Consider the following 71,707-nt stretch of genomic DNA (forward strand, 5'->3'; position numbering starts at 1 on the left):
TATCACTCCTTGGGAAGGCAGCAGACAAGCTGAAGCAGCAGTGCCTCTGCCGAAGCACAGCGCTGCACGTGCTGCCTTGTTAAAGTTATTAGCTTGCAACTTCACAGCTGCAGTAAAAGGCACTGAGAACCCTTCTTTCCTAAAGGAACTGGCCAAAAGACAAGGTCTGACTGAAACCTTAACTGGGGAGAGGTTAGGTGAGCATGGGGCTGCAAAGGCAAAAGTGCTCAGGAGAAACTGCAGGAAGGAGCAATTGTCTACAGAGCAGGTGTGAGGACATCCCTCCTGGGACTCACAACCCAGCAGTAGCAGTGCCAGCTGGGCTACCTGCTGCACATGGGGGAAGATATCTGCTGGGAGCTTGATCCTGCCTTGTGCAAGATTTGGAAGCTGAGAGTTACTGCCCCACATGCAGACAAGGCACAAGCTGTTCCCACATGATGTCAGGAGGCTGGGGCAGCATTTTTTTTCTGTTGTATCCAGTGATAGGACAAGGGGTGATGGGAAGAAGCTGGAACACAAAAAGTTCCATTTAAACAAAAGGAAAAACTCTTTCAGTGTGAGGTGAGGGAGCCCTGGCCCAGGCTGCCCAGGGAGGGTGTGGGGGCTCCTTCTTGGGGGGTCTTCAAAACCCACCTGGACACGTTTGTGTGTGACCTGATGTAGGTGGAGTTGCTTTGGCAGAGGAGTTGGACTAGAGGATCTCTAAAGGTCCTTTCCAACCACTACCATTCTGTGACTCTATGAACCACTGGCAGAGTGAGCTGGTGCCTCCACTCCACATCCTTAGCCAGCTCACTTGGCCACAGCCCTGCCTTTATTTCCCACTGGGAGTACTGACTCAGCTCCTGTTATTGGCCTGCTCAATGGAAACAACTTCATGCAAATTATTACTTGCTGCAATAGGAAGAAGAATAAAATTGAGAACTAAAAATGCAGATTTTGGTGTCATCACAACTCTCTTAAAATCTAAATCTGATATTGGTAAAGGCCAGAAAGGTGTTTGTTGTTGTGCAAACCTTCCCATGTATCCATCTTAATGTTGTTACAGTACTTCTAGGGTTAAATGAGGGCATTTTGATTAATTTGTGACTTGGTGCTGATTGCCCTGGAAGCTGTGCACACTGCTCTGAGTCCCAAGTTTATTTTATAGTGAACATTAAAGAAAAATAATTAACAAAACAATATGTTTGATTTTGGTTTTAAATTATTGGGAGTTTTCCACTTACATTAACACAGCTGATGAAAACAGTAGCCCAGACCAGAACAAAATCTCTTTGCTGGAAGGCACAGATCAGCTGTAACTGGACATGAGGTCCCAGGAGCTCCTCTGCTGGCTTCTCATCGCCTTTCCTGGATTCAGTTTAAGTGAGGGAACAGTGACCTCAGGTGTCTGTTAGATTAATCACAGGAGTTTCTTTCCCACAAATTTATCATTCTATGTTTCATCTACTTACTGAAGTTTGTACTGCAAACTAAGCTGTTCTGGTGGGCACACCTCCAAAAACAGTACCCTGGCTTTTCTTGCCTTGGCATTTGAGTGTTCATGCAAAGTACACTCAGCTATTTACTCAGAGGGCCCAACCATCCCCATATAAGAATGAGAGTAAACCTGTATTAAAACTGTTTTAAATGATGTGCTTGCTTTCCTTACACATCACACAGATGTGTGACTTGGATATTGTTTGGTAGCTCGGAGACTGAGAAGTACTTCTAAAGATCTATTGCAAATTTTAGGATAAACTCATCTTGACTTGCTCAGGAGTTCAGTTTCATTCATGTAATTCAAATGTCAGTGTGCACACGGGTTAAATGTATGGATAGCCTAATGAATACAAATGAAACATAACACAGCATAAGATGAAGTCAGTGTGCTCTGGCAATGGACTCTTGAAAAACAGAGGCGTGGAAGATAAGAAATCAGTGCAAACTGATGCTTTTCACTAGGGCTGAGATTGAGGCAGATGTCTAAGTTCATCAAATAGCTCACTGCTAGCAAAATCTATGGGTTCTTTTCTGCCTCAACTTCTGTCCTACTGATGTGAATCCAGTGGCAAGGACCATTCCTGGCGCAAAGGACAGGGTCAGGTAAGGACTATTCCTGGTGCAAAACTGTTCTAATTATTAGACAGTTCCAGGAATGAGATGTGTGCACTGTACAACCTGCCAATTAGTAAAATCCATATTTCTATATGGAATATAGAGGAACTGGATGGAGCTCACCCTGTTTCAAAACAGGCCTGTGCAAAGACAAGATGCAGAGCACAGAGAGGCTCATAGCCTTACCCTTTGGCATGGCTGATGCCATGGTGTCTTCCCCATGTTAAAGAGTGAGCTCTGCACAGATACAGACCCAGAGGATTCTCAAGTGCACGCTCTCCATACCGAGTACTTGTTTCCCCGGGCATCCTCATTCCAGCCCGTAAAACCAAAACATTTCTGTCCCTCAGTATTCCCAAATTCTGTGAGTTTAAAAATGCAAAGTAACAAGTGATGCACACTGCCTGCCACACTCCTGCCCCCTGGGAATCCTAAGAGTTAATTAACAACCAGTCATATACTGAAATGCCAATACAGTTTTAGACCGTCAGACAAGGGGAAACAACGTCTTTCACTCTCACCTTTTCCACTCTCCATCACTAGTACTACAGTAGCTGGTGGTGGAAACCTGACAGCTTTATCACCCAGGCTGCCAGAATGTACAAAGCCACCTTTAACCTCACAGTAGCGCCTGTACACAGTCCTGCAGCTCCTGGGTGAAAAGGGAAATTAAATGGAGCTGTGCAAACTGAAATGTCCTGATGAGTTACCATCTTGCACTTCAGATAACAGCTCCACAGACATTTGAAGGGAAAAAACTCAGAAGCTTGTCCCACATTAGAAGTATGATCCCTGTATGTTTTTTTTCCAGAAAGGTAAGCAGTTACTGCCAGTTCCCTCACTTCTGTGTTATATATGCCATGAAGCAGTGCACAGCTGTTTCAGATAGAATGAATGAGAATGAAACTGAGGGCATGCAAGCAGCAGCACGTTCAGACTGGCTGGAGATGTAGCCCCCTCATCTTTCTCTGGCCTGTTTGAAACAGCAACTGAGCACACTCATAGTTATTTTCCTGCCTGGTGCTCCCCTGGCCATTTATGCCAGACCACAGTTGAACACTGCCAACTTTTCTGTTTCCACACTCCAGTTTTAGAGTGACTGCTACAATCCTGCCTGCACAATGTACATGCAGTGAAGAACCACACTAATGAACTTAGATCTCCTGTATCTCTCATATAGGCCCTTTGCAGCTGATTGGCCCACGAGGAGAGAGCATGTCTGGTTTTGAAGGGCACTGTCAGGTATCCTGCATGGCTCCTCTGAGCCTGGCTGCAATATCAGTAGGACAGTAACTAGCAAACCATGGCAAAAGCACATGGCAATCTTCCCAAATGTAGTGTATTCATTTAAAAGACTGAAGTGGGCCGCAACAAATCAAGCTGATGCAGCTCAACAGGCCTGAAAAATAAACTCCTCTCCATCGTTTTTTTCTACAGGCATTGCCATACAGATGTGGTAATCACACCCTCAGAAGAAATCAATAGCCTACGGGATTAACAGCTCACACCTCTGCAAATCTGACCCTCTCTTGAATGACTTACAGTAGAAATTATTATATTAGCACCAAAATAAGGTGGAGAAAACTGCAGTGGAAAATGTTATTAGGATCAAATTCTCCTCCTGGTGACTTCACAGAAGATCTGGTTCCCATAAATGACAGGCTTTGTCTTACCCTTCTTACAACATGAGACTCACCAAGTGACAGCCTGGAATTCACTGGAAGTGTATTAATTCATAAATCAAAGAAATCAAAGACGGAGTGATTCATCAGGACTTGAAAGTAAAACCCATACAATACCCACTGTGCATGGAGGGTTCTGAAGAGTATAGAAGTGAAACTTCAGTGCAAGGAAACACTTTTTAAAAGTCTTTTTTAGCTTTTTCCTCTTATTTTTTAATAACATGCTCCATAGTAAGTCTCCAGAGAGGTCTGCAAAGAAACTTAATTTCAAAGGAGCAGAACTGAGTAACAGTCTGTGAACACAAGCAGCCTATTAAAGAAAATGTGCCAAAGGAAAAAAAACAAGTCAACACAGCTCGACAGCCTGTGATTTTCAGTTCCCAAAGCAAGTCTAAAGCAACCAGCTCTTCCTCTCCATCAGGACATTACCACATTAAATAAGCCACACAGAATATGTTGATGCAATGCAGCTCTACTTTTCACCATCATCACTGTAACTCTGCAGAAAACAAATGTTGGCCTGCAAAGTCACCTTAACATCAGGACAGGTTCTCTTCTCTAGAGGGAATGCTTTGTTATTGTACACCACAAATGGAATCTAACCCAACAGATTGTAACAACTCCTCCTTCTCAACTGCAGAATTACAACAGCATGGCTGACAACAGTCTTGCTGTAAAGTCTTTTTCAGCTTTGTAGGTAAACTCTATTTGCAATGGACTCAGGAAGAAAAGTATTCATTGTCCTGCTGTTCTCCCCTGGGAAAACTCAATGCCTGTTTCTGAAGGGGAAAGAACAATCCTTCAGAGGTGGTGGGTGAAGCAGAGAGGAGACACTTGGTCCTGTTGGTGCCACGCTTGGACATTTGGTATTTAAGCTTTAAGTTATAGTGTTAAAAGACAGATATTGTTTTGAATCACACAGGCTGAAGGGACCTCAAGGTCTCTAGTCCAACTTCCTGCTCAAACCATGGTCAGATATAAAGACAGCGGTAGTTCCTCAGCATTTTAACCAATGTAGGCTTATCAGAGACTGCACAACTCCATAGACAACTTGCTTCAGTTCCTGGCTGTCCTCACAGTGAAAAAGAGTTTTCTTAAAGCACTCTGAATCTTTCTTGTTTCAGCTTATGCCCATTGCCTCTCATCCACCCACCATGCACCACTGGGAAGCGCCTGGCTCCTTCTCCTCCGTGACCTCCTGCTCTTGGGTTCTCTCAAAGCCGTTTCTTCTCCAGGCTGAGCCAGAGCCAGTCTGTCTACTTCCCCATGGCGAAAGGGCTCCAGCCTTGATCATCTTGGTAGCTGCTGCTGAGCTCACTCCTGTTTATCAGGTCTTTTTTTGTACTGGGAAACAAGCACCAGTCTGGAAGGTGAACTCTTAAAAATTGCTGTAGGGTTTTGGGGTGTTTTGTTCTATAAAGTACAACTTTAAGTACATTTTCTCAAAATCCAACAAGGCTTTGCTAAGAACTGGCCACCATTGAAAAGAAGCCATTGGATTACTGGCATCAGTTAGAATAACTCCTGTTTTTCTACTATTATAACTGCATCCTGCCTCCAGAAACTCGCAAGTGACGTCAGATTCTGGAGGTAGTTTCACATCCCAACAGTAAATTAAAGGCATCTAATAATTACCATCATTTAATCCTTTATAAATTAATGACAAGATGAAGACTCTAATTCATGTATGATAATGACTTCAAACACAAACTGAATCCCCAGCTGCCACCGTTGTTTCTTCATTTACAAGCACCTGCACCAGCACATCATCTATTGTATATCATCAATAACCTATGCTTTCAGAAAAAATAGTTATTGCTCAGATACTGGAAGAAAAAGGGAACAAGTTCAGGCACTTTGGTTTTACGTGTTTCTACAAAGTGATAAGTTGCTGGCGGACATAAAAGGTAGCTAGTTAATTCTGAAACTAGATTAAGGTGCTTTCCAAAATCGACACTGACAGCAGTATGTTAAACCAAACATTCCTATTCTTACACATTCCGCCCAAGCTGAAAGTTCTTTTTAAAATACAGTTTTTCAGAGATATTAAGCCACAGTTGACTAATAGATGAAGAGAGTTAATGAATTTGCACTGAAGCAGTGTTTCTCACAGCAACCTTTTAAGAACTAATTACTGTTGAAGGGAACACCTCGTGTATTGCTGACAGCACCAGCTCACACCAATGTCAGCAGGATCTGCTGTCAGGTCACTCCTCCTGTTAATAAAAGTATACAGCACACTTCCATGAAATAAAAGATCAATTAAAAATGAGGACATAAATCCCCGCTCACAGGGAGGGACACAAGAAGCCACCGAGGTGGTACCCTCCTGCTGCCATTTGTTGCAACATCGTGCCGTGGCACGGGGGGAGCAAGATGGGTGGGTCAAATCACATGCTTTTCAAATCAAAATGAATTAACTTTGCAGAGAAGCACGAATTACAACGTTATGGGCAGGCAGCACGCACAGGCCCGCAGACGCTGCCACGGCCATGATGAGGGCGGGCTGCCGCTCCGTCCCGCCCGGCCGGGCGGCTCTCGCGGGGCCGCCACCCGCCTCCCCTTCCGCTGCCGCACGGAAGCCGCGGCCACGCCGGAGAGCTCCGGGCGGCCATGGAGTACATGACGGGGCCGGCGGCGCACACGCAGGGCAACATGTGAGCGGCGGCCGGGGCCCGCAGGCGCGGGGGCGCTACGGACGGGGGTCCGGCCTCAGGGCTCCATATTGCCGCGAGGGGAGGGTCCATGCAGCCATAAACCCGGGGCGAAGGGGGTCGGCTCTCCTGGGGCTCCGCTTCTCTGTACGATAAATATATAAACAGATGTAAAAGCCTGCTCGTACCTCCGGTTGGTGCCGCGGGTTGCCGTAGCCGTGACCGCCGAGGTGCTCGCGGCTGACTTTCCCTCTCTTGCGTTGCAGCCTGTGCTGCCAGTGCGGAGTGCCCATCCCGCCCAACCCGGCCAACATGTGCGTGGGCTGCCTGCGGGCGCAGGTGGACATCACCGAGGGCATCCCCAAGCAAGGCACTGTCCACTTCTGCAAGCAGTGCGAAAGGTAGGCACCGGGCTCCCTCCGTCCCTGTCCCGTCGGTGTGGTCGCGGCGGCTGGAGAGCGGGGCGGCCGCCCCACGCGCGGCCCTGCGGCTTGTTCTGACGTCTCCTGAGATTCTTCTTGCGTTTCTTTCCTTGTGGGAGTAGAAAGGTGTTGCTCTGTAGGATCTAGAAGGCTTAAATGAGGGAGTCGATGGTCTCATAAGATACTCCAGTCCCCTGATCATCTATGCTGTAAAATGCTGTCTGTGTTATAGGTATCTCCAGCCTCCAGGAACCTGGATTCAGTGTACCTTAGAATCAAGAGAACTTCTTGCTTTGTGTCTTAAAAAAATCAAAGCTTCACTGAGCAAGGTGAGTGGCAAATCCTGTTGGTATTTCATTGCACATCTGTTGGTATTGCATAAAGTGATGTCCAGCTGACTTCTACAGGGTTCAGCTCCCTTAAGCAGCCATTTGTACTTGTGTGGAGCTTATCAAGTGATGTATATTAAACACAGGAGAATGGCCAATCTGATCTCAAATAACTCTGTACTAGAATTTTGGAGGATTTGGTAAGGACAGACTCTAAGGAAAAAACCTTCCAACCATGCATCTTAATTTTACAGTCTTCTTTTTACACATTTAAACATTTGTGCAGTAGCTGTTCTTGCTGGTTTATGAAAGTGTGAAAGAGGATTGCAGAGCTCTGTACATAGCTTAAATCAAAAGACATATGTTTAAGTTGAATAAAGTATCTCCTAGGTTCAGAATCTTGCCAGTGGAAAAAATCTGGGATAATGTTTCAGGCGAGAACAAAATTGTTGCTGCGCACATCAAGGTTTGAATTAGGCTGCCTTATTGAGCTCCTTGCTATTGGGTTAGTCCTTACATGTGTAAAACATCTTTTGCTACAGTACATTTTCACATTCTTAGTTTTAGATACTAAATTGGGGCTTAAGTCCTGAGGAAATCATTATACCATCTAAATTCATCACTACATGTTATCCAGAGGTGCTGTTGAATAGAATCATAGAATGATAGGTGTTGGAAGGGACCTTTAGAGGTCGTTTAGATACTTGTAAATATTAATGAGATCCCCCACAGTCTCCTCCAGACTGAACAGCCCCAGGTCCCGCAGCCTTTCCTCATAAGGAAGATGCTCCAGTCCCCTCAGCGTCTCGGTGGCCCTGTGCTGGCCTCTCTCCAGCAGTTCCCTGTCCCTCTTGAGCTGGGGAACCCAGAACTGTACACAGGGCTCCAGATGAGGCCTCACCAGGGCAGAGCAGAGAGGGAGCAGAATCTCGCTTGAGCTGCTGCCCACACACTTCTTGATGCCCTCAAGATGCCATTGGGCTTCTTGGCCACAAGAGTACATTGCTGCTCATGTTTAGTTTATTATCAACCAGCGCTCCCAGGTCTCTCTCCTGGAGCTGCTCTCCAGCAGATTAATCCGTTTCCTGGTGCATGGGGTTGTTCCTCTCCAGGAGTAGCACATTCGTTTACCGTGGTGTGACAGCCTGCAGTTGCATTGCCATTGGTTTGGGTAGATCAGACTCTGTGTTCTAACCAAGTGTCATTAAGTGGGTTTTTCATTAAGGTTATTCACTTCCTTGCTTGGTTGAGGAGCTATGAACTGTACCATGAGCTTGTGTTTGTCAGGTGTGTCCCAGCAGAGCTGCTGGCAGGAGCTGAGCTCTTGTTCTGTCCCGCTGGCAGGTCCGGCTGATCGATGCGGGCTTTATTTGGACTGAACCTCATTCCAAGAGGCTGAAGCTGAAACTGACCGTTCAGAAGGAGGTAACTGGAGTATAGCACATGGCTTCTAAAAGGCTCTAAGGCAAACACTAGTTTATTTCAATTCTATTATTACTGCAATGTAGATAAGTGATTTTCTTTAGTAAAATGCAGCCCGTGTTCAGTGGCTTGAAAGAATATGGATTTCATTCTGCCTAAGTTTTGTCATTAAAGTGCCATTCATCACAGTTTGAAGAAGGTTATTGGCTGTTCCAGTGAAGCCGGGAAAATACTGCTAATACTTGTGTCTGTCTGTCACATAGTTGTAGTGTGGAAGTTGTTTCCGAATGCTGTGGTAACCCAGCTTTCTGCCTTGACAGGACTAATGAGGAAACCTTGTCAACTTCTGTTTTGCAGGTGATAAATGGAGCAGTTCTTCAACAAGTATTTGTGGTGGAATACATAGTTCAGTCTCAAATGTGTGAAGACTGTCACAGGATTGAAGCTAAGGATTTCTGGAAATCTGTAGTGCAAGTCAGACAAAAGGTAGAATTTTCACTTCTTCGTGGCAGAACAATCAGGCAGAAAAAATATTTGAGTGATTTACTCAGGACAAGGTGTACTCATGCCTCCACACTGCCACAGGGACACATTTTCTGGTCAAAGTTGGGGCTTTTTTCCTTACTGGTCTTAGTTTAGAAAAAAACTTTCTTTTGTCCAGTGTTCTGAACATATTCCTTCTAAGTAGTGGCTGGCAGGAGGATCTTGTGTGAATTACTGACTATCCTTCTGTACATTAAGGTAGTGTGAGAAACAGAATGTTCATAAGAATTTAAATCTTCTTTAAGGAAAATAGATTCTCTAGCTACCAGTCACATAAAAATGAGAAACAGAGGCTTTAAATAATTTGGCATAAATAGAGCACATCTCTGAAATCTTGTAGGTTACTTGGCATAGACTTTGAACCATTCCTTTTCTGGATGATCCCTTCTTACAGTATTTGTTCCTCAGAGATACTGTGTTTGCACTAGATGGTTAACCTTGACAGTTTTGTCTCTGGTTTTAGACTGTACACAAGAAGACTTTCTACTACTTGGAGCAACTGATTTTGAAACACAGGCTTCATCAAAATACCCTTCGTATCAAAGAAATCCATGGTGAGTGAGGTGGCTCGTTTGTCCTGCGGGTACAACCTGTCCTGTATGGGAAGAGTGCTTGTGCTAGCAGCTGTGAAATGGATGTGTTCATCAAGCTGTTCTTTTCTTTAAGATGGTCTGGATTTTTATTATTCTTCAAAGCAACAGGCCCAGAAGATGGTAGACTTTCTTCAGTGTACAGTTCCTTGTAGGTATGTCATTTGTGTTTATTGCCTTGAATAAGGTGGGGACGTGGGTTAGTGGTGGCCTTGGCAGTGTGAGGTCATGGCTTGGACTTGATGTGCTTAAAAGTCTTTTCGAACTGAAATGATTCTATGACTAATCAAAAGCTATTTGGAAATGTCTCTTACCCTTCATTTTTAAAGAAGTTTGTAAGTGAAAGTGTAGGGAACCTGTGTTCCTGTTAAAACAGCCAAAATCCCTTCCACAGAAGTTGCTTGTTTTCCACTTTGCTCATGTCAAACCAACCCTGCTGTGTTTTTCCTTTCCTTTCATTTCTCTATTTGTAATACATACCTATATCCTTTCCCTGGTGTGCTTTGTGCGGATTGTCTCATGTTTCAAATAACGTCCTTCTTGCTGCCCCAAGGCTCTGTTTTTGTTTTGTAGATCAAAATCATCGCAGCGTTTGATCTCTCACGATATCCATAGTAACGTCTACAATTACAAAAGCACTTTCTCGGTGGAAATTGTTCCAATATGCAAGGTAACTTCTCGCTGTTTCATCTGCAGGGTATTGTATGAAGTGGGTAGGTTGGTTTTGGTGATGGAGACCTGGTTTGTTGTTTGTCTGGGGGAACGGGGAGGGCTTTACTTCCCGTGAAGCATGGAGAGTGCGTGTAGCAGCTGTCTGGAGGAAGTTACTGGGTGGAGAAGGGAAAATATAAAGTTGGAGAATATCCCAGATTCCTCTGAAGAGCTGGTTAAAAAAATTAAGGAAATTCTTTTCTGTTTGTGTGCAGGACAGTGTTGTGTGTCTGTCACCAAAGCTGGCACAGAGCCTTGGTAACATGAGCCAGATCTGTGTGTGCATTAGAGTAACCAGTACCATCCACCTCATCGATCCTACCACTCTGCAGAGTAAGTTAGGGCTTCGTTTCTGCATTGCAGCAGCAGCTGGTTGTTTTCTATTGGTTTTTATTTGTTTTGTTTTCATGAAATCTTGTCTTTTTAGACCTTAATGTTGGAAATTTATCTGTACAATCACTGACTTAGAAACCTAATATGAAGCTGAGACCCAGTTCTCTCTAGTTCTCACTTGATTTCCAAGGCAGACCATGTAGAATCAGTTCTAAGTTCATGGATGTTCTAGACTGAGCTCTTAAGATTTGTCAGGTCTGTTCCTCTAAGATCAGATGGCATCCAGTTCTCCTCTGGATTATGGTTGTAGCCACTTTGTACCACAAGTGCTGTGCTTGGATTGGTGTTTCCTGATAAGCTCTGCCAGCACAATGTCTCTAACAAGGATACATCCAGGAGGATGAGTCTTGTGAATAAAACATCTGTGCTTTAGACACAGGATCTGTGGTTTGGCTGTCACAGGTCAACTGCCCTTGCAGCACGAGTTTGCAACGTGGCTCATATCCTGAAAATGTGTGTTACAAGAACAAACTTGAACAGAGTGCATTTGGCATTGGCCTTAATTGTGATTAATGCTTCCTTTGTCATTCCAGTTGCTGAAATTGATGGCAATACCTACTGGCGCCACCCTTTCAATAGCTTGTTCCAGCCCAAACAGCTCGAGGAATTTATCATTATGGATATCAACAGGGTTCACGAGAAGAAGAAAGGGGCAGGGGCAGGAGCAAGATCCAACAAGGTGAGAGTTCCTCGGACCTGCTTTGGCAGGTCCCTTCTGTAAAAGTCCCTTCCAACCTCTCCCATTCTATGATTCCTCTCCCCTCCCTCCCCTACTCCACTGCACTTGTATTTTGATTCTTTTTACCTTGCCAAGTCAGATGTGTGCTTTTCAGTGCCTTGCCACTTGCAAGGAGATGTGGGCAGTGTTTTGGTTTGGATGTTGCACAGGTGTTACATGAATTCCACTTTTAGAAGTTCTTTTCTGTTGAAGAGTTTAAACTTTACTCGTTACTCTCATTATTGGAATTCTTCTATATCAGCTTTGCATCTCTTCTTGTATTAAATTGGGCTTGAATTGAAGCATTTCTTTTTAATCGGAATTAATGAAGCAGTGCCAAACATTTTTGTCTCAGTCAAAAGCTCTATGTGGCTGGAAGTTAAGTGAAAAAAAAAACCCACCAAAACATGTGTCTAGTTACAGAAACAACCTTTGTGGAATGAGGAGTGGTGAGCAGTATGTGTGATGCTTGGTGTAGAAGTGTAAGTTTAATTACAGATGTCATGCAAAACAGTAATATAGCAGTGCAGATGTTCTGATATCACGGCAAGTTAAGCTACATTTGATTACAGGAGGGTTTCTTTTCTTTCTCATTCCCCAAGCACACACTGGCTGAAGCCTGGGTACGGAAAACATCTGAGCTGAATACAGATCATCAGTATTTCTGCTGCACTCACTTGGGGCACATCCTGAATCCTGGTGACCTTGTCTTGGGGTTTGTTCTGTTTCTTGCTTTTTAGTAAATTATGATTTAATGATTGAATTCTCTGGATTCTCTACAGACTTTTGCATTGTCAAGGAAGTTTTGAACTGTTCTGATTTCTAGATGAAAGCAAAAGGAATAAAATCTTTCCTCTGGGCCATGCCCAGATGGTTTTAATACGGGAGGTCTTTTTCTAGCAGAGATCATCTTGTGAAAAGGACTGCTAGCAGTTAAAGAGTTGAAGCATTGACTTCAGAGCATAGGCTGGAGTAACAGTTTATACACAAGTAGGTGGGAGGGGGTTTTAAAATAGCAGGCAAGATGTTTTTGTTTGATAGTGAACATGGTTTGCAGCAATGACAAAAGGAAAGTTTTTGTAAGGTAAGGCAAATGAGGCAATTCTCAAACAGGCTTCAACATGAACGTGGCTGGAGCTGTTGGGAGCCCAGCAGAACCTCAGTGGACAATGCTGTTGGGGTTCAGGGCAATTTGAACAGAACTGGGGAACAGTAGCTTCTAGGAATTAGCCATAGTTAACGACAGCTGGGTATCAGTGTGGATTATTTTCTCTCTGCTTCATTTGGAAACATGTGTCTTAGGAGCTATAACTTTGCTGTTTAATACCAACATATGGTACATTGAGTTTAATTTTGTAGACTGGGATAAAAAGGTAGGATTAAATACCTGTTTTCATTTTAGATTCGACTTGGCAAACTGCAACCTAAATGATGAGTTTGCCAATAAGATGAACCCACAGCACATTCCTGATGTGGTAAGACCATTTTTTTTTCCTCTGTACAGAGTTCTCTGCATCACCCAGGGCTATTAGGGAATATGATTCTATAATGAACACTCAAAAGTTCTCTAGTGCCTGAAGGAAGAGAGAGGATATTAATATTGAAATGTGAAGAGCATCTAATTTTGAGAATAATTTTCTCACTACTTAAATTTTTTGAGTGGTGGTTAAATAATACATTCTCTTTAACTTCCTTTGCTCTCTGTTGGTTTTGTTCACGTCACCCTGCACTGTGTGGTGAAGGCTGTAGCACAGTGTGTGCATTGCCTCTTCGGGGCATAATCCAATGTTTGGGAAGCTTTGAGTTGACAATATAGATTCTGTATAAAACTTCTGAGTGACTGACTGACTCTACCATTTGTTCAGATGACTTTACAGTTGCCCAAGCGTAGGCTTAGCTGTTGGTTTGGATTTTCAGAGTCTTATATGCAGCAGTGCAGGGATGTGTGTGTAAATCCTTGCTGTTTTCACTGCAGGTGTTAATAAAGAAGAGCTACGACCGCACCAGGCGCCAGCGGCGCAGGAACTGGAAGCTGAAAGAGCTGGAAAGGGATAGAGAAGGAACAGATACAGATGATGAAAGGTTCAGTATCTACCATGAAGCTTTTCAGTCCCTTCTACTAAAAACACTGTGCCAAGTCTAGAGATGAGATTCCTGGGATGATGCTGGCTCGTAGGGCAGGTTGATGGCAGTGTTCTCTGAAGGATCTCTCTGTTCTGTCCCCCGTGCCCTACTGCAGGAAGTGCTTGAAGGATATGCACCTTCCTTACACTGACCCTATCCTGACTGCAAGGTTTTCAAAGTGTCCATCTGGACAAGGGGACAGAGGGGTGTGAAAACAAAGTAAATCCTCAAAACATAAAGATAACACTGCAAGCTTTCAGGTTTACTGTTGCAAAATAGAAAACTATCTTTGTGGGTTCTTCCAAGAAAAGCTTAAGTCACGAGATAAGGGGGTGCCATTAGAAGCACTGTGGATATAGCTTCCAACTGGTGTCTGTCTAGCTGCAGAGACACTTGTGTGAAAACCTGCCTGTCACTGGTTTGCTCAGTGATAAAACTGATGCAGCCACAGCAGATTCTAAATAACATTCAAGTGAGTATTAAAAAAAATGAGGCAATGAGAGTTCAATGGGGACAGGCAAGTTACATTATTGGAAAGGTAATAGGCAAGTAAAATAAAGGAGAAAGAATTAGTTGGAAGTGTAGGAATGAGATCAGGAGGCAGAGCTGAAGGGCTGCTCACTGCCGTCCTTCCTTGGAGCTCTGTGACTTGGACGTTAGTTTGGCTTAGACATTTGCATAAATCCACAGGAAAAGTGAGTAAATTTCTGAAGTATCTTTTACAGACAATACCAAGACTTCCTTGAAGATCTGGAAGAAGATGAAGCCATTAGGAAGAATGTCAACATTTACAGAAGTAAGGCCCGTTTGACCGTTCGATTGCGTGTAACTAAATTGTGACTGTTGAGTGGTAATATTTTTACTGAAGTTCTGTATTTGGATTCTTTGAACAACTTAGGCCTGGAGAAGTGCTCTGATGTAACAGCTTCAGGCACTCAGTGTATTTCACAGGCACTGAATGGATGTTCATGGGTTTTGCTAATGTGAAAGTGGGAGGTACCCAAAATCCCAGCTGAGTTTGATACGTAACTCAGCGTCTCCCGTGAAGGCAAGTGCCATGGGATTGTTGGTTTTTAGGAGGGATTTATTTGCTTTTGGGGGGGCTTTTTTCCCCTTCCTTGAGGTTGTTCAGAAAGGTTGGGTTTGTTTTCTTTGCTTAGCTGGTTTTTGAGTTTGTTCTGTTGCTTTTTTAGATGCAGATGTTCCAGTGGAGAGTGACACAGATGATGATGGTCCTCCCCGAATCAGCCTGGCTGAAATGCTGGAGGATCTGCACATTTCCCAGGATGCCACTGGTGGGGAGGGAGCAAGTATGATGACAGAATAAGAGTAGTGCACTAGTCAATGCAATAAATGTTCCTTTAACATGTTCCAAAGTAAACATAACAAACTGATCACATTAAAAATAATGTATGATGGACCTAAATGAATATTTTATATAGAGATTTCTAGAGAATCATCAGTTTTCTGGTGCAAGCATTGCAGTGGAAGTTCCACAAGTTCCTCCCATCCCCAGGTGCTCTCTCCTTGCAGCTTCTCCACTGTAAAGACCAGATGACTAACTTCAAAGTTATATACTAGGAGTAATTGTTGCCTTGTGCAGAAGGCAGCTGATAAGGAAGGATGTGCAGAGGGAGAGATTTTGTTCTGGATTGTCTTGTTTATAATTTTCCTTTCTTTGTTTCCCATCTTAAGCTTTTTGGCATAATAGTTTGAAGCCTTTTATGATATTGGCTAGATTATTCCACATAAACATATTTTGGGTTAACTCATGAATATGTCTTCTCTTCCTTTGGTAAGGGAACTCCAAATATTCATGTTTACACCAAAAAAAAAAGCTGCTCTGTAAATTGATTTAAGATGCAGCCCTTGATCAGAAAGATTGCAAACTTCTGTTAAGTATAATGAATGTTGTATTGTGCTGTACTCCATGCCTGTGTCAGTGGATTAAAAGCAGTCTGTGTAATGTCTAATTAGTACACCAGCTATGAACGATTAAAAAGCTCCTCAGATATTTTTGGTCCATCATTTCTTTTTTTAATTAACCTTACACTGAAATGCTACTGCAAACACAAAGAGGACATAGGTGGTGTGGGACATTACAGACTTAGATCTGGTTTTAATTCACTTCATTGTAGGAGAAATACACAGGGCTGAAAACCCCCTCTTTCTCTGCAGCGTCTACTATGGAGGTGGTGGGAGCACCTTCCTCTCTCTCACTGTACTTCACAGCTTTCCCAGGCCTCCAAGAAAAGCTAAGAAACAACCAGGGAGTTAGTGGTGTTCAGCCCCTGGCCAGGGGAGAAAAATTTTTGCCCTATTTAGTTTAAATATAATCTTTTGCCTAAGGATTTCCAACTGAGTGTGAATCTACTGGGTTTCAGGCCTATGCTCCAAGTCCAGGCTACGCCACAGAAGGCAGAGCTACATTTAGTTATCAGTTACTCATACTTATTTCTGTCTCACAGTCATGTCATCACCCATCTGTAAAGTGGGGAAAAACGGACATTTGGAAAGGCAGTTTGATGTGGCGAGGCTCTGAGCTGTCTGTTGGTGTTGTCAGCAGCTCAGCCATCCCTCAGTGTCATCTTTTACTGTGTATTTGTATCACACTAAGCTTTTCTGCTTCCACTCTTAGGAGCTTTTTACTATTTAGAAGAGCAGTCAAGAAAACTCTGTGAAGCTGCTGAGATCTAAAGGTACAATTTATCTCATGACAGTAATTTAGTCGAGTATAGAGAAGGCATAAAACTGCTTGAAAATGTCCCTGAGAAGGCAGCTCCGTAGCTAACCTGAATTACCACAGCAATACAAATGTTTTATGCATGTTCTACAGCAGCTACAGATGCAAGTAGTGCTGGTGAGATGGAGATAAACTTGGTTCCAGTGACCCTTGGGGCCAAATCAGTGGATATTGAAGAACATTGTAACCTGCAGCCACTGACTATTCTGTGTCTGGAGGAGATGTGTTTTGGATTGTAGTTTTTCTGACAGATAAAAATGATCAAGCCTTTATCTCACATGGTTTGGTAACAGCTTCCTGTTGTTGGCAGGTGAAGAGGGGGGGGTAATAAAAGCTTGTTTTAAACTCTGCTGTTTTGAACAGCCCTTTTATTTCCTCTTTGATGTTTTGCTTCATCGTGTCTCTCAGTAATTTGAGATATATTGCTGTTACATCTGTCTTGTTACTGAAGGTGTCCCTCTTCCTTTCTGCCCCTTTCTTCTGTGGTTTTTGCCAGTCTGTATGAGGTTTCCAAACATCCTTCAGCAGGAATCTTGTCTGGAAAAATCTTATGCTATGGATGCTTGGCAAAAAAAGTCATAAATCTAAGTATATTGCTTGGATTTTTGTGGGTTTGTTTGCTACCTGGTAATACATAGTAACAGCTCCCCAGGGAGTGGGTAAGCTGCCTGTACTTAAAACCAAAGTCAGTTCTAATTTTAAGTTCTTGAGTTTACAGTGTCCCCTTACTATTTAAATAGTTGGGAGCCAAAAGAGGCTTAGGTGGTCTGCTACCAAGGGAAGTGTCTGCCAGGGCCTTCTGCCTGATACCAGAGAAGTAATTTGACAAAAGGCACTTTGAATGATAAAATCCCAGAATGGTGGGAGTTGGAAGGGACCTTTAGAGATCATCCAGTCCAACCCCCTGCCAAAGCAGCTCCACCTAGATCAGGTCACACGGAAACGTGTCCAGGGGGGTTTTGAAGCCCTCCCAAGAAGGAGCCTCCACACCCTCCCTGAGCAGCCTGGGCCAGGGCTCTGTCCCCTCACAGTAAAATAGTTTTTTCTTATGTTTAAATGGAACTTGTGTTCCAGCTTCATCCCATCACCCCTTGTCTGTCCTGTCACTGGATACAACCGAAAATTCACTATAGGCAAAAGGCTTCCACTTGCCCTGCATCGGCTCCTGAAAATCTTCATCTATGCATTGAACTTAAAGCTCTTCTCCTTTCATACATACAGAAGTTGCTTCAGGATTTTCAGTCCTAACTGCTTGATGATGAATTTGCACCCAGGTTGTGATGAATATTGAATGGAAAGAGTTGAAGCAGAATGTCCCCGAGGGGGTTGCTCTTGAGATGTGAGTATGTGCACACAGGCATGTGCCAGGTTTGGCACAGAGTGTGTGTGACAGCGAGCACCAGGCAGAAGTAGCGTGTGCAGTGATTTAGGGAGAGGATCACGGGTGTGGAAGGGTTGTCTGAAGTAGGTACATGGTTAAATTTGACTTGTACTTGCCACACGTAATAGTAAGTCTAAAAGGAAAGAATGCTTCCTAAAGCATTTGGAAAGCTAAAGAAAAAGCCTGTGCAGCAAGCTCAGGAGATTCTGTTTCAGCAGAGAGAAGTTTTGTCCTTCAAAACAGCCAACAGCTTGTTCTTTCAGAAGCAAGGCTTTTACAGCAAGAAAGCCAGTACAGCTTCACACAGCATTCCAGCCCTGGCACACTTAGTTTCCCTGTCCAGGGATGATGAGAAGTAGTTACTTGAGCTAATGGAGTTTCACTTTCTTATCCCCCAGTGAATTATTGGGGGAAAGAAAAGAGATAGAAAATGCCAGAGTGGATCTAAACTTTGTGGGGTTTTAGTTTTTAAACTTTGTGGGAATTTCCATTTTGCTCAAGGGTGAATCCCCTCATTTTGGGGCTTTGGTTGCCTTGGTGGACAGCATGTGCAGTAGCTCCCACCAACGCTTGATGTATTTCTGACATTCCAGATCATTCTATTGAAATTCAAAGTCTATTAAAAAGAAAATAGATTAATTTGTCATGGGAGAAGTTGTCTGGAACTTTGTAAGAACTATGTGAAAAGTTTAAATGGTGTAGAATCTAATATGGCATAAGTCAAACCTTATAGCACAAAAACTGGATGATTGAGAGAAGCAAATGCACAGAAAGGGCTGCCTGGGGTATGCAACACTGCTTTCTGACACTTTTTCTATGGAAGAGAAAAGGTACCCTTGTGTATTGATGATGAAAAGCTTAAGGATGGTGATTTCACCTTTAACTGCTTCAAAAAACTGTTAGTAGATTCTTTTATGTAGCTACAGAGGTTCCCAAATACTGATCTGGTAGAAGTTATTCAGATGAAATATTTACTAGAAAGTACTGTTCAAGTCCTGCCAGACAATGAGCCTTTGTTGTACTGAAAGGTTGCTGCTGTGCCAATGGTGGGAAATCACAAGCTGGGGAATAGAATGGGCACTAATTGTGGCTGAGATACTGATCAGGTGGGGAGTTCCAATCGAATCAATATTATTTTAGTCTCTTACTCTTAGAAGTAGGTTAAATATAGGGTATTACAGGGGAATACTGAGTCATGAATTGTTCCTTAAAGAATTTAGACCAGTATGTAGGTTGCTTCAGTCATTTGCTTGGGTGTGTTCTGGCTGGAGGGGGAGAATCCTTTCAGTGAACACCATCTAGAAGAGCCTGCCTCCGTCTCCTTCAGTCTCTCATCAGGCACTGATGCAGATGGCTTGGACCCCTTGGACCATCTGTTCCCCAGGCTGAGCAGTCCCACCTCTCTTGACCTCTCCTCTATTGGAGTTACAGTGGAGGGGAGAAAAGAAATAGTGAGCTGGTCATACCATTTCCAAACAGGGAATGTGTTGACACACACACGACAGTGCTCATCCTCTCAGCCCAATTTAGGAAAACTGTGTGTATCCTTAGGTCTGTGTCTCTCTCTGCCCCAAACCTTTAATTACTTCCCATAGTTCCCAATTCTACATCCTCACATCCATCCCTGGACACTCTCACTGCAGGTTTAGGAGCTACAAGGCAACACATTTTGCTGCTTTTGTAACCCAGCATGTTTTATGCTCAGCCTCTTGGCATGTCCTGCAGAGATGCTGGATCTGACCCTTCCTGGGCTGGGATTGGCAGCAGCTCCTCTGGACACGGGAGGGAGAGCAGGGTAAAATCCTCGCAGAGTCCCCTCAAGGAGACACTCCCTGCAGTCAGGTTGCTGAGAATCTGATATGAGTTAGGCACACTCACATTTCTTCTTGTAACTGAAACATGCTGGAGGTGGTACCCAAAGGGCGAGGTGTGTTGTAAGGATCCTTCTAGGTATGACCAAATACACTTTGCTTGAAAGGCTGCGACGTCTCTGGGAGAGGCACGGGCCTGACTTCTGTCAGGTGTTTGCATCGGCAGGCACTTGCCCATTCTGTAGAAGTTGCCGTAGGAAAATTGAGATGTGGCTGTGATGAATGGGATACGCCACCTGATGTCACTGTTCCTTCACGTTCGTGGCCCCACAGGCAATCTGTTCGGCAACCGGAAAAATTGGTTATGCTGTAGTGCCTGATTTTGTCTTTTTGGTCTAAAATAAGAGAACACCAACCAAAGGGAAATTAAGAGAAAAGATGCTTTGATCCTGATGTTAAAGGACTTGCTCCCTGCAAACTGCTCCTTCTGCCAGCAGATTTGTCCCTACTTAGGCTTTAGTTTCACAATGAAAAACAAAGCAAAGCTGTACAGAACGAGAAGTGCCTTTGTGTAATGTGGATATTCAGCTTTATCAAAAGAAACATAGGTGACAGAAATCCACAACTAGTGTAGCTTTTCCCAACGACTAAGAAAAGGCTTCAGATGTGCTGGGGCATTTTGTGTTGTGTTGTTGAGATCTGAGGGTGTCTGATGGAACCCTCAGTCAGAGGTAGGCATGCAGGTTCCCAACACAGCAGACACAGAGTTAGTCCCAAAGCAGGGGGTTTGCAGAGGCTGACGTGCTGAGAGAGAAGATGCTGCAGCCAGCCCAATGGAAGTGCTCCTGCAAACACTAAAGAGAGTAGCTCTTCCAGCTGGCTCTCAGAGGCATCTGCTTCTCAACATCTCTGGGCTTCGATGCTTCTACACCTGTGTGCTCGACTCCCTGCTCTAGCAGGTGGCTGGTGTTCCCCAGGACTCGGATGCAACCCAAGGATGTGTACGCTCCAAGTAGGGTTTGAAAGGAATTCTCTTTGGTCCAAACTGTGACCATGTTGAAACAGCTGCTGTTCAACCTTGGCAGCCTCTGAGCTTCATATATAGTTCACTTGTTTACCATGGTTTCCTCATTGCCCGAATTTGCTCTTGCTCAAAGCCTGTCATCTTCAGTCTGACACAGTCTCTCAGAAGGATCCCTATTGCTGCAACTTTCTCACTCTTGTGTACCAGGCCAGCCAAAGTTAAAATGCTCTGTAGAAGTTTGGGTGTTTGTAGCTACTCCAGTTTTTCTCTGAGTTTGATTTGACTTTTTAACACCACTTCCTATAACACAGCCATAAAGCTTCTCTAGGTGTCACTGACGGGCAGTGGACAGTAAGAAACTTCCAGCACTGTGTTACACACCCAAGCAATAGGACAGAAATATCTGATGCAGCAGAGCTCATGCATAGTTCCCTTCAGCATCTGAGACACATACACAGTTCCCTTCAGCATCTGAGATACATGCAAGATTAGTTATTCTGAACACCAAATTCTTTTAACTTAGGTTTTTAATAGGATGTAAAAAAAAAAAACAAAACAAAACAATCAAAGTCAAGTTCAAATGTTAATGAACCAGCTTGTTAAGCACAGAAATTAGCCATGCAGAGATGGATGTAGGAATGCAGCATTGAGTACCTTCATCTGAGTCTTTCAAATGGAAAAGGTTGTCAATACTATTGTGTATACCCTCTATACTGGAAACATCACCAGTACAGGAAGAAGGAATTTTCTGTGACAAAGATGACTATCACTAAGCTGTTGTATAAAGTAATTTCACCCAAGCAGAAAATTTAGGCAGGAAGTTTCAGCCAAGCAGGACTGAATAATTTGAGATCTGCTTTGTAAAAGGAAACAGATCTGCTGTAAACTCAGCATTGTTCCAAACAAAAATAGACAAGATGAAAAGGAATATGTTCTGCAGGATGCAGAGGCTATTAAGTACTGACAAGTTCATCTTAGGAGCAGGATTTTCAAGTCAGGTAATGAATAGCTAAGATAAGAACTCAAATTACCCTCAGATGTGAATAGTAACATAGACAAAATGCACACATTGTAGTAACAAAACGATGAGAGTAACAGCAAGGAGCATGAACTTATCTTAGACCTCTCAAACTGCTGCTAGAAGTAATCGGTAGCAGAGCAGGTAAACAAAATCACCATCTTCAGGAAGTTTAAACCATTTGGATCAATAAAATGCAGACTACAATTTAATGAGAAACAAGCTGTAAAAGTCCTACAGTAGTAAACTTTCCTAATGAGGAGCTGTGAATGTGTCACTATGTGTTACAGCCATAACGATCACACAGTTCCTAGTGAACAGCACGAGCAGCTTTATTTTAGCAGATGTCTATTATTTTGTTCTTTAGGTTCAACACTTGGTCAACCAGTGTTGGTAAGCTGTGCCATTTAAATAGGAGATTCCTTTTAGGGCAGTGATGGGAATGGTGCTCCCCATCACCCTCACCTTCCTCTTCAATGCACAGTGACATACGCTTCTCTGTATAAACACACGCACTGAGAGGTCAGATCCATTCACTGAGGTGGTGAGTGGAAATTATGTGAGAGTGCCAGACTGGTTACATGTCTGAGCTAACTTGGTCAAATCAAGACTGCACGTTTAAGTCCAAGTTTGTAACTGCTAAAACTAATTCCTTGCCAGAATGTCACTGAGCAGCATCTCCTGCACACAGGAACGTGCGCTGTGGCCAGCAGGCCCAGGAGGCAGCGGCAGGCTCCTCTTAGTCATACATCTGACTGATAATAAAACCTTGCAAACAGCAGCTGCAACCAACCAACTCTCCTCCCATGGCACCCCTGCAGCCCAGTGCAAAACAGGAATGAGCAGCAGCAGGCATTGGCCTGATGGGTTTGATAGCCTTGTGCTGACCAAGCAGATGCTTTGACAACAATGACGAGACTAACCAGCCACCCCAGTGTCTGACAAACACACTCTGAGTCCTGTGGACTCTGTGGGTGTAGGAGTGTCTCTGTGTGAGAGTTGCCTGCAGGTGCCCAGCCTGCCTATGCCAGCAAGTTTGTCTGAAAAACTGTTTTTTCTTGGTTATGCAAGAAACTTCGGCAAAGTGGGATGGAAATGCTACTGGAGCTAGCAGGAAGCCATGGGGAACTGAGCTTGTTTTGTGTGTCCTCAGAGGAGGGTGTGCAGGCAGGAATTGCAGGGAGTATTCTATTTCCTGTTCCTCTTCAAATATTTTCTGCTTCAGCCACCTGATAGTAAATGGAGATTTGCAATACTTACCACCAGGACTGACAAGCAAGTGTTATTGGCCACACAGTGCAAACCATACAAACTAGTACAAACTGCTGACTGAAAAAAAACCCTGAAAACTGTTAAAACAGGCTCTTGCAGTGGTCTGTATTGCACATTGGGCAGCATCTGTTCCACACGGCTGGGATAAACATATCAAGTGTGTGGGTAGTCTGACAGACACTAAACTGTACCAGTGCCTGACCTTGATCCAGTTTACCCTGTCAGATGTGTGTGCAAAGACCTGAGATGCGCAGACATGGAGCCATGACCTTATTGTCCACCCAACCCCTTGGGCTGCTGGCCTGAACATAGCTTCCAAGAGGGAACCTGCCCAAGCAGGTTAGTGTTTTGAAACTGAAATTGAAAGGTGCCATTTGCATGGAGTATTTTAAATCCTCATCTGCAGATGACAGCCTTGGTGACAGGCAGCAAATTAATCTAGAAGTTCCTCCTCCACTCTGCCCTGGTGAGGCCTCATCTGGAGTCTTGTATCCAGTCCTGGGATCCCCAGCTCAAGAGGGACGGAGAACTACTGGAGAGAGGCCAGTGCAGGGCCACCAAGACGCTGAGGACACTGGAGCATATTCCTCATGAGGAAAGGCTGCAGGACCTGGGGCTGCTCAGCCTGGAGGAGACTGAGGGGGCACCTCGTTAATATCTAAATGGTGGTTGTCAGGAGGTTGGGGCAGCACTTTTTTCTGTTGTATGCAGTGACAGAACAAGGGGTGATGGAAAGAAGCTGGAATACAAAAAGTGCCATTTAAACCTAAGGAAAAACTATTCCGTTGTTGAGGTGAGGGAGCCCTGGCCCAGAGAGAGTGTGGAGGCTCCTTCTCAGGAGGTCTTCAAAACTCACCTGATCATGTTCCTGTATGACCTGATGTAGGCGGACCTGCTTTTGTAGGGGATTGGACTAGATGATCTCTAAAGGATTTTCTAACCCCTACCATTCTACGATTCTATCATTCTATCTTTCTATCATTCTATGAAGTAGAACACTTAGCCCCTTGCCTCCTTTGCTTTTTGGTGGTTTCCTGGCTCACTCTGATTCACACAGCTGAGCTTGGATTTTCGCTTCTGCAGAACAGCAGGAAGAGCTGAAATGTCACTGCTGTCCCCAGCAGACGTGCTGGAGCTCTGTGCCAGAGGGCTGCAGCACACAAACAGGACAGCCCACCAAACACAGAGGACTGGAGCACAGAAACAGAGTAGCCCAGCAAACACAGAGGACAGCAGCACACAAACAAAGCAGCCCAGCAAACACAGCCCTCCACTACCTGTTGCGAAAGAGACACGAGGAACTTCAGGCAACCACAACAAACGCTGAGTGGGATCGTGCTGGAGAGACAGGGCAACACGCCCAGGGTAAGAGTTCCTGCTTCTGCAGCCTGATGCCAGGTTCCTTAATGTTGACAAACACTTTGGATGAGGATGTGTAGCCTTCTACTGTAATTCAGTGTAAACATAGCTGTGGTGGCCTGCACAGCCACTGGGTCTCCTTCACAGGCACACCATGCAGCGTGTGTGCATCGCTCTGGCACTTAGAATGCAAAATACTGCACTTACTGATCTACCTTATGATCTTACAGCTTTGAAACAAAATTACTGTCTTTCTAAGTAGTTTGATAATTAACACAACTAAAAAAGTATGCTTCCCTCTCCTGCTCCTAAACATCAATAACCGCAATATACATACTAAGCACGAAAGCTGCTAGGAGCCAATATAGGACATTTATCACTTTAGCCATTATATTACTTCAATAACATGTACAATTGGGTTATCATCTGAAAGCATTACATGGGGGATTTTTTTTACAAACTTTGAGATTGCTTGGGTACTGTTAAAAGAGTTACACACCAGCTCTCATTTTGCCGAATAAACTATTTTCATATTCATATCTTATTTTCCCCTGTTCATAAATTGAGAAAGTAACTGCATCTCAAGATGACAGATAACATAATTAGTGTTTTCACTTTGTTTTGTCACCATCTAAGACCTAATCTCATTTAATTAATCCATTTGATTACAGTTTACTAATAACATCTTACTCTCTTGAAGGAGAGGGTATTCTAGGAACACCTCTCAAGCTCAAGAGATGAAAGAAACCCCACTTTATGGTGAGTAGGAGCAAAGTTGCATTTCTGTTACCTTGTGTGTGCCCTGCTACTACTCCCTCTTCTTCCAGGGTGAATCAGAACATGGGTCCTGGCTGCAGGTTAATGGCATTGGAACATTGTCCCTGGCAGATCTTGTCCACCTCCACTACAGCAAGCAGCAGCACAGACATCTGGCATTCCTAAGGCTGGAGCTTAAAAAACACAGACTCTGAGACAAAGCCAATCACAGGGTGTCCAGCACATCAGTTACAAAGTCTACAATCTCAAGAATTCACGTTTCAGGCACTATACAACAGGTAGACTATAAAAGGAGGTAAAAGAAGGGGAAGAAGGGGTTTGGGGAAAGAGGAGAGACATGGTGGTTTATTTAGATAGGGGTTGTTACTGTTTTTCAACTGAAATGTCGCTACCACAACTGAAGATGTGCTTTCTTGTTCTGCCTGATATGGATGCTTCACCAGAAGCACCGAACCTCATGGGTTGGAAGCGACCCAGAAAGCTCATCCAGTGCAACCCCCCTGCCAGAGTAGCATCATCTAGAATAGGTCACACAGGAACTCGTCCAGCTGGGTTTGATTGTCTCCAGAGAAGGAGGCTCCACAGCCCATCTGGGCAGCCCCTTCCAGTGTTCCCTCACCTCAACAGGGAACAAATTTTTCCCTGTTTCTTTGGAACCTCTTCTCTTCCAGCTTGTACCCCTTGCCCCTTGTCCTATCATTTCCAGACTTCTGCAAGTAAAACAAAGATTATCTTTTTCTATAAAGTTCAAGAATATGAGAATTTTATTATCAATCTTTACAGAAATCTGCACATTTTCAATAAATCAACTGGATTACTTGTATGACGATGGTGATCCAGTCAAGTAATTAATTGTATTAAATATCTTAGGAAGCGAAATAAATAATAAAACCATTCTATAAATACATACATACCAAGCTTAGAGAAGCGGCTCATAGTTGTATTGTACTGTGCAAAACCTTTTTTTTTTTGTACACATCTCTCCATCAGCAAAGTTATCGCAGGCAAGAACAAATTTCTCAGGATAGAAACTCTCCATATTGAAACAGCTCTCCCTGGAATAACAAAATATGCAGCACAGTTGTTTCTGTACCAAACCCAGCTTCATATTTCCAGCCAGTCTTTAAAACTGAAAGCTCTTTAAGGTGCAGTCAAGTCAAACAATAAACCCAAGGACTGACTGAAATCGTTTTAGCAAAATAATTTGCTGTCAGAGTCCCGTAATACAGAAGAACCTGGAGAGATGTGGCAGAATAAAACAGTGTTCACATACAACCTGAACCTGTTTCTATACACAGAGTGTTAGCAGAAACGCTTCTTTGATCCAGAAGTCAGTGTCAGGATGCCAATGTTACTTCACGACAGAAACAGTGTTTTCCTGTTGGTTTCCAAACAAGTGCAAGAAGAATCGAAAAGCCGAGCTGACGTGGGCAGAGACAAAGATGTAAGCAGTGTACAACAACATAAATAACATTGTGATGTTAAAGGTGTAGAAGAGCACTTTTTCCCAGGGCTCCATCAGATAGCTGCAGGTGATTAGTTCAAACTGGCAGAATAGCCAATAGAGATAGTTTTTCATGCTCTTAACATCCATCTTCAGCTTTGTGCTGCTTACGAAAGCCTTCCCTGTTACAACAAAGGATAGTCAGGAAAAACAGAAACCTCACCAAAAAAAAAAGGCAAAAAAAGACAGACAAACAGCATATGGGCAGCAACTCTGTGCTACTCCCTTTGTTCACGCTGCCAATTTTTAGTAAATGGTGTTTGAAAATCCAAGAAATCTAAAATTCCATGATTGCAAATACATTTTAAAGCATAAAACATGATCAGATGGTAACAGAGCAGCATGAGGCATTCTTTTACCCCACTCCATAAAAAGCTTTGTTCAGATTTTTTCTGCCTTTCCTACACTCAGTTCTGAACACGACAATCCAATTTAGACCACTGAGTACTGAGCACCATTATTTACCAAGGAGGCTCCACAATATCTCTCTCCCTCCCAGAAAGTGGTTGCAGTTCCATTCTCCAAGCCAAACTCAGCTTTCATAACTTTGCCTTGCACTGGATTATTTTAGACTCTGCTGAAACGACTTAATTCAAACCCTTTCTCCTTCACTGCTGGTGGATTTTGACATAGAACTCGGTAGAAGTATGATTTCTACCACCACAGACTGAATTTTGTGCCTTATGCTTCAGCTGCTGTTGGAATGCAAACCAGAAGCATGCAGAACAGCACAGCAGAGCAGCACACCTACAGAGCCACAATGAAAGGAAACTGTACACAGATTATCCCTCTGCTTCTGCAACAGAGAGTGAATTTATTTGCTGCCAGAATGAAAACACAGGCATTTATTTTAAAGCTTGGTGTTCAAATTAATGCTAATAATTATTGAGTGTTACATTATAGAGCTACCAGAATCCAGAGCTGGGGAGGTAAAGGGAAAAGAAGACTATTTCAGTTACTGGTGCTTCTTGTCAATTTGGCAAATTAGAGGAGACAAAACAAAAACTATGATTTCTCTCCTTTTTGATTGGGAAGTTAAGAACTTTAGCTGGTGTCAATATCTGTGGAAAAAAATACCCCTTATTTCACAGATATTAAATGCAGCTTCACACATCTGTATAGAGTGGGATTTTATCCTGACAAAAGCCACTTCTTAAAGCTTTTAGGAAAACTTTGCCTCATTTTTTCCACAGCTTCTGTAGTTTCCTCATCTCTTTTCTGCCCAGTAGGTGAGATAAACTCGGTAAAGCTTCTGTAGTTAAGAGTTACTATTAACTACTTTTAGCAATATCCTTACTATATCTGTCACATTTCTATATGTTTCTTGCAGGTTTTGCTAAATCTAGATTATACTTAAGCCTCTTATCATCAAAGGTATTGCCAAGCTACTAGAAGGAATGACTTTTCTTACAAAAAGGGGATTTTGAAAAAAGCAGAACTTACCTTTTCGCTTTTCCTCAATGACAAAATGTCTAGATGAGATGCTTCCTGCCACTTGTGCCTTCTGCAGCTGAACAGCTCATGTACCGATTGAGAAGCAGAAACACTGAGCTTTGATCCTCAATTACAGTGTGTGTCCTCCACACTCCGCCCTTCTGTGGCTAAAAACTCCTTTGGCCAGAGCTCTCTGTATTATGCAACAAGGACAGCCACTGTCTGGCTCGGTACCATGCTCTCATGACAGCATTAATTTGATAATTGGTACAAAGTCAAAGCTGAAGAACTACAGGTGGGAAGGAACACACAAGTTTGAAATACTGTTTAGGACAGAAAGAATGCTTAAAATTAATGCTTTCCCTCCTTTTGAACCTCAGAAGATCTCTCTGCTTCTGTGGGACCTTATAATGTAGGCTGACAAAGTTCCTACAAGGTGCAATTTAATGTCCATGCAAAAATATGGTGTCACAGCTAAGTAGCCACAAAAATGTAACTCAATTAATATGTCTCTGGTGACCTCCTGCAGCCTTTGATTAATGCCACTTTCAAACAGTTCCCAGTCTTCTCTGCATTAGTGTCTCCCAGCCCCTGTATACACAACTCAGCCATCCGCATCTAGAAAGCCCAGGCTGGAGACTAATTGGACAAGATTTCTGCAAGGAAGAGGTGGTGAGTTTCGCTTTAAATTGCTACGAAATAAAACCACGACACAAATGCTTGAGGTATTTTAATGATCTAATTGGATGAGTAAATTAGGTAGAAATCTGCATAATATATTATGTTCTAAACTATCTGCCTGCAGTCAAACCATTTCCAAATATGAATCAGCTTAATTTGAGGAGAACATACCACAAGCAATATCTAAGGCATCTGAGCCCCACCTCCTTTCTGCCCTTCTTGACCAAACACAGCCAGAGCTGATCTGTTAGTAAACATTGACCTACTCCCTCTACCTTTCCCCCCCCCACCCATAGTTTTCAACAAACTGAAGTTTTCTGTTTTAAACCTGTCCATTTTTCATAGGGAATCTGGGAATGGCCAGCCACTGCCCCGGCAGCAGTAGGCAGTGTGCCCCATGCCCTGCCATTCTCCTGCTGAGTGAGGGTCTGCCACAAGCCTGCATCTCCTGGGCCAGACAAACCACTAGGTTTTGGGACTAGAGAATGGACTCATCAAATGTGAAATATAATTGCCCAGGAGTAGTGCTGTGGGATTATTATCTCAAGAGTTTCAACCAGACCTTCTCAACTACATATTTCACTGGAGTATACAGGGCTGGAGTGGGACAAGGAGGTTTTTGGGGTCGTTTTTTTTCCATGAAACAGCACATATACAGGAGAAACAGCATTTCATTACCACAGTGCCCATATTCTTGGCCAGCCACCATCCCTGCTTCATATTACTCAACTTCCCTGCAAGGTGGATCAACATCTTCTGAATCTTTGAATGAGGTGCACTGGCAGAGCACTGACTGCCAGGGCAGCCAAAGGCAGCACTGTCACTTCAGTGCTCTCTGAATCATCACCAAAAAATATTTGCATAAAAGCCCGGAAAACTCCAGGAGGTACCTCTGCCATTCTCAGGTGGAAAACTGTCCAGATGTTTTCATTTTTTCAGTCTCCACTGTTCTATCAATAACAAATTCCCAGAGCTGAAATAATACAGAAAGTGAGACTCATCTGGATTTTACTTTAGTGCAAACGGCTTTGAAAAGTTTTTACCCACCAGCCGAGAGCTGTTGTGGAAGAGATCGGTGGTAGTACAGAAGATCAGGTGATTTCACAGCAATAAAACATTGGAGTAAGCAGAATCCATTCCCAACGAGATGCTGTAAGCACATCTTGGACGATGGTACATAAAGCCCTCAGGCATACTCTTCATACTTTTATAGTAGTTATTGATATTGCTGTTCCTAGCTTCTACCCCACAAAGAAAGCAGAACTCATGAATACCTTTCATACCTCTCACAGTTCATAATCAGATGCAATCTTCACTTAGAACACAAAATTTGCCTGAAACACCTACCTTTTAAGGCAGTTTTAGCCTCTGTACTTCAAGGTACTTTTGCACGCACACAGAGAAGAAACAAAAATAGTTTTCAAGATTAACAAACACAAACATACTGCTAACGTGTAGTAAAATGCTGTGATGAGTGACTGGAGATACATGGAGAAAGCTTTTTTTTTTCAATGATCTTACTCTGAAGAGCAGGAAAGAGACTCTTCTGTCCCAGAGGGGCTGGTCCTTTGTTTCAGGTCTCTTGATGGTGCTGTCCACACAATTAAATTAAAAAACTTCTTTTTAATGGCTCTCACTGTGGTTTCCAGACAAACAAATTCAAATACAGCCATAGAAAAGTCACATAGTGACACAGCAATAATTCTTCCTAGCAAGGGAAACATGAATTAAAAAAGCAAACCAGAAACATTCCAATTACCGTGGCACTAAAGGAAATCACCAGCCTCCCTTTTGTAAGGTTGGTGAGATTCTCCATATGGAAAAGCAGCAACTTCTTGCTTATACAGAATTCAGCAGATTAGCTCCATAAGCAGAAGTAAGGGTGATTTTTTTTCCTTATTATTTCCTGCCTTATAATAGGACTCTCTGATGTCTAATAAGGTGTAAACTCATACTGAAGCATTTGCCCTCCCTTTGGCTTCAGACTGGCTGTCTTCTGCATGGCTTCTCTGTTGTCTAGTAAGAACTATGTAATAATGCTGCTTTTCTCTTCTCGATCACCTCTTTTGATAAAATTTATATCTTTTATTTCAGTAATTCTTTTCCCAATTTAACTGCAATTGGCCATGGGTTAAAAAGTATGGTATGTGGGAGTACAGAGAGATGGAGGTAATGAAAGAAAATAAGCCTCATTTTTGCAGAAGATTGAGCTAAAAATGCCTGAAATCTCTCTGCCTCACACCTATACACTGGCAAGTCATTTATTTGTCTACTTAAAATTTAAATGCTAGGAAATAAAGCAGAAAGTCAAGGTGATCAGGGCAGCTTTCTAATCTACCACATCCACCTATCCTTATAAAGGAAGGCACAGAGAAGTTTGTCTTGCTGTAATAGTTCCCTTCAGTCTGTTTGGTCCTTTCTGGCTCCAGTACTATTTGGAAAAAGCAACATCACCACCTAATTATTCACATCACCGTGACAGTCACCATCTGCATGGGCATTAGTAAGAGCTATTCTGTCTGCAGTTTTAAGTCCATAACATACTTCTGCTTGGCCAGCAACCTCTTCCTGCTCTCTCCCTTGTGCTGGCAACAAGGCACATTAGAGGACTAGTCAGGCCTGGCAGGACAAAGACATGGCAGCGTCCTCAGTCTGCACACAAACCTGACCACACAGCTGCAGCTGCTGGAGCAAGGAAGTACATGGCAAGGGGGGAAAACGGTGAGAGGCTGGGGCAGACCAAGACAATTCAGGCAAAGTTGATCTTAACCTGCTGCACAAATGGAGGTGCCAATCTCTTCCTCTGAACCTCTGCAGCCTCTGATAGTCATCCTCCATCCTGAGGACACCTGAACACCAGCTTCACAGCATGAGAAAAGAAACCCAGCAATGGCTTGTATAGCGAATTGTTAGCTTGACTTGCCAGTATAATCAAGATGCACCAAAGAACCTGTAGTATATACACTACTGCTCATGGACAGGAGAAAAATTGGCCCATGGTGTAGAACAGGCCAGTCCTTAGAAAGGCTGTTCTGCCTCGTGTGAAATACCTGGCACAAAACTCCACAAACCCTGGCACCAGACAACTGGTTTATCTGGAGCGGTGTCACACCTGTGATCACGCTGTATGACACTTCCTAACAACTGGATGAGGAATGTATCATGATGAGGAATGTATCTTGATGAGGAATGTATCTTGATGAGGAATGTATCTTGATGAGGAATGTGTCTTGGCTCTAGCTTACAGGGGCTTGACTTACTGCCCTTTGTAATGCAAATGATGTAGTTTAATTATCACATTGTTGTCTGCAGGAGTCATATGATCTCCCAGCATGCTTCTTCATACCTGTCTAGACCAGCTCAGCAACTTTTGAAATTCTACATGGAGACAGAGAATTTAGTAAGTGAAAGCCATGGAGACTAGTGATCTCCAGAAGCACAAGGCATACACAGTGTTTTGGGCCCCTAATTACAAGAAAGACATTGAGGTGCTGGAGCATGGCCAGAGCTGGGCAGCAGAGCTGGGGAAGGGGCTGGAGCACAAGGGTGATGGGAAGGGGCTGAGGGAATGGGGGTATTTAGCCTGGAGGATGTTGAGGGGAGAAGTGAGCACTCTGTACAACTCCCTCACAGGAATGGGGGTCAGTCTCTGCTTACAAGTAACAATTGACAGGACAAGAGGAAATGGCCTCAAGTTGTGCCAGAGGAGGTTTAGATTAAACATTAGAAAAAAACTTCTTCCCTGAGAGAGTTGTCAGCCCCTGTCCCAGTCTGCCCAGGGAGGTGGGGGAGTCCCAAAGCCGTGGAGCTGAGGTGCTGAGGACCATGTGTTAGTGGTGGCCTTGACAGTGTGAGGGGAGAGCTTGGACTTGATCTTAAAGGTCCTTTCCAACTAAAATGATTCTATGATTCTAGGATATCTTACCATTTCATGTTGCCAACTGAGTTTCTATATCTAGGCTCAGGATGGCAACAGCTGCTGTCCCGACATGTTCCATTAATGCTTCATCCCTCTTCCAGGAAGACACTCAGCTGCCTGATTCTGTCACAGGCACTGAGGAAATCCCACAGCCTTCGTGACTTGCACTAGTAGCAAAACCAACAAAAACCAAGCTACAATTAATTTTAAATCATTGAAACTTGAAACCCTCCCCCATCTAATAATGAAACCACAGGAAATAGTGCACTGGGTTTGTATTATGCCAAATAACATTCCACTTAAGGAGAATCAAAAGGATAATAGCTGTGTATTTGGTTGTCTCTCCCAGGTGTCATGGACTAAGAATCCACCAGAACTGGTGCCCTGTACAGAAGATTTCTCTGTAAAATAAATTAGCATAGGGTGAGGCCCAAGGAGCTGGTTTTCAGGAGGAACGACAAGGAAGTCAAAATGTGGGGTTTTAGGAAACTATGCAAGATGAAAGGATGAGCTCAGTGATTTTCTCTTGTTATAACTAAGGCAGGCAGTTACCAAAATGGGTGTTCCTTCCTCAGCAAGAATCGTGAATTCTCATATCCTCTTTAATTTCAGTTGTGGCATCTAAAGCCTACATGAAACCTTATCCATGAAAAAAAAAAAAAGCTGAATTCAGTATTTCAGCAGAGCTCTTCCTCCAACCAACGTCAGGAGACCGGGCCATGCTCTCAGAAAAAAAGTCCTGCCAGTTGCCAGGGAGGGGCAAAGTCGCCAGGTGCTCTTCACGATAAAACAAACCCAAAGAGAAGTAAAACCCCAACAAACCAAATCCAACTCACTCAGATCTCATGTTCCCATTACTAAAGAGCGCAGAGGAGCGGCCGTGCAAAACTCCCTCAGCATCTGTCCCGCCACACCCGAACCGCCCTCAGGGCTTTCCCGCCCTCACGGCCCTGTCGCCCCCTCAGAGCCCCCTCAGCGTCCGCGCCGCACTGCCCGCGGCTACCGGCCCGCTCCTCGCCCTGCGCTGCTGCTTCGCGTCGCTGCCGCCACCCCGGGCAAGCAGCAGCACCTGCCCCACAGGGTAACGCAGCCGGTGTCACCCACCGGCTCTCCCTCGGGCCGCGGGCCAGCCGAGAGGTGTCGAGACAGGCCGCGCCGAGACGGCAGCTGCCTACAGGCCCCAGTGGGCCCCGCGCCACGGAGCCGCCGGATGCGGCGGGCGGGAACCGCGAGGGCTGCTGGAGCCGGTAGTCCTGGAACGGCCGGGCGGGAAAGCTGGAGGAGCTAAGGGCAGTGAGGTTGAGGGCGTATCGTGAGAGGAAAACTTCACCGAGGGCATCTCGTGAGAGGACAAACTGTGTCCGTGGCAGTAACAGAGCAAGAGCAATCGCACAGATCTCATAAATGCCTCATAGTGTCGACGGTTGTTGCTGCATCCACCCTCACCACTCTTAAAGCCCAGACCCTCACTTCTTCAGCAGCAACACGGTGTGAACAGTTTGTGAGGGGATTTTTCTTTTTTTAATCCTTATATTTTATTCCACATTTTCCAAAACTAGAAGTGATTTTACAAGGATGAGCCTGTCCCCTGAAGGACTGTCCGTGTCTCTTACATCAAGTGGAGCGGGTGGCTCTGTGCCAGGGCCAGAGGCCACCCTCAGAGCAGAGCATGGCACCGTGGGCAACCCAGGCCTACCATTGTGCTACATTTCTTTTCAGCGTAGCCGTGTACTTGGTGAGTAAGATCCAAATTAGCACTAGTAAGAGAAAATATCAATTAAAATCTAATCATACGTTTTCTACAGACGCCGGATAATTAATCAAGTGTTCTAAGGCAAAAATAGTTCCTGCTTTGTGTAAGTGGTCCTTTGAATAGGAACATTTGGTGTATCCATTGATTGTGACAGAAGGAACTCCAGAGGAATTACAGTACTACGAAGTATTACAGTATTTTCTGTAATTGCTTTAAGGACTACATGGCATTCAAATGTATCTATTAAGAAATGCTCTCTTTTCTTTCTCTCTAGGCACAGGTGTTTTTATGTGAATAAAATCTGTGAGTGTCCTTCTCATTTCTTCAACTTTTTTTTCTCCTTTAATATTGTAGACTATTGCTATCTTAGCATGGATTATTTCTTTCCTCATTAAAGCTGAGGCAGAGGTGTTTGTTCCTCCATATCCATAACAGTACTCAAGTGAATAGACCTTCAGAGGAGCACAGTGCATGGCCACAATTGTGGATGTAAACAGTTGTGTTTTGTGTGTAATCTGTCAGGAGCAGAAACCAAAAATCCCAATTGCCTTGAAGGGGTTTTAGATATCTAAATGGCTTTAAGCTGTAGATACTGAAGTAGCAATCTTTTGGGTACTTACTGTCTCAATGAAATCCTAGATCGTCAAATTCTGCTTGAATTTGAATACACAGTGTGAAAAGTGAAAACAATGCAAGAGGAAATGCACTAGGAAACAGAGTAATCCATCCAAATAGTACTATTTTTTCTCCAAAAGGCCATATCAATCTGCCTATATGTGCTTCACCTCAAACTTATTTTAAATAAAAGTCTTCATCACTGTCTTCAAATTGAAACTTGCTAGTTTTAGTTAAACTAGAAATTGTTTTATCCCTACACTTTTAAAATTCTATTTCAATCTCTGGTGCTTTATGGGGAAGAGGAATATTCCCTTTACCTCTGAAAGTAAAAAGCTGGTATAGATGACAAATAATAATGGAAAGATGGCTAGAAATGTATCTTCCACTAAGATATTAGCCCAGACTGCTTCATGGTGCCTTTCACAGGATGAAAGATGACTTTCAGTGAAATTTAATCTACTATAAGAGGACCAGAGAAAACAATTGAAACTCAGGAAATGGTTTGTTTTCTTAATTGCTGACTCCTAGGATCTAGAGAAGTGAGCATCCTCACACTACTAGAAAAGCAGGATTAGGGATAAATCAAGGAAAGACTAGAAGAAAACAGCAAAGCCTGCAGCTTCAGTATCCTGGAATGTGATCTACTTGACAGAGAGAAAATTGGCACATCAGTGATGCTCCACAAATAAGGATCAGGGATTTGCACTTTTCCAGGCTGACAAAATTAGTCATGGCTTCCTATAAAATACAGAAAGCAATAACCAGGCTATTTCAACCCACCAGGTCCTGCCTCTTCTGACTGTCAAACCCACTCACACTAATACGTCAGAGCTCAGCTTTACACAACCCGGTGTTCGCACCCAGGGAGGACTGTGCCCTTTCTTTCATCACCGACTCTGCTCTCCCCAGTAGCTCCTGAAGTTTCAGAAGTCAACATGTGTCCTGTCAACTTTTCCTCTCACAATGCTTATTAGACTCTCTGCTCTGCAAGGGCACAACAGAGACACAGAAGATGTTGATGAATGTTACTTGTTGTTGCCCTGTAACTGTAATAACTGCACCTCCAGACAGGCAGATGGATTGAGCATAAGCATTAGATTAATGCTGTGTTTTAGAAGTGAAATCATCAGATAAAACACTTTCTGCTTAAAGACATTTGTGTTAGCTCATTAAAACTGCATATGGACCCCACGCAGAGACCTTTCCCCTTTGCCCAGAACTCTTTCTCAAATTTACTTTCTACCGTGGCACATGAAGGGGAAAAGTCCTGCTTTCAGGGATAATTAGCATTGAGAGAAACTGTTTATCCTTTAACGATAATGTCCTATGTGAAAGAGATTTGCAGGTACGAGAGTCAGACAGCAGAAATTACACAGAATGCATCAATTTATGTTAAAAAAAAATTGCCCTAGCCCAAAGATTAAAAGTTTATAAGACAATCTTAACACCTATAAGCAATATTTCAATTGTGTATGAAGAACCCAATTCCATAAAATTTGTGTCTCCTCTGTATGCATTAAACTCTCTCACCGCATTTAATTTTCATCTAGTCTCTCCAAATAAGAAGCTTTAAAAAATTGGAAGGCTAAACCACACAGAAGTACATATTCTGCTTACTTATATTACAGTTCATTGTTCTCCCAGACATGTGAATTTGAAACCTTCAGACAGCTGTTTTAAGTTAGCTCTGGCCATCTATACTTTGTGAACAGAAAAGTGAGATCAGAAAAGTGGACCCACCTTATATTTTTATTCCTTTCATTTCTGAGTAATGACATTGATTAATTGTGAGTGACAATTTGAGGCAGATTTTCCTTAATCTTCATGTATTTTGTCAGAAAACAAGCCTTCTGCATTTCTGTACTGCCAAGATAATCAGTGATGCTGCTTCCCTAGTCACATTGTTTTGACAGAAATCCAGACCTTTTCCTCTGTAAGAATTCTCTTTATTTAGATACTTCTTTTCCACCCGTCCTAGTTTCTCTAGGACTGTGGCATAAGAAACAGGAACTTATTTTCAGTGTAATTCCCAAATCACCAATGACAAAATAAATTCTGAGGAATAATTAGCATTACTCTAGAAATACATTTGGGGGGGGAAAGGAAAACAAATATATTCCTATCTAATAATTTCAAGTCTGTTATTACCCACTATGTTCACAAGCATGCACACGAGTGGCAGAACAGTACCTATTGTACTAGTGGTACAATAATGTTAATTGACTGTTTCTTCTGTTCTGAGATGTTTACTTGTCAGTTTTAATGGTACTACCACAAAATGCTGTTTTGTGTGAAATTTATTTGATGTCATTGCTGTCTTCTGGAAACCATTTCACCCTGTTGTAGCAGCTCATTATGGATCAGGAAAGGAGTTTCTGTTATGCAGCTCTATTTTCAATGTAATCGAGCACTTCCAGAGGCATGTTGTTTTGTACATATGGACCTAAAAGGGGAATGGTGCATTATATATGATGGAGTTATTCTACACATGGGAAATTAATAAGAACTGAGATTCTTAGTTCAAGAAGGATAGGGAACTGCTGGAGAGAGTTCAGCACAGGAGCACCAAGATGGTTAAAGGAACCTCCCTTATGGTGAAAGGCTGAAGGAGCTGGGGCTCTTTAGCTTGGAGGAGGGGTGACCTCATTCATGTTTGCAAATACATAAAGGGTGGGTGTCAGGAGGATGGAGCCAGACTCTTCTCAGTGATGGCCAATGATAGGACAAGGAGCAACGGGCACAAGCTGCAACAGAAGAGGTTCCAAAGAAACATAAGGAAAAAATTCTTCAGGGTGAGGGTGAGAGTGAGAGAGCACTGGCAGGGGCTGCCCAGATGGGTCGAGGAGTCTCCTTCTCTGGAGACATTCCAACCCAGCTGGATGAGTTCCTGTGTGACCTACTCTAGGTGGTGCTGCCCTGGCAGGGGGGTTGCATTGGGTGATCTTTCGAGATCTCTTCCAATCCTTAAGATTCTGTGATTCTGTGATGTGCCTTAGCTCCCTCAGTACCCCTTCATAGCTGCAAACTGCTAAAGCAGTGGTTTTTTTGAGCCAAAAGGTCTAATTTTTAACATTTCTCTTTGCTTTTCTTTTTATATCATTCTCTTATTAATGGCCATTTGTCAACGTAGAATATTCAGGATTTTAGTACATGTGTAAAAATATCTTCTTTTGTGTGTATCTATCTTTATGATTAATAACAGCAATGTAGTGACTGGCCTAAAAAGACTGATTCCTTTCAAAATTATAAAAGGCTTTCATCCCATCTTCTGATTTGATCATAAACGAGGACGTTTTCAGTCCTGGAAGAACAAGGCATTGCTACTCCGTATAAATAAAAATCTGAGCTCACAGTCTAATTTAATAAAAAATGAGAGGAACAGTTTTCACTGGAAAATACAGACACAATCATTAAATGATGGATAACATAAGGTCAGTAGTAAGCCATATCTTAGAAGAAAAATAAAGCTGAGATTTGCAGATGCAAAATTGTATTTACTATTAAACTTTACAGTGTAAATAAATTCAAGCATTCCCAGCAGGAATTAGTACCCAGGGTGTAGCTTTTGAGTCTTCACACATTTATGAACCATTTTCAATTACATTTTTAATTCTTCCTTCATACTCAATACTTTTATGACCTTCCCACCTATCAAAGCACCATAAAAATAAGACTGTGCCACTCCAGAGACACCTATTGTTTCAAGACTTTGCAGACTTACAATCAAAGCCCATTTAATGTTTCACAAATTTTTATATCCAGTATTCATCCCTGGCTTGCTTTCCTGTCTGAATGACTTACTGGATTTTATTCTAAAGATAAATTAAGCCCTTTCAGACATATTTTCCTTATTCCAGATGTAACCCTAGAGGACGTCATTTGAGGACGAGAGAAAACAAAGGGGAAAATTATCTATAGTTTGTCCCATTGCTACTTATAACTTGAAATCCTCTTCTGTTGCTAATACAGATGTAATAGTTGTTGATTTCCTACTTCTTTTGTATGTGCAGAGTTCAATTACAAAGTATGCTTTCAATGAAGGGTATTTATTGATACACATTTAGCCTCAAATGGCTAGAGAAAAGGAGAGCTATGAGTACACAAAACAGTAACTTTAGCTATCATTCTGCCACTGATTCGAACAGAAAGCAGTGGATTAGGCAAAGATTGTGATGTGGTTAAATGACACCACTGTATCTCTTCGAGTTATTAAGAAATTTGCATCTCATGGAAGAGATTAGATTCAGTTGTCATATCCCTACGTGACATTTCACCCATATAAATTTAATTCAGGACTATGTAGTGTTCTTTCAGATTATTTTTATTTAAAAGATGGCCAGGGAAACAGTTTTTCACAGAAAAAATGTGGTAATTTTCAAGTGTTTCAGTGAAAAAATCATGTTTATGGAAATGCTGGTGATTCCTTAAGCAGATATTTATAGCAACTCTGATGTTTTCAATATCCTTCTAAAATATTTCTAAAGATCTAATATAAAGAAGAGTCATCTTGGGCAGTTTTTAATAATAGATCCCCAGGCTGTCAGGAAACAGAATGGTGTAAGGAATGTGCAGTGAGAAAGCAGAGAATTGCAGTGTGACCAGGGCAGCCTCTTTAACTGCTTTTGCCACTGAAGGAAATTCCAATATAGATATATCTTTACACTCTCTTCTTTCTATAGGAGTTAAATGCAACAAACTACAGTTCAACAGCACAGCAATGAAATTAACACTATTGATACTTTTAAACACACAGCTATCTAATGTTATTAGTTATGCAAATCACTGTCAAACTAAATTTGATGAGAAAAACTGGTACTTAATAGCCATAAAACCCTCTAACCCCTTGTCAGTCCTTTCACTAGTTGATCAATGTTCACCTTAGCAGTACAGCACCTTGTACTTACTCTCCCCATGCGATTTTTCCATTTTCTTATTTATGCACTGGCTGTAATGGCAGATAACTGTGAGCTTTGGAACAAACACCACAAACAGTTGTATCATTCTTCCTACACCTAGTCCCACTGATTTCAGTAGTATAAGATAAATCCAGGAGTGCTGTGTATAGCAGAGCACAGGCTGAAGGGTCAGTGAGACTATTTATGTGCTGAACTTCTGTCCCTTTCCAGAGTAGGGTCACAGTTAAAATCCTTTAATTTTAGATTTTTCAGCAGAGCTCAGCTATTTAGAGAAAATTATTTTAAGACATAAGACTTTGTTAAATATCTCTTTATAGCATAGAGGAATAAAGACCAAGAGAACTTATTAACCTTAAGCAAGTAATAAAACAGGTTTAGAAAATGGCAACTGCGGTTCCAAATGCATATTACATCACCCTAATATAGCCAAGGCTTAAAATAGATTTCTTCATTTAAAATTCGGGTTTTTCACTTCTACAGAGAGGCTCTGTCTGACTTGCTTTCTTGTATTGCCATTCCAGTCTGGATGTTTTTCAGCATGACACTTCTCAAACCTTTAAGAACTCATTTTCTTGGGGTTAAAGGCCTTTATCATATGCTATCAAATCCCCTGGACAAGAACTTGAACTTTCACACATCTTCTTAATTTTCCAATGAAAACTTACTGTAAAGGAGCTTGGTGTGGTGACTCAGTTCTCACAATGCAGCATTTACTGCTACTACATCAGCTTCCTGTCTTGCATTCCTCAGGCTGCTCCTTACGCTTCAGCAGTACAGATGATCTTGATAGTGCTTGTTACTGGTACGTTCAGGTAGAGACCTTCTGAAGATAAAAATATCTCAAAGACTTACAGATAATATGTCTCATGTCACTGTCATTATAGGAATGAAGTAAATGGGAATTTAGTCTTTTTCACTGTGATACTACAGTTTCTTGCATACTGATTGAACCAATCCTTGCTCAAGGAAACTCTTTAAAAGATGCTAGGCTCGAAGGCACTGAATGAATGGGGATCTTCTGTCTTTTACACAGGAGCTAGCTTGTAAATATAGTTCATTTTACTTCTGAAGAGTTTGTGATTCAATACTTTTCTGAATTTTCAGATCTAGAAAGACCAGATAAAGAAAAGCAATAGAAAACAGATGAATATGCTCACAGATTCTGTAGATTATGTTGTATTTTGCTTTTCTATCCTCACATCAATTCAGGAATGAATTATTGTAGTTTCTGGTTGGGAACACAACTAGTAAAATCCACATTTTGGCTGGTAGCCCAGTTCCTCTCATGTAAGTGCATCAGCCATCTCCTGTTCCATTACCAAATCCATGGCATCATTTATTTGTTACACACAAAGTGCTGTTAGTTAATGCTTAGCCAAGCTGTGAAGTTATCTCTCCAGTACTTTACTTTTTCCATTACAGCATGATCAGAAAGGAGAAACTGTTTTATCTGCATGCAGTTATCAGGTTTTACTTTTAAAGCATAGGATTAATTCTACCACTAAGGTGTTTCTGATCAGTTAATCTGCCTGTCCTGAGGTACATTTCTTATATTTAGAAGCTAAAGCAGGAACGTTATCAGAGTCTGAAGAGGAAGGGCTGCTTTTCCTTTGTGTTGTTGCTTCTTGTGATGCAGCATAGTGGAGCTGATGCCCTTTTTCTGTATCAGGTCAGATCAAGCCACAGTGGCCCTGGCCTCTCTGAGCCACTCCAGCACCTACCCAGGGAGTAAGTGGAACCAGGAGTGCAGGGACACAGGGGTATGCCAGAGACGCACAGGACCTGAAGCAGGAATGTGGGCTGTTCTTCAAGGAAGGAAGGAAGCAAACCTTTCATCACTCTTCTCCAGCAAGAGCTTGGGACATAATGAGCATGTGAAATACTGTATCATCCCTCTAGCAAACAGCATCACTTTCCATTTACTGCAAAGGTCTGCTTCGTAACTCCTAAGGGCAACAAAAAACAAGACTCATCAACATCTGTGTCTCTGCTGTGCACTTAGAGAGTGCAGAGTCTAAAGAGCGTTGTGAGAGCAAATGATGACAGGGCAGACGTTGACTCCTGAAACATCTCAGCTGGGAGCCATGACAGGCACTGCTGACCGGGCTGAGCCACTGTGTCTGCAGCCCCGAGCACAGGGCTCGGCGGCAGCAGGGGCTGCAGTAGCTTCCTCTTTGGGGCACAGATGGCTCCAGCGTGCCAGCATTTTCCCTACTGCTGAGCCTCATTGTGTTTGACTGTTGGAAGTTACTGGGGGGAACAGAGACGATGGTCAAGAGAGGGCACAATTCTCCCTGGGTGCAAATGTTGGAGTTGTGTAAGCTGAGCTCTGACAGGTTAGTGTGAATGGGTTTGACAGTCAGGAGAGGCAAGGACCTGGCGGGTTGAAATAGCCTGGTTATGACCTTCTGCCTTCTTGTAGGAAGCCATGACTAATTTTGTCAGCCTGGAAAAGTGCAAATCCCTGATCTTTATTTGTGGAGCATTACTAATGGATTGGGCATTGCACAGGCCACTGAGAGACAGAACTCCTGTATAAGGAGCTGACAGTATAAGCAACTGATTGGAATACTGGCAAAGTGTCCTCACCCCCCATATTAAATCATGCTGGAGTTCTTTTCACATACCAGGTTTACTGGTTATTCTGGATACTACTAGCCATCCATAGTGATCAGCAATGATAATAAGGTAAAAAAGCAGGAGATATAGTAGTTACCAGTGGATTCACAATACAGCAAGAAGCTTTTTTTCTCTTGTATTTTAGTTTAAATTAATTTCATTTTCTTGGCAGAGCAGGTCTCCTGACTTTCAATTTAAGGATAAAGGTCAGCAGAGAACAATGTTTTTGGAGAAGTCATTAGCTATAAATAAATCAGTTCATAGCATCTGATAAACAGCCTCTGCAGAGGGATCCCTGTAAATACATTCCATTCCCGCTCTGTGTGTTCTCATCCTTTGTTGACTGCTTCTTCATCAGCTGAGGGCAGCTGCCAATCATCCTGCCTTCTAACAGATACTGTGATTGTGGCAAATTTTGTGAGCTGTGAGAATGCTGAAAGCAGTGGAGCTTACAGGGAAGAAAGCTGAATTGGGTATTGTCTTGCTATCACCAGCTTCTTCTGTATGCATGTGCAGAAATGAATCCTCGATAGTGGGAAGCAGCAGCGGGGAAGCCTGCAGCTGTTTGAAACTCATTCCCCCATCTGGTGTCAGCTTCACACTCTGGTGCCTCAGGAGACCTGGGACTGATGTGGGAACTGGAGGGAGGGGAGAAAAAATACATGTAAAAGAAAATTAAAACAAAGTCATCAAATTCTCTTGTAGTCAGATGATTTTTGCCCATTAAAATACAGCTCCTATGCAGCACGTCTGCATCATAGTGAAGCAGATGGTGCTGTGGAATGTGTATTTCACAAAGTGGGAAGGAAAGAGAGACAGTTCTGACAGCTGAAGGTACCAGCCCATGCAGCTATTTCAGTACAAACCATGCCGTTTGGATCTTACTAGACATATTGCCCATGAGAAGATGGAGAACAAACAAAAAGAAATGTGTTTGTCACTGCAGACACACAAGAAGAATAGAAAACTCTTAAAACATCCTTGAGTAGGAGTTGTGGATGGCAATAATTCCCTTTTCCTTACTGCATCCAGTTCTTACAATCTCAGACTTTCTTGTATGATTCTGTGGAGCATAGATATGAAAATAGCTCTAAGCAGCTTATCCCTATTAGCTAACACAGAACGTTTTAAAGTCATCTTCTGTGAGAGTCCATCACAGTTAACTTCTGGGGCTTTTTAGTTACTTTTGTATTTCCTTCTGTATTTTTGTATTTCTCTTGGAAGAAGATCATGACTGGGTCCAGTGGACATCAGCAATGCTCCCTAGGTTTTCTGTGCCAGCTCTTTAGGGAAAGTCTCAGTCTCTTCTTTTTCCTGCCACTTACAAAACATGTATCTCATTTAATCCCTAGAGGTAGGAATGCTTCATCTTTTTTTTTATTTTTTATTGACAGACTCATTTCAAATGAACTTCAAGCACTTGGCATGAATATACAACATTATAGGTTAAAAAAGGGGAGAAGTCTTAATAAATTATCCATGCCCCGATAGAAAAAATTCTTCCACCATTCTTGTTTTAATATTTCTCTACCTCCATCATCAAGATCTGGGTAAAAAAAAAAAGTAAGCCTTTTGAACTGTGTAAAAGGAGCCTGTCCCTGAGGCTGCATATGAAAATGAAGCAGTGTGTGAGAATCCATCACATATTCCCAGAGACAAAAGGAACAGAGGCTGTCTGCTTCATGCCATTCAGGAACCATAAAGCAGTCAGAAAAACAATTTACCTGGCTTGCTCAAGGAAGTAGCCAAGAGGTGAGTTATCTCTGTCATGCCTTTTAGAAGGCTCTACTTTTCAGTGTATATAGCTATCACAGTCAAGGGAAGGTGTCAGGGTTGGATCATTGCTGTGCCTTTGAGATTCACCGTGGCTGTAACTAACCTCTTGTGGAGTCCTGGAAGTGCGTGCAATGTGGGATCTGTTTTACATTGGGCAGTCAGCTGAGTCCACAGTTAATTTTAGTGGCTGAGTAAGTCACAAAAAGAGGCACCTGTAACCTCAGTTCCCCTCTCATCTCAGTTTTGACATAAGCTTAGCTTGGCTGAACTAAGGATCTAGTCCAGAATGCAGCTCATAATGTTTTGCATACAAACGTATCTCTGAAAGGAACTGAAAATGCAAGGAATTAAAACGTATGCATCAAATTTATGGTCTCTTGCTTAATGCAAATTAAATAGTCTACCACAAAGACACAAAACATCTGCTAAACCAAGTAAAAATTAATGAAGAAGAAAATTGATTGCTTTGTTGTTGATCTTTATCAATTTGTGCTGAAATCTGAGGAAGATTTAATAAGAATGCTGCCAGTTTGCAGCTAATTCAAAGTTATTCTAAATTGCTTAGCTTCTATTTTTATTTTCCTTGCATATTTTGGAGTTCTTCATAAAAGTGTGAGGTTCGTAATGCATTAATTCACCAGCGAATACTTTACAAACATTTCCAAATATATCTTCACTCAGTACTGATGCAAAGTTATGCTGCTATTAAAATGAAAGAATACTTTAGATGGCAGCTTTGGCAGTCAGGATCATTTTCAGCTCTATCTGATGGGGTTTTTTGGTGATATTTCAGTCATGCTTCAGTTCTCAGTAAGTTCATCTCTGGAAACTGACAGGGAAAAATGTGTTTTGAATAAATATGATGCAGACAACCTAACCAGGGAAACCTCAGAATAAATCAGTGAGAATATCTGAGAGATTGCCGTGCCCTGAGAGGTGGATTCAGGATCCAAATTTTAGGATCGTGCTCCCACCAAGGTTCAATGCAGAGTCTCCCACTGAGTTCAGTGGGAATAGAGCTTCAGCTTTTCATTCACATTTAATTCTCACTGTCAATATTATAGTTTCACAGAATCACAGAATGGTAGGGGTTGGAAGGGACCTTTATAGATCATCTAGTCCAATCCCCCTGGTCACAGGGGGAATGTGTCCAGGTGGGTTTTGAAGCCCTCCCAAGAAGAAGCCTCCACACTCTCCCTGGGCATCCTCGACCAGGGCTCTCTCACCTCAACAGTGATATAGTTTGTCCTTATGTTTAAATGGAACTTTTTTTGTTCCAGCCTCTTTCCATCACCCCTTGTCCTGTCACTGGATACAACAGAAAAAAAAGTGCTGCCTCAACCTCCTGACACCCACCATTTAGATAGTTGTAACTATTAATAAGATCCCCCCTCAGTCTCCTCCAGACCCTGTTCCTCTGGAGCCTGAGCTTCTCTGTGAATCTTTTGTATATTTGGATCAGCTGGTAACTGTATAACTGCTGAGTCCAGAATCACGTCATATTCCTGTTAGCTTCGTTCCACCCCACTTTCTTATGCCAGTTGCAGATTGCTTTTATGTCAGCATCTGAGCTCAGAGTTAGAAAAATGCTTTACTTTTCACCTATGATAACAAAATTTTTCTTGCAATTCTGGAATGGTACTACTGCAATGTTCTGTGATCAGAAAGGATATTCCGTGCCATTAGTAAGCCAGGCCCAGGGTGTGCTTCAGCTGCACAGCAACGCGCTGCTTCACTGGGGTTTAGTCCCATAGCACAGTCTTCTGTTTAAATAAAAGATGTTGCTAAAACATGCCTGTCTGTTTTCCAGAAGTCTCCCAGTATCCTGTGACTCTCATTCGTACCGACACTAAGGTCACTTTTTGTTGCCAGGAAATAAATGAAAATCAGATTTTACACACAAAGATGTGCTGTGATGATGGATGGGAACTGAGAATCATGGAAAATAAGAAAAGAACAACTTGTGTGGAAAATTGCTCTTTTCATTCCATATCTGCAAATGTTCCTCTTCAATGGAGATGCAAGACAAGCAAAATTCCTATGATAAGAATTCTCGTAGGTTTACCAGGGAAAAGGCAGAATTTACCTGCAATGCTTGCCACTTCCTGCAACAAAAATTCTGGAAAGAGTGTTAGAAAGTGTTGTTTATACCCACTGAGATCGAAAGGAAGGATAAAAATCTCTGGCAGAAAGCCTAAATTTTATTTACCTGTTATCAAACAGTTGTAGAAAACAGTTTATGGTATTGCTGTACTGTTATTCCTCTGGAGAGCTGTGTCTGTCATCCTGAATATTTAAAATTTGTTGCTTTGAAACATCTGAAAGTAAAAGCACAAGATATTTTACTGCACTGCAGTTTGATTGCTGACATGCAAAAAGCCAGTTTTGTAGTTATCATTGGTACTAATTTTTCTATTGTGATTATATATATTAACAGAAGAAAGGGATGATGTCTCTGTAGGCTCCTGGGTGTATTTTGACACAAGTTTCAGTGTTCTGACGTGCAGCGAGAGGACTAACCTGCAGTAAGCTGCATTCTGATTCATTCTAAGCGCACCATTTCAGTCCAGAAATCCTGAGAAGACTTTTCAAATAGGCATCAGAACACAGTAAATAATGACAGAAGCATAGTCCACATTTTAGCATCCCAGAGAACAGAATACAAATGTTACAGATGTTGGTAGTATTTTTAGATTAAATGAGACAATAATATCTTATTGCTATTATTACTTAAATTATCCTTGTAAGTATCTTTACAAAATGAGACTTTTTACAGTCAAACACATTGTTTTTACCAGTGTTGGTATTTGAATGCTGGGTACCATGAAAATGGACTGTGAATGAAAGTTGTATGTTGCTTTCTTTTTCACTTGGACCCCAAATAATTGCCTATTTTATTCCATATCGGGCAACACACAATTCCTGTGTATCACAACACCACATGTGCGACGAAGACATATTTATATAGGAATATTATTTGCTTCTGCATCCAATCCATGAAAACAAATTCAGCCTTAATAGCTTCATCCCACATGCTTGCAGTAGGAGGAGCTGTTGAGCAAGAAATGTTACTTCGACGTGGTGGGCTCATTATCTCGTGTTTCATTCTTTTTATCTGTGAATCTGACTCGGTGACTGCTTCATTCCTTCCACAAATGAACAAAAGTCCAGGTTCTCCCCTTCAACGAAACTAAAATGAAATTTTTCAATAACAACTGATGTCCCAAATACTTACGAGAAGATTGTTACTGATTTCCAGTGTTTAGAAGAGTGTGTTTGGACCTTGAAGTTCTGTTTCTCCACTGGGGAGATTTGCCAGCGGAAGCATTGCAGAGTTCAGCCGTGGAGAGCTTAATAAACCACTTAAGTGGGTTTTGTGGCTCCCTCTGGGTCAGACCATGGGGCTGTCTCAAGGTTGAATTTTGCAGTTGATGGCAAATTGGTGAACTTGTACTTAACGCTTGGATTAATACTATTTCATTAGTGGACAGTTCCATTTCGAGGGCTGAGTTTTCACGTGGGTTAGTTTGAGATAGCCCTAGCGAGATGACAATTGCTACCCTGTGTCATCTGATTAGCAGAACAGGATCTTGCTTGTACCTGTTGTTTCCCATCTCAAAGGAAGGCTTTATGCACTCTGCAGCTGCAGAGTATTTCAGATCACAGCCGAGATGCTTTTGGAACCAACTCTATCGACATCTCTTGTAGTATAAAATACGTATAATGCAATGGCAGATAGACAACATTAATCACTGTTCCAATAGACTGCTCCAAGGTAGTCTGGAGCATCTTCTGCTTCTGGGGGCAGTTAGCACCAAGAGCGTCCTGTACTGCTTTGGAGAAAGTTGCTGGACAGCGTATGGTTACATGCTCTCAGCAACTGAAGTAACGATGAGGAGATTCATGCTGGTGGCTGGAAGAGTGGAACCCCTTTATTTCACTTTGCAATCCCACAGTCTAACTTGAAGTTACCATCAGTGAAACACAACTTTTGTACCAGTCACTTTTCCTGACAGTACAAACACAGTTACATTTCATTAAACCAACAATGAAATAAATTCTGAATGACTTGGCAGGAGTGAGCTGCAGTTCTCCACCTTTTAACATTTCTTTTCTTTTTCATTAAACACAAAACTAAACAAAGTTAGAAGAAGCCATAACACAGTTATTATTTAAACCAAAAAAAATCGTTACAGACTCAGTTTTGCTTTAGCTTCCAGCCACTACAATGGAACAATGCAAAGGGAAGTTGCTGCAGCAGACACATCAAAAAGCCAGGAGAAGAAACCAGCAACACAACGGTTTAATTTACACCAGGGGAGGTCTAGATCATATATTTGGAAAAATATCTTCACTGAAAAGGTTGTCCATCGTTGGAACAGAGAAGTGATGGAGTCCCCATCCCTGGAGGGATCCCAGAGCCATGTGGGGCTGAGGGACACAGGTTGGTGGTGGCCGTGGCAGTGTTGAGGGAACACTTGGACTCCACATGAGCTTAAAGGTCTTTTCTAAGCTTGGAGATTCAGTGATTCTGTGACTTTGATGTTACCAGAAGTGCTACAGAAGTGAGAGCTACTGGAAGGCACATACCTGAACGCTCAGCCTGGGCTGAAAGACAGCATTTTCACTCAAATTACAGACTAGTTTTTGATTTGCTAATTCGTTTCCAACTCCACTTTTACATGCTTGACTATTAAATCAGCTGTCATACTCCCCGAGGCTGGTTGATAAATGTTGTCAGTTTCCAGCCCCTCAGCCTGCCAGCTGGCTGAAACTCACTCCGGCTCATTGGCAGCTTAGGCACTACGCTGAATTGTTTATATCCCAGCAAACTTCTGCTCGCACAGTCACAGCTTGGAATTTTCGTTGCTTATCAGTTAGCAGAAAACTGACAGCTCGCAGACACGGGTCAGAGAAAGAAAATACACATTTTGAGTAGTAGATTTTTTCCCCCATTAAAATGCTCTACAAGCAACCTCTACTGTCAGTTTAATAGTTGAGACATTCTTGCTTTGGTTCTCTTCACCTGTGAGCCCCTCAGTGTGACTGGAGACTACGTGTTAGTCTTGTAAGATTATCCTCTAGGAGACCCCCGGCGCTGTTGTGTTTCTTGGTTCCCTGGGCTTGATGGCCGAGAGGGTCACGCTGGCTTCTCAGGCACGTTCAGCTGCAGCCAGTCGTCCGCAGCCCCGGCCCTCCGCGGCGGCAGCACAGAGAGAGCTGCGCTGCGCTATCGGCAGCGCTTTCCCCGCAGCCCCTCCGCCGCAGCCGCCCGCCTCTCCCCGAGCCCAGCTCCGCGGCCCCAAAAGACTACGAGCCCCAGAAGCCCTCGCGCGCGCCCCGCCCCCGCGAGGGCCGTCGGGGCTTGTAGTCGGACGGCGGGGGCCAGGCGAGGAGGCGGCGGCGCTCCGCCCCGGGGGAGGGACGGCGCAAGGCGCGGGGGACACGGGAGACAGGTACCCGCGGGCGGCCCTGCCAGGCACCTCCTCGCTGCGGCCGGTCGCTGGCTCCGCGACGCGGCGGGGAGAGCTGCGAAGAGCGGCGGAGCGCGACGGCCTCCCGCGGGGCCCGGAGGCAGAGCAGCGGCCTAAGGGGCGCCCGCGGCGGGCTCTGGCTCTGAGGGGGGCCGCAGCCGCGGGGGGTGCAGCACCGGCGGAGCCTTTCCTCGCCGGGCCGGACCGGGCCCGCTCCTCGCCGCCTGTGGGAAAGACGGGGCGCAGCGGGGCCGGGAGTCGCCGGTGTCCGCCGTCCGGCAGCGGCGGAGCGGCCCCCCGAGGCCGTCGCCCGGAGGAGGGAGCGGCGGGGCGCGGGAGTCGGCGCTGCCCGCCCGCCGGCTGCGCCCCAGCGGAGCATGCACTGACTGGCTGCCTGGGCTCCCAGCCATACCAGCCGCCCGGGTGCGCGTTGCATGGTGCGGGGATACACGGTCTCGATAATAAATGATAGAGGATACAATGACTTTGCTGTCTCTGCTGGGTCGGATCATGCGTTACTTCTTGCTCAGACCGGAGACCCTGTTCTTGCTGTGCATCAGCTTGGCCCTGTGGAGTTATTTCTTCCACACGGATGAGGTGAAAACCATTGTTAAGTCCAGCAGGGATGCGGTGAAGATGGTGAAGGGCAAGGTGGCCGAGATCATGCAGAATGACAGGCTCGGGGGGCTAGACGTGCTGGACGCAGAGTTCTCCAAGACCTGGGAGTTCAAGAGCCACAACGTGGCTGTCTACTCTATCCAAGGCCGGAGGGATCACATGGAGGACAGGTTCGAAGTAATCACTGACCTGGTGAACAAGACTCACCCCTCCATCTTCGGGATATTTGATGGGCACGGAGGAGAGGCAAGTGCTCAGCTGGAAAAAAAAAAATACCCAACCTTTTAAAAAATAAGGTGGGAGGGGGGAGGATGGTTACAGAGCAAGGAATGGATGTGTTCTCGCCCACCAGGTTTGTGCAGTTATCTTAAGCCATTGTTTTTTGGGGGGTTTCCTTGCTGTTTGCGGGGGTGCGTGGGTAGGGAGGTGGAGGAGTCTCTAAATAAGGAATAATAGATACTCTGTTCCCTCTGTCTCATTTCCCCTTCCACGATCAGTGTGGTGTAGATATGCTTATACCTCCTCTGCCCTTTACAGTAGTAAAGGTTTAATTGAACTAAAAGCTGTTGGAGGTGGCTGTTACGTGCACGGCATAATGATGATGAGCACAAACTCCCTGGAGTCATCTTTTGTTACAGTGGAGTGTGGTGTGATCTGATTTTTGGCAGAGGGCTGGCCTCCCCCTCCTGTCAGGAGCTGTGGTCATCGACAGTGGTTGGAGAGGAGTCCTCTTAAAGGCAGGCGCACACCAGCCTTAAAGCTTGTGTGTGTAAAATGTGTTTTCACAGTAATTCAAGCGGGGACCAGTGTGTCGCTGAGAATGAGTATCATGTTTGTGAATTGCATGTAGCTTTTCAGTCATTACAACTGTGCTGTCATACTTGTCCTCTCCCTAGTGGAAAGCCAGGAAAGCTGTCATTTTGTAACTTTCTGCTGTTTAACCTCTTAACTTCTTTTTTAGGCAGGGTGATTTCCTTTAGGTTATGCCATGTAATTGGTATTACAGCTTGATGGGATACTTTATTTGTTAGAGATAGCAAATGTTGAAACTAGCTTCCTCTTTGTTTAGGATGGTGATGCTGCCACGGAGCTTTTTGTATAGCACAAAGCACATGTTTCATAACTGTGGAAAGGGACAAAGAATTTGTCCTTGTGTGACAAGTTAGCTCTAGCAACCATTATGCTGGCAATGTGATAACCTGGATTTTGCTGGGATGATGGAAACTGGAGAGAAATGTTGAAGTTTTTCATGTAAGTGCTCCTGCTGAGGAGAAGTAAGGCAGCAAGAGAGCTTGGGTGTTCCTCCAGCTGCCTTCACAGATCAAGGAGTCAGAGTCCTCCTTAGAATTGGCAATGACCAGATACTAATGAAGCACAAGGATGGCAGCTGCTGCTGCCCTAAACCTGTAAGTGCTGCCTGACAAATCCAGGCCTTAGGCACCTAATAAAAAAGCTGCTCTTCAGTCGCCAGCATGGTTGTAAAGGGACTCAGTTATCTGTCCTGCTGCTGCCTCATATTGTCCAGTGTTTTGCTCTGTTTAAAGCAATGCAAACACTTCAGATGTTGAAAATTGTCTGATTCATAAAAAATTCTGGTTGTGATTGAATGCTTTTTTCCTTTTTATGTCTGATTTCAAGTGGGGCACTGCTGTGCCAACTCTTACTGCCACACTTGTGCCAGTTTGTTATCCCTTGGCCTTCAAGGAATACAGGTAGAAATGTTTGTGTATTGCAACCTGGCACACACCTTATCTGGCAGGAATATTACCTCTGATCAATGCATTGGATATATCTGGCTCTTGTTTTCTGAGGCTTTGGGCTGAAGGTGCCTGTGCTCTGTCTTCTGCCACCTTCTCCTTTGTTTAAACTGACAGTTTTCCCTGTCCAGCTGAAACAAGTTTGCAGGAGTATCTGTGTCATGTTTTTAAACAGTATTCTGAGATTGCTACAGATAAGAAGTATAACATACATGCTTAGATTTCAGCTTTGGGAAAAGAGGATCTTACTTCTTTCATTCATTTTGTATCATCCGTGTATCTCACCTTACACTTGACTGCAAACTCAGTGTATTAAATAATCCAAAGCTAACACAGAGAATAGCTCAATGTCAAGAATGTGCCCTAGATATTTTTTAATTTGTTGGGTTTGTTGTGGATCTTGGAATTACCTCCATATGATATATTAATGATAATACTGGAGCTGTGGGAAGCTCATTTGTCTTTTGCACTCAGATTCCTCGGAACTTGCTCTGATCGATTCAGTGGCAAAGTATGAGGCTTTTATATGAGGCCTGTCTTTTTGACAAATTTAGCAGATCTCTCTCCAGATCTTACTAAGGTTAGTATTTTTTTAATGTGTTTATCTAGTATTTCTGATTTACCTTCCTGATGTAATTCCCAGGTGTTCTTAAATGGCTTTCACTCTTACAAAAATAAGTGCCTAATCATTGAGCACATAACTAGTTTCTAGCTTCGGATATTGTGTATCAGAGGAGCGTGAACTGTGCACTGTGCACACAGTAAAACATAAGTTACCAAAAATAGCTTTAAATCTTAGCAGGTTTTGTAGTTTTGAGTAGAAAAGAAGGGAGAGAGAAAAAATAGCAAGAATTAACACTCTTATTTAATCCATAGTACGTAACACTGAATGCCAGGTCTCTATTTGAATTGAGGTTCTGGATGCCTTGTTTTATTTTCATTTTTTAAACCAAGATCAGTGATTTTGTGGTGCACTTCACCTACTCTGTAGCAAAGCTTTTGTCAAGGTTAGATTTTCCATATTGGCTCCCGTTAAATTTCTTTGTGTGTATTTAAAGAACAAAGAACTGCTAGAAACAAACTGTTCTATATGGGGAAAAAAATTGTTTTTCCACACAGATGACTCCACAAACGAGATGCTAGATTAATTCTTTCCAGCTACATACAAGGGAGTGTGTCTCCATTAATTACTTCCTGCTACATCAAGTTGAAGTGGAAAGACAGAGAAGCGTGATTCAAGCAATACAAATTAACTGTGTGGTGTTAATTGATGAAGATTTCTGCATTTTACTTAAATATTGCCAACATTTTGCATAAATTCTACTTTTCCATTATGTCATATCCTCTTCTGTCTTACAATTTTAGCCTGAATTGGTTGGCAGTCATTTACTTGAATTTTGTGGCATCAAGCGAAAGCAATAAGCAAAAATAATTATCAGTGCTCTGGGTTCCAGCTGAGAATCTGGTGTACTGCTGCAGTTGCTTGTTAAAGGCAGCAATATTTCAGAGGTAAAACTCGATACATAGTGTGCATTTCAGTCATCCTTTCAGAAAAAGGTTGGTTTGTTTCTTGAAGATTGAATTTAAAAAACCCCAAAACTAAGGCAGAACAGGGAAAGGACAGTGAAGTAGACTTAGAAAAAATGAAAAGTTTCTGCCTGCTGTCTCACTGAGTGACTTTGGGTGAAGGAATAGTCAAGGTAATTTAACTTGGAATCAAAAGAAGAAGAAAGTATTTGTCGGTTCTCTCATCAACTTCTTTGTAAGGCTTAAAGATGACTTGAGTGTTTTTTGGGGGTTTACCCCTACTTCCCTTTTTCCCTTATTTATAAGTTTTGTGTCTGTATAGACTGGAAGATTGAGAAATGGCAAAGTACATAAGTGACCAAATAACAAACTGTTACCTTAAAAGCCGAGCAAAGGAAAGGATGAATGCTAAATTGGAACGATTTAAGTATTGTAGCTGGCATTTACTAAAGGGTTCTTTTCTCAAATAGTTAAGGTTTAAGCTCTCAGTTTAATGAGATCTGAGTATAAGACAAGAACAAAGTAGCTGAGCTACTATGTGCAGTTTTATGGTTATGGCTATGTCACATATCATTGTTTTTTCCTGACCCTGTGACGTGAAGACTTTAAAAATAATTACAGTAATAGATAGTAGCTTATATGCTGCCTGTGCTTGTTTGCAATCCTAAACCAATGTGGGTAACAGCAATGGGACATTAAAGCTCAGCAGCCGTCTCATAAAAAACATCTTGCTCTTTTTATTTCTCTTAGCCTCCTTAAATAGAAACATGGCAAGGCTTGTTCCTTATGATCTGTAGGTGTGGATAAGAGCATTTTGCATGATATAGTTGGTGTTTAGGGTTGCTGATATTGTGGTATTTGAAACACACCTTTTTATTGCTATAATGTAGGGAAAGCTTGGGGAGCTTAAAGGCAAAAGGGGGCAATTTGCTGTGTAAATGGCTAATGTTTGTAACCAGATACAGAATCACCTCATGCTTTTCAGGTCACAGAACCTTGAAATCAGTAGCACAAACTGTTGGCAGAAGTCTCTAGTTACTTATTAACTTACAAAGTTTAAAAAAAAAAAGGGGGAGAAAGGTCAGAAGACAATGGTGAGAGTCCTTACTAGCTTGTCTGAGACTACGGAAACGTGGATGCTGAGGTAAGGCCTGGAGAAGAGAGCATCACGCCAGCTGTATTTCAATGAGCCTGCTGTGCATTTAAAACACAAGTACTTGAAAGCATGATCAATTCCTCTCTGATTCATTGGGGTGAGCTTGCTGTCCTATTCAGGCCCATTGAAACAAAGTGCTGTGAGGTGAGGTTGGGAAGGGAACTCCCGAAATGCTGCGTGCCATGGTCACAGCTCTGTGCGTGTTCTTCTCCAACGAGTAACAGATGACTTCATCCTCGGTGAGGGCAAATGGATAAACTGCCGTAAGTGTACTAAACGTGTGAGGGTATTAGCTGCCAGAATGGGACATAGTGTCTGTAGGCTTCTGTTCATCCCAGTTCCCATGGCTTTTAACCCCTTCACAAACTGATGACTTGAACTTACCTGGGTGTAGAGTGTGATGTGCTGATGAGCATCGTTTCAGGCATCGACAGGGGGAAATGTATTCCACTTCATTAGAGATGACAGTTGAATGTTGGAAGATAACATTTGCTTTCTACCAAATCTGAACTAATGAGCTAATGTTTTCATTTTAGTGATCTTTGGATTTTTTTTTAGTGATCTTTGGATTTTTTCTTTTTTCATAGCTTCTGATCCTAATGGCAGAAGGTATTTATTCTGTGTTGAAAGAAGAAAAAGCTAACAGTTTGAGGGGTTTTTTTTCCTGTCTGCAAATTCTAATTCAAAACCTGCTCCTCTGATACTGAACTGTTTAAGCAAACTTGATGTTGAACATTTATCTATCATACTTTTCAGTAAAGGCTGTTAAGGATTAGTGGCTTGAGATTTTATAAAACATAAGAATAAATCAAGCAACAGCTTTGAGTTTTTGTGGATGTTATCGCCTAGTTGTAAGATGAAGTCTTTGAGGCTTTGCAGTTCTAAAAAGAAACTGCTTGGATGGTTTTCCTTTTATAGCAATTTCCTTCAGTTTCTAATCTAGAATCCTCTGCAAAGTGCCTCAATGTTTGAATAAATGTTTACATAGGTCTGGTTGATATGCAAGTCTCAAATCTGCTTATAAATTCCACAGGAGTGGCCTAAAATGTAAACGAAAATGATACATAAAAACCTTTTTTGTCATTTTGTTTAGTTTAGCCACGTTTTGATTCCTGAATACTGTGCCACAGAGTTATGATTTTCACCCTACAAACCCATGCTTACTTGGTTTTGGGTTTTTTTGTGGTCTACATTATATATTCATTTGATGTACAAAACTGTGACTTAAAATTGATTAAAATGGTGTAAAAATATGTAATTGGAAGGAGCAGCTCTTATCTCTGCCATTCACAGCAGAATCCTTGGGTGTAGATTTGAGTCCTTTTCAATTTTTATAAAAATCAAAACTTCAATTAATTTTGACTGTAGTCTCCCAGCTCAGCTTGGGTCGATGCTTCCATGTTTGGGCACACAGGCAGCCAACTGGGTGACACTGCTTTAATTAAATCAGTTTGGAGTTGTAGATGCTTTCAGATTATGAAAGTCATTTCTTTGTGAACTTGAGTAATTCAGACTACTCCATAGGAAGTGTTTGTGTACCTGCTCCTGCTCAGCAGCTTATCCATCGCTGTAGATGGGGATGATATTTCACAGCTACCAAAGTGGAACGTTCAGTTGTTAGAGTGCCTGATGCTTTTTAACTTGATACCCTGCGGCAGCCCTGCTGGGGCCACGTCCTTAGGTACATAAACAATCTCTAAAGACGGATCAAGGCCCAGAAATGAGCTACATCTTAAATTGCTTTAAAATGTGCTGATTCGTGCTACTGATACTGCTTCCCACACTACACACGTGATAGTGAAGATTTGTTAGTTGTGATCAACCTAGTGTCCAGCCTGGATAATAATAAATTTAAATGCAGTAAGATTTTGATTGATTCCATTCTTCAGGTCAGGAACTTGGACATTTTTTTGTTTAATAGATGGGAGAAAAATAAAATCAGATTCTTTTGTCCTGTGGGGTTAGTTAAAACAGCAGATTGCTCTATCCCTATCTTGAGTGTCATGCTTTTGGTAGCACTTTGGCACCAGAGGAGTATTTCTCCCTGTTGTTAAAGATCCAAGTGTTTATGGTATAAATTGTTCCTTAAAACTAACTTTTGGCTTCTGGCAGTTTTACTTTTTAAACAGTCTCCTGGCACATGGATGCCTTGTTTTACTGCTGTCTAGTTTTTGCTGGTGGCTGCAATTTTCTACAGGAGTCTTGGCCCAGTAGGAAGGCTCCATACTTGTTGCTGGGTTCCCATGCACTGGGTCTGGCTCTTCTAAATTTTTCCTTGCTCTCGGGACTCTTCAGTCTTGTCCCTCTTCATCTGGCCCATTTACTGTGGTTCCTCAGCACATTGGTATTGCTTTCACAGAAGTGAAACTGCGAGCAGTGCTGCACATTTCCCCCATCTCCAGGAGCCTTTGAGCACGCTGGGCTCTTTGGAAATGGTCATGCATGAGATGGGTCATGTTTTGTGACCCAGAAGGGCAATCCAAAGGTATTTGGCACTAATGTTTCTTGGGTCTCAAGGTTCAAGGCTTGCTGTTCACTTTAAGCATAGCATAAATAGATCTGGAAAAAGGAACAAAATGCTTATATACCCCTTCTGCAGTGCCCTTTGGCTTGAATCTATGTCCTTGAAAGGAAAGTTTCCAGAACTAATTTGAGGGCAGCAGCTGCTATAATTATGCACAGGAAGTCATATGCCTCTTGCTCTGCTTCTTCACCATAATATTTGTTAAAACCTTAAAATTCAAGTGAACTCACCCAAACTTTGGACCCCACTGCTGTCCTTCCTGCTCTGTGCCCCTTCAAAGCAAGCCTCACTCCCATGCCCATGTCACCTGCTTGTCCAGGCAGACTTGTAGTCATGCGTTTGTATCTGGACATCCCATGAACCTTTCATCCATTCAGAGGATGTTCTACCTCAACTAGCTGGGCTCTGTTTGCCTGTTCCAGCCCTTGGGTCTTTGCACTGGGTAGGTCCTTGCGTATGCTGGGACCAAGAGAGACCCAGGAGGAGCTGCACAGATGGAGTGCTCAGCCTGCACCTTGGGCAGAGTGCCAAAGACAAGCAGTAATATGAGCTATTGATGCTCATACCGTGTGGCATATCCATGGTGGTTAAAATAACCTGCATGTTCCTAGTGGTACACATGCACGCCCCACTTTGAAAACCTTTGTTGGGAACATATGCCCTGTGCCACCTTCCTCTGAAAGAGGGAGTAGGTATGAGTGAGGCTCTTTCTCTTCAGAGCAACTTTTTTGACTACAGGTTCCCTTTGGCTGATGACTTCCTAGTCAGGTTCAGTTATCAACTGGTCACCACTAGTGACTCAGTTACTAGGTGCCAGTCCAACTGGACAGATGAATTTCTCTGGGTCATGGCCAGCCCAGCAGATCTTCCTTCTAAAAGAAGGTCATGAAGATTTAATGACCTTTTGTCTTTATTAGCCCTGTAGAGTTTCAGTTGACCTTGAAGGTAGTAAGACAATAAAGATGACAGATAGGCAAGGCCAAAACGAAGCTTCTGTCCTCACCAAGAAGTACACACAGACAGCTTGTGATCTCAAGGCCATTCTAAGTTGTGGCTGCTGATTCTGCACACAGCAAGTTGGAGAATTTCTTTCTTTTGGGGTGTTTGTGGGCTTTTGCTCCTGTTGCTAGTGTTAAAGAGCTAGTGTTTTTACTAAAGCTGCCAAATGTAGAGATTACATTTGAAAGCAGTATAGCTTTCAGTTGTGTTACAGTTTATAAGAAGAAAGGTCTGCAGATGCCAGAATACTGATAAATCCTTGAGTATGTAGAGGAAATTGGTGACACTGTGTAAACTGTGGTTGAAATTACTGCCTGTTTATGCCCCAAGGCCTGACATTTAGATGGCAAAGGTGTTCCTGATCTGGAGCAAGTGAACTATCTCCATCACAGTCAAGAGATAAAAAGAGCAGAAAGTACTCGTTAAGAGTAGATTTTGAGATCTAGAATAATTTGTAGGCTACAAAATAATCAGAATGGAAAAATGTACCTTTCTTTCTACTCTTGTAGAAAAGTCATTCTGGGTAAAAATAGCTGTTGGGTGGTTACTTATGGCCCTGAGCTGGGCCAGGCCCAGGCTGGGGGAGAGCAACATCCACCTTGACATGTGCTGGAGGAAGAAGCGTCCTTCTTTCTGTTGGGTGCCATAACAAACTTATGAGAGCTGGGTTGGCAGCACAAGTACCAATTCTACTGCTGCTGATACAAATTGATTACGATGCTGAAACATTGCCGGCTCTCATCATCTCCGACCTTGTCTGATTCACAGCTGTGTGAGCAGCTGACATCTCCAGCCAGACAATCAAAGGACGTGTTTTAACTGCTAAACCACAATGCAATTATCCGTAGCACGTCATGGCAGCAAACCTCAAAGCTCCCCTGGAGAAACGAACATTTATTTGCATTTACTCTCAGTGCTAAAATGTTATCCCTTGCAAATTTTCTCATTGTCATAGATGTTAAAAAGACTTGCTTTTTTTTTTCTTTTTCCCTCCCAAAATCCCCTTCAGGGGTAAACATTTGATTTTATTAAGTTCTGTTATAACAGCTGAAGCTCTCAGACAGTACTGCTTTCGATCAGTACGCTTTTTAATGTAATAAATCTCTTTACTTTGTCATTCGCTACCAGATAGGAAACTGCTGGAGGGCATGAAACGTTTCTTCTGATAAGCGAAAGTGTGTGGCCCATAGTGTAGTGCTCTGGTGTACCATGGCTCGCTTGCACTTCATTAAGCTTGGATTTTTAAATGGGAACATGACTTATTTGCAGGTAGTTTACATGTGGACTGCACCATGGAATTGCCTAAACCTTCCCTGAAATGTATGTTTCCTCAAACACACTCTGAAGCTGAGATAATGAAATATCTGATTGTGACCAGCACTAAGTGAGATGTATGCCCAAGGCTGTGTGTTTCAGGAGTGAAAGCTTAGTGTGGGAGTTGGAGGAAGGGGAGAACCAATCATGCTCATCTCCTTAGTTTCTTAATGCTTCTACCCCTGGTTTTTCATCTGCTTTCCTGCCTTTGAGTGTGAATGTCTTTATTCTGACTTTTCTAGCCTTTTAAAATTTATTTATTACTCAGGTCTTTTTAGAAATGTGAGGACACTGTAGGATGTAGAAAGTGCTTTTCATGTTTGGAGGGTTTTTTTGATCTGACATATATGCTGTGTGGTTACAGTGGGTTTATCCCTGCTGGGAAGCAGGCAAATTGGATGAGCCTGGATGATCCCACTAAACAAAAACCTAATATATCCGTTAGATATTTACTCCTGATCATCCTAAGTGTGGCCTTTATTGGTAAAGGAGAAAAAGAGAATCACATAGTGAGAAGTAGGAAAATGAGTGCAGAGTAGACAAAACCAGTCTCTAGTTCACCAAGAGAAGAGAAGCAGCAGTGTTGGGAAGGAGACAATCTCATTTCCCAGAAATGGCATTGAGAGACCCCAAACTGAAGTCATAGGTAGGATTACAGTACATGTAGGTAGTTGTGTGGTAATTCATGTTCTATGACTGAGATTAAACCAGATTTTGTTGTGAAAGGCTTATGCCAATGGTCACCTGATGCTGGGATCATGGTCAGCACACCTGATCACAGCTGCTGACGTGAGGACTAAGCCCACTCAGTTGTGGGCAGGTTGTTGCTGGGGTTCCCATTGGAGCAAGGTGACACTGACTGCCTTTGTGCTGTGTACTTGGACATTCAATTAACTCTGAATCATGACAAGAAAGGTACCAACTGCTTGGAAAAAAAAGCTGTTACTACCTTTTGTGGCCGTGCAATTGAAAACAGCCAGGGCTCTTACTGGAAAAAGCAGGGCGCAGGGACACCAGTGCAGGAAGGGGGTGAGGGGGACAAAAAGTGGAGCTTGGGACTAAAAGACGAGAATGTGAGTAGATGAGGAAAGGGAGAACAGTGTATCGTTTTGGATCATAGCTTGCTTTGTAAGACTGGACATATTTATTAACAACTGTCCTAGCAAGATGACCAGGCAGCTGTGGGAAAACTACTGTCAGTTTCTACGTACCAGTGTTTATATACTGCCTGACAGCCAAAACCCAAGAGATGTATGTGTAAGGGTTACTTCTGTGCTTTAGGATGAATACCATTTTCTCTCTCTCTGGGCATGTTTAAGAGAAACAGAGAGTGTGAGTGTGCACTTTGGCAGCTTTTCTTTATGGCTCTTGAAAGAGTACTAACAGTTTTGTAACTGTGGATGCTCTGAAAACTAAACTTCACCCTCCTTGTTTCTGCTGACGGTCACTGGTTGGCTGGCACGTATCGACAGGCCCTATTGCTCTCAACTTAAAAACCAAAATGTAGGACCAGCTGCCTGTTTCATAGTGCCAATTGGCATGGACATGTCAGAGAAGAGCTCCGAGCAGCCCCTCTTCTTGCTTCTGTTCATGCATAAATAGTAACGTGAGGTGCTCCGTTAGTTTACAGAGAGATGAGTATGACAGACTTTCATTTTGTGAATGTTTATGCTTTCACAGAGAACACATCACACAAGTTTGACTCTTTTGAAAGGGACTTGCCTTACATCTACTATGACAGTAGTGGTTTTGGAAAGCAAAGTAGTGTGATTGAATTCTCTGTGGGTGAATGCTGCATGAAAGACTTGTATTCTTTGGCAATTAGAATATTGTTGCTGAGGTTAATGGCGATGTTATTTTTAACTTTGAGGGCAGGAGCAATCTCCTGCCTCCAGGATGGAATTATTTCAATCGGTGCTTTAAATAAGCACTTTCTATCATGGTTTAAATTGACAAATGTTTAAATCATCAGCCTGAATTATTTTTTACTCTAGTATTTATTTCAGTAATTAGGGATCCTGATATACCCATTCTTTTTATTTTGTATTATTTCTGAGAAGGAGAATAATATTTACCAGTAGTATTTTTTTTGTTGAGTTGGTGTTTTGGTTTTGTCTCCCCATTTTTGTGTGGATATTGTAACTGGCAATAAAAGCAGAACAAATAACTAAGAGGCCAAATAATGCATCTGCATTTGTTAGAAGTTATGGAATGATTTGCATCTTGAACTAATGGTACACAACATTTTAAGCCCTTGTAGAGCGAATTGATTTGAGACACACTTCTGGGACTTTTAAAGTCAGTTTTGTGATGGAGATCTGCTTATCAGGCATTTCTTCCTGAGACCTGGACTGAGTGGCCAGATTGTCTGTGATGAGCTCAGGTACTGCCTCCTCAGTCTCCACTTATAACTTGAACTAGAGAATGGCAGACAAGAATTGGTGGTAATTCTAGCTGATGAAGCTAACCCGCCACCACATTAAAGAAAATTATGATAAGATGGTCAATCGTTTCCAAAAACTCCCATTTTTCCTTCTCAGGAGACCCTTGCTATCCTGTAAGATAAGATATTCTTTGCTAGAGTGTTGGTGTCCTCATCAAAACCTGCTCAAAGGCTCTGTCCCTGTGGCTCTGATAGGAGATGGGACCTTGATATTACCTGTTCAGTAACTCAGAGACCACTATGTGCTGTTTCTAATCTATTATTTGAATTATTTATCTAATTAGGATGATAGATTTTATTCTCAAGCCTTGAGAGATAAATTTTTTAGTAGTTTTATTTTTAAATGAAGCAACTTTTCTCTAACTTACCTGCCTCCTTGGAAAGATCAGTGCTGGCCTGCCTGATAGTGTTGCAGAGCGGCTCAGGACAGTAGCTACATACTGGTTCATGTCCCAGGTCTGCATGTGATGACTAGAAAAATACTCTGAGTAAATTAGAGCATCTCTTGGGATGTATTGGGGTCTGCACTCAACACATTTCAGTTGCATGAGTTGGAGTTTGTGTATTCTGAAGTGTTTATGTAAACTTTCAAGACTGACAATTGCAATAGCTGCTTCTAAATAAACTATGAACAGCATTATGATGCCACGGCAGAAGAGCCAAAAGAAAGTGTATCCAGCTGCACCATGGAATTAGTTGTTTCAAATGTAGGTTTTAAAAGCTTTTTTGGCATGTGGGTCGTGGGTCTCTTATGAAGGAAGAACCTGACTGTAAAGGAAGATGAAAATCATGTTGATGAATAATATGAAAGGCCGTAACCTCAAACCTATTATAGTGAAGAGATGTTTTTACTGGAATGTTTTGTTACTGAGTTTCCCAGCACTCCCAATTGATAGGAGAGCTAAATACAATTTTAGTGACAAACACTATTTAACTGAGCAACTTTTATTAGAATCAAATTGAAAACTTAGCATTTGGTCTGCCACAGTGGCTTTGAGTTGACCTCACTGGGCTCCTGATTCGAAGTATTTCAAAAGTGTGTCACGAAAACATATTACACCTCTCTGAACAGGTGTTTTCAGATCATTTTACCAGCTTAAATTTCTGCTGATGTCCCTTGGCTGATCTGATACAAGTCAGTAACAGAACTGAAAATAGAACTTTATAGTCTCCCTCGCCTTTGAGGTACAACTGCTCCTTTTTCCTCCTGGTCAGACACTGCTGTCATTAACTATATGCCTTCTATTATTTAATGTATCACCGTCACCTACCAGCTGGGGTTGGTAGCCTTTGGTTTGTTTTCTTAAAGTAGTTATCAAGAAAGTCACATCACCTAAGACCTAGCAGCATCAAGGCTTATTTCATGTCAGTATCATGGATATTGATGGTTGTCTTTTCATGCCAAAATAATGTTACTGACATGTCCTCCTGTCCCTGTCACTGAGGGATGCCCTGGTTTGAACCTGGGGCAAGTGCTGTCTTAACATTTGTCATGTTTTAAATGAATTCTTGCAACATTTGGTTGTGAAACAGAACTTTTTGGTTTAAAAAGCGATCTAAATAGCAAGTCCTGAATGAGAAGATGACCAGCTGCTGGACATCACCCGCCAGCTCCACTGGGTGTGCCGAGGGTGAGGAGCACAGCTGGGCTCTCCTTGAGCGAACTCTTGGTCCCAGTGGCTGATTCAATGGCTGAAACTTGCTGTGGACGTCAGGGACTCATCATGCACGTGACCTGAGAGTCTGACCCTTATCAGTCATTGCTGGAGCTACAGGGGTCTGCTGGCAGTTTCAGGAGACCCAAGCACATAACCAGTTAACTGAATTAAACCCTAGAGCTTCCAGCTCTTCTCTGTGGTACTGTGTAGGGGGAGAAGCTGAACATAATCTCTGTGCTCATCTGCTTCTCTGGAAGAAGGACTTGGTGTTCCATTCCTTTGCCAACAAGAGTCTTTCCATGTAGAGAACTAATGGTAAAACGTGAAAACATGGCATAATTTGTCCTCTCTTGAGTAACATAAAGGAGAGTCACTGCAAGCAATCTATTGCTTGCAATTTAACTGCTACAGGTGTTGCAGCGTGGGTTCCTGAGGCACTGCTCTTTCTTCACTCTAATTTTCTGGTGTTTAGAGTTAAATAAATGCCCTGGAAGACTAAAATCTTCTGGAAACTGCTGCTTTTGATCCAGGAGACCAACTTCTAAGAGGCTGGGGATGTGAACACAGCAGCAATGCGGAGGCTGGAAGTGAGTATGGGTAGTGTTTTCTGATTTAAATAAGGAAAGAGAAGTTAAATTAGGGAACACAGGGGTTTTTTTATCCTTTTCATGAAAGTGCCCCAGAAGATCTAGTTAAGTGGTTTTGGTTTTGACTTTCAAAGTTACGTTAATAAAACATTTAAGACGTCCTGATCTTTCTGGAATTGAAGTGCTGTATTGCAAGAAAATTGCCCTTAGCAGTGAGGAGAGTTTCAAGGTGAAGAGGGATGAGTTGGGAACAATAAAAGGAAATGAAATGAGTTCAAATGGGAGTGGAGTGGCTATGTTTTCCCATGCCTCTCTACATGAGGAGAGGAAATCAAATGAACCAAGTGAAGAAAGTACATCTATAACCAGCTGAACAGGGATCTTTCTGTTGCCTAAAGCGTGTAGCTTAACTCCACGCCACTGGAAAGGACCTACAGGCATTATTTTTGTGCAGCAAGAATTTGTGTGATACTAAAAAAACAAAAAGAGATGATGAGTGTTCAAAAGGAGCAAATCTATAAATATTTTGTGGGGAGAAGTAGTTAGTAGTAGGAATGAGCTAATGCCCAGGCCTTGAGGGAATTCCTAGATTCCCTGATAAACAATTTCAAAATGCATCACCAGTGCCCTTGGCACTTCAGTCATTAAGCCATAATACCCAAGAACTTGCTCAAATGTCACAGTTCACAACGCTGTCATGGAACTGACTTTACAGGAAGAAAACAAGTCAAAACACTCCAGGCAAGCCTTTTCAAAGTAATGTATCTCTGCAGATGCCTGTGTCCTGGAGGGCACAGTTCCCATCGATGTGCTCCCAGAGGCTGTATGATCCAGCACCTCTTTGCATCTGGATTTTGAAAGCTCTGGCCTTGGATTCATGGGGGCTTGCACAGGTGCCTGGAGGGAACTCTAGCAGTGGTGGAGCACTGGCAGCACTCCGTAAGTGCTCTGCAGTACTCTCCTCTTAACTCTCTAGCCATAGTGCTCGAGGTTGAAGTAGAGGAGGATCCAGGATGCTTTTGGAGTTATCAGTATTCCCTGCACTTGAACAGGAGATATGAGGCCAATGTTGCCATGACCTGTCCCTGTTCAAATGTGATGGTTTTCAATAATTGAGACCATTTGAACCACATGGAATTAGCAAACACATTAATGATATGTTATTTGCATGAAGTTGAAAAGAGCAGAGTTGTTTTAAATTACAGCTGGATTCCAAAAGCACCAAAGTCAGGATGGGTTGAACTGCCTGGTGCCTACCTTTTGTACTCACAGGCATGTTCCTGAAAGAGGAGGCATAAGTGCAGGCTTTCTTATCTCCATCTTCCTTTCTCATTAGCAGAATTGATAAGGTTGTGGGACACTATTCACCACATAAAATGAGCTTGACTTCTGAATTTGTCAAAGAGTAGAAACTGAAGATCTCATCAGTCCAAAGTGAGATTTGAAAGAAAGTATAAAAAACATAAAGACGAATCAAGCCCTTTTCCCTTCCTTTGTATACAAACCCAAAATCCCTTCGTGTGTTTCTTGATTCATTCTGGTAAAGACAAGAATATCTGGTCCAGCCTCGAAACAAAAGTCAAAACAAGCATCAAGAGGGACTCATTACTGAACTGACCTGGAAACTGAGCTTTGTTCTGTACCTGTGTGTGTGTGTAATAATCAAGGACACTGCTGCTCCTGCAGCTGGAAAGCTCTTCCTTGAGCCTCTTAATGAAAGCCACCAGCAGCCCAGACATAAGCAGTGACAACACTAAAATATCTCTGTCAGATATTCCCATGCTGGACCGAGAGGTGACAGAAGAGTACAACTGCAAAGTCTTGGGTATCCATATCTCTCTTGTAATTGCAGTGCACCTTGATAATGTACTTCAAGGTTTTCAGAGAGCCAGCTCCTGCTTTGCCTTGTGAATACTTAATCAGGAAAAAGAGCAGCTTGTGCAGAAGCTTGAGGCTATAATGGATTTAACACTCATTATGAATGTTTCATATGAAGGGGAGAAATATTGCAGTAGAATGCATAGGGCTATCAAGTTATGATAGATTGGAGGCTAAGGCACGCCTGCGCCACTGTCACTGCTGTGAGTATAGCATGTGCAAGCTTGTTTGAACTAGCTTGAGTACTGTGACCTTTGTAGCTGTTGCAGCACTCTTTCAGATTGAATAAAGATGTGTAAAGTTAGTCTGTGTGGTCTCCATCTTACAACAGCCACATGCTAGCAGTATGCAAAGAAGCTGTTTGAAAGTAGCACTTCAGCACAGTAGCATAGTATAAATGTATCTTCTGCTGTCTCCACCAGACCTGCATGATTCCTCCTCCTTTTCCCCAGAAACTGCTTACATGAAATATTTGTCACTATTGCTGGAGATAAGACTTGGTATTTGTGCATGAAACCTGATTTTTGTTTATTAGCATGGAGTTGGGATTTCTAGCTAGTAAGAAAAAAGTGTTTCAGATTCTGTCATGTGAGAGAATTTAGTAATAATTTCCCCTTCCATGGATGTTAGAGTGTGTTATTTTATAGACAGCTTTTCAAGTACAGTCCTCATAGCTTCTCTTGAAAACTGAATTCCAACCTGAACTTGACAATCTGGATTTAGATGGCTTTGAAACATGATTAAGGAAGCTTGCAAAGCGCTATCCAGCATTAGATCTGGATTTCATCAGAGTTAGTATTGCTGCTTTTTTTTCTGGGCAAGAAATTTGTCTGCATACTCATTTAATGAGTCAAGCGTGGAGAGAAGCGTTCTCTGTGTTTGGCCATAGTGCATCCATAAACAGGAGGAGGTCAGACTTCTAGATGGTACTGTGCCTCTCAACCTGAAAGCAGATAGTAGCCATAAAGGTTTCATGCCCTGAAAGGATATGTAGTAGAGGTTTATTAACAGTGAAGGGAAGTCTTCTTTGAAATGAAACCTACCCTTGCCTGTGGATGTTTAAGATCAGGGATGTTCTTTCATTGCATATAGATATACAGCTTGCTTGTGATTTGACTGCAGGAGATGGTCAGCCTGTAATCCTTGGAGTGTCAATGCGGACTGGATTTATCAGAGGAGGAGATGGGAGAGTTGGTTGGAGTAACTTTTTGCTCCTACTTTATAAAGGTTGCTTAAAACTACCCTAAAAGTGAAGTTGATATATTTTTTTAAATTGCCCGTGCAGTAAAAATTGTGGATTTATGTTGGCTAAATAATTCATCACTGCCTGGTTGTGATCCTGATGTGACTGCTGCCTTTTCCACTGCAGATTAAAGTTCTGAAGACTTCTTAGTTGAAAAGCATTCATCTAGATGAAATGAAAACGGAACTTTAAGACCAGAACTGAAAAGACTGAGCATGTACAAGTATGTAAGGAAAGAGATGAGGAAGAGCAAAACGAGAATTAAGATCTGCAGTGCTGTGCAGCTGTATCAAATTCATTTCTGCCTTTTGCTAGGATGTCCAGGGCTAGTGGTCTCTGCTCTCATGATTCTCCCAGATGGTGTTTTCAGCTCTTGTTTGGGTGACAGAAGATGACTGGAATGACAACTATTTATTACATCAGGGTAAGGCCATGGATGGACAGCGGTCTTACCCTGTGGGAACTCCTTCAAAGACTGTTGGAACTAATGTGTGCTAATATAGGCAAACAGGGGCCATCAAAACACGTGTGAAGTAGGAGAGAGAAGCCAGTTAACACAGGTTCTTAAAGAAAAAATAGAGATTTCTGTAGCAAATAGTGGTTTCTTTAGGAGAAAGTAAGAACACTTGGAGGAAACCTGGTATTTCACCAACAGAAAAAGAGCAGGAAGTCTGACAGAAAATTTGCTATTTGAAGGCTACAGCTGCTCATTGCCAAAATTTATCCTAGCCAAATGTCAGGCATGGAGGAGTCAAAATAGACTGTCCAGAAGATGAAGAGTCTGTGAGCGTTCTTGGTGTTTAGGTCTCTAACAGGGCCTTGAAAGTTTGTTATTTTAAATTGTTGTAAGTGAAAAAACAGGAATTGTTGGGTTTAGTATCACTGTAAAGCTGTGTGAGCATGTCAGAGGTTGAGCACTTGCTGTGTGTGTTGCATCTGCCATGGAAATGGAGTGATGAGAGAAAAAAAAAATGGCTTCACTAATTCTTTCATGTTGGAAACCACATTTTGCTTTCAAAATATTTGGAGTATCTATTGGAAACATGATCCTTTAACGTAATTTCTGTATTTCTTATTGGATTATATATTTTTTTTAGTCCAATCTTAAATTAATCCTATCTCAGTATATGAGCTCTCTTTAGAGAAATCTGGATGTAGTCACGCTCATGCTCTGTCATTACAGGATTGAGGAAGGTCAAATAATGCTTCAGTCTACTTCTGAGGTTATGGCTGACCCATGGTAAATATTTGATTGCAGTGATGTCTTCCAGAGTTCAGTGCACATTTTCTTCTGAAAAAGTTCCATTTTGAGGGAAGATAGAAGAGAGTATTTTTGTCAATGCTACAAAGGCCATGGATCTCTAATGAATACAGCTTTCCAGTCTGAATTCGATTCTTTCTTACTACACCATTAGCATTAGTAGTTCTTTTTAATTTCTGAACCTGTTTACAGTTTCCTTCTGATTGGAAGACTTTGCTGAAGATGAGACTTTTTCTTTAATTTATCAACAGAGCAGCTGTGTTTGCAAGAAAATATTCTAAGATTGAGAGCTATGGAAATACCCTTTTTGGGAGTGCCCTTTACAGCTGTGATGTGAACTGAAGGATACTTGCTAGCAGAGCAAGCTGGTCTGCAAAAGGAAATGGAAATAGTATGAGTTGATCTTATTTTTATCATAGGAATTAAAACAGCAGTTGAAACAGAATTCCTCTGTAACTTGATAGTATTTTGACTGGACATGAGCATTTTTCTTCAGTGCATTTTTCTTCAGAAGCAGCAATATTTTGCCATTCCAGTAGACCTCAAAATGTTGTTCATAGCTACAACAGAGAAAAAGGAACCACTCAGTGTAGTATAATTACTTTAAATTACCTAATTTGTCCTGTGACACAAACATGTTTTTAGTTGCAAAATCTTTATAGCTATTGGATGATCGAGTCAGGAAGACATTTCAAACCAGAGGTCAAGCACTGAAGTTCAAGATGTTGCAGCAAGACTTTTGCATACGGTAAATCTCCAGTTGGTGGGCAGAGCTGGCAGAGACAAACCTTTGTGGGAGTGACAAACCTTTCTGGGGGTGGTCACTGGTACAAATTCCACAGCTGAGAAGTTACTCCGACCTCCCAGTACAACACTAACTTCCAAACACCGATAAATGTGTTAATCTTGTCATGCATGCTTTTTCATCTGAATGTTTTTCCAGTTAGAGATCTTCTCTCACTGTCAGACATCTGCAGCAGGATGTGGCCCAGATGCGGTCTGTCGCTACTCGCTCTCGCCTGTCTGAGTTAACGTGATGCTATTCTCCATCTGCTTTTTTGCTTTCTCCTGCATAAAAATCTTTGTGCTGAAGTGTACAGCCCTCATCTTTTGTTTGCAATTGGGGGGCAAATATATTACTATGTCCTAGGAAGTCCTGACTCCATGCAGTGTCTTGAAACGTGACAACACATTCAGGTAATGGTCACAAGTAACTGCTCCCTTGGACAACCTTGCAAGGAAGGAAATCTCTCGTTGTGATGCATTAAGATCCAGTTGGTGCTTTTAAATATATATTAAATTAACTATGTATTCCCTCCAATTCAGGATTTTCTATCTATAAATAAAGGTTTTCCAAGAAGTAGCCCTTGCCTTGTCTTATCAGAAAGGCCACAATTATTTTGCCACAAATGGCACAAGGAAATGCACCCTAATTCTTCTTCTGTGACAAAGACTATGTGCCGGTAATAATCTTTCTCTTGCTGTTAAGTTAGAGATGGAGTATCTGGAGAGAGGGAACAGCTGAACTGAGTATATAAGCATTAGAAGAAATGTATTTATCAGTCAGCTTTCTGAAGTCATCTCTGATTTAGTCTGCTAGTCAGTAGGATAAGGAGTGTACGTCAGATACATGCATTTATACACAAACACACATGCACACACTGGCTCAAAAGTGAAGTCCTAGTCTTTAAATGCAGAAATAAAAACGCTCAGTGGGCTATTAGACATAAAATGCTTTCCTGAGACTTTACACAGCAAAAGTTGACCATAGTTCATTTAGATTTCATGCTAAATTCAGATGCCTTTGTGGTTATAATGAAATAAAGGAAAGTCCGCAATGCAAAATGTTGTTCCACTGAAACCTGGAGGGCAGCAGCAATTCTCTAGAGGCTTAAGGGGAAATTTGCTTTGATTTAGCAGTCCTCGGCCCTGTCAACAAGGTACGTACTAGTAACCTGCATAAAAATGTGTGCATGGAAACGTCATGAAAATATTAACAGATGCTCTTAACATGTTCTATAGGGTCTGATTAATTAGTCTTGTCGAGGGGGGATTTTTTTTTAAGAAAACCTGAGGAAACAGTTCAAGAGTGACATATGTCCTGCTGATCAAAAGTCCACACTGGGCTCTTAGTCTTTTAGAGATACAGATGTGGAGGACAGGCCCACGAAGGCAGAGTAGAGGGGGAGCAGAACCTCTCAACCTACTGCCCACACCCCAGGATGCCATTGGCCTTCTGGGCCATGAAGGCACACTTCTGGTTCCAGAACCCCTGGATGCCTTTCCCCTGTGCTACTCTCTAAGAGTTATTCCCCAAGCTGTACTGGTATGTGCGGTTATTCTTTCCCAGATGCAAGACTCTACACTTGCGCTTGCTGAGTTTCAGCAGTCACCATCAGATAGCAGTGCCAACATCATGAAGAGAGATCTCAGAGTTTCAGGTGGTCCTGGTGTTCCCTGCCTTCAAGAAACACCTGCAGCAGTAATTCTTTTAATCTAGTAGAAAGAAAAATGTCCCAATATTCTGGGGTTTTGTGTGGAATCATTTGAAATATTTAGAAAACCTTCAGTATGTTAAACACGTATATTTTGGTGGCTCTGTCAGTGGAGTATGTTGTAACTCTTTAAAAAGAAAAAGAACACAATTATGGTGGAACATTTCAGTTACTAGATGCAGTGTAAAAAGCACTAATCTGCAATGAGTAATATCACCTTAAGTTAGAGCCGGTATCATCAGGAAATTTGCCATATACATAGCTTCCTGCTTTGGATTTAGAGGCACAGAGTAAGTTTCTGTCCAAGCTCATCAAAAATACCTCTAACCAGTCTTCCAGACGGTAGCCTGTGTTTTCTTAAGGCTCATCTAAATGCAGAGGTTCCAGTAGATTGACATTTAATTTGTTTGCACTAAATTACTTTCCACCACATACAGGTCTGAAAAAACCCTCCAGTGTACAGTGTCTTGTTTCACCCTG

At 42.5% G+C, this 71,707-nt stretch overlaps 2 protein-coding genes across 2 annotated transcripts; one reads left to right on the forward strand and one right to left on the reverse strand.

Moving 5' to 3' along the window:
* The first annotated feature begins 6,363 nt into the window (after positions 1-6,363).
* On the forward strand, positions 6,364-15,702 carry NMD3 (NMD3 ribosome export adaptor). Its single transcript, XM_062005669.1, has 15 exons — positions 6,364-6,439; positions 6,703-6,837; positions 7,091-7,187; positions 8,532-8,612; positions 8,967-9,095; positions 9,616-9,706; positions 9,819-9,897; positions 10,316-10,412; positions 10,669-10,786; positions 11,380-11,525; positions 12,167-12,279; positions 12,967-13,039; positions 13,540-13,646; positions 14,414-14,484; positions 14,882-15,702. The coding sequence occupies exons 1-15, from the start codon at positions 6,396-6,398 to the stop codon at positions 15,013-15,015; spliced, it is 1,515 nt and encodes a 504-aa protein (XP_061861653.1). The 5' UTR covers positions 6,364-6,395; the 3' UTR covers positions 15,016-15,702.
* Positions 15,703-26,424: 10,722 nt separating this feature from the next.
* On the reverse strand, positions 26,425-28,150 carry LOC104558556 (serine palmitoyltransferase small subunit B). The gene is made up of 2 exons (XM_010203196.2): positions 28,021-28,150; positions 26,425-26,699 (listed from the first exon to the last, which is right to left on the reverse strand). Exon 2 carries the CDS (start codon positions 26,665-26,667, stop codon positions 26,425-26,427), a length of 243 nt encoding a protein of 80 aa, XP_010201498.1. The 5' UTR covers positions 26,668-26,699; positions 28,021-28,150.
* Between the last annotated feature and the right edge of the window lie 43,557 nt (positions 28,151-71,707).

This window comes from Colius striatus, chromosome 12 (assembly GCF_028858725.1).
Source record: "Colius striatus isolate bColStr4 chromosome 12, bColStr4.1.hap1, whole genome shotgun sequence".
NCBI classification, from domain to species: Eukaryota; Metazoa; Chordata; class Aves; order Coliiformes; family Coliidae; genus Colius; species Colius striatus.

Bases quoted from the DNA above. Each gene is read 5' to 3' on its own strand.
- NMD3 (XM_062005669.1), top strand. From the start codon at position 6,396: ATGGAGTACATGACGGGGCCGGCGGCGCACACGCAGGGCAACAT. The intron at 7,188-8,531 runs GTGAGTGGCAAA...TCCCGCTGGCAG, and splicing joins TCAAAGCTTCACTGAGCAAG to GTCCGGCTGATCGATGCGGG. The intron at 11,526-12,166 runs GTGAGAGTTCCT...TCATTCCCCAAG, and splicing joins CAGGAGCAAGATCCAACAAG to CACACACTGGCTGAAGCCTG.
- LOC104558556 (XM_010203196.2), bottom strand. From the start codon at position 26,667: ATGGATGTTAAGAGCATGAAAAACTATCTCTATTGGCTATTCTGCCAG.